Below are 72,089 nucleotides of genomic sequence, written 5' to 3'. Positions count from 1 at the left end.
TTTTCACGATGTCACTCACAACACGACGCGAAAGACGAACTAGGTTACTAGTTTGAGGCAAAGAGGATTGTTTGGGTATGTTGGGGATGTTATCGGATGCAACCCCTGCGCAAACTCTTGTCCATTGGATAAACGAATCACTGAGAGGGATCTCTGATCTCTCTATGCCGCGGAGTAGAGGTTTCAGTAGAAGGTCCTCTTATTGGTGGTGTGAGGAAGTGGAGACCTCTCGCCGGGCAGTAATAAAAGCGCGCCGCGCTCTTTCTCGATCTAGAAATAAAAACACTATTACTGAAATAAATGCAAAATATAGAGCCTACAGGGCCTGTTTACGCGTATACAGAATAAATATTATTAAAGCTAAGAATAAATTATAGAATGAACTACTTAATAATTTGAATGAAGAACCGTGGAGTCTACCGTACAAAATTGTCCTTCATAAACTCAGGCCTGTTTCCCACTCGGTCTGTGAAACGCTTCCTCACCCAGAAGTTATAAATATTGTTGATGCTCTATTTCCCGACGACCGTAACGAACATAATTTTACTGACTTTCACTCTCATTTCGTATGGTACAAAGATCTCTCTGTAAGTGTATCAGAAATACGGAGGGCACTTACAAAATTGCATGGCAATAGAAAACCCCAGGTCCGGATGGGATTATGGGAGGGATCGTTTTGGGAAGCGCGGCGAGCTTTATGGAGATCTGGCGACCATGCTTTAACGCATGTCTTCGCGAAGGTATTTTTCCTATAGTCTGGAAAACGGCTAAATTAGTCCTATTTAAAAAAAAGGAAGGGAACATCTCTGACCCTAGAATTTATAGGCCAATATGCCTTTTGGATGAGGCTTCAAAACTTTTTAAAAGGGTAATCGTTTCTAGACTAAATGACCATCTGGGGCAGTCTGGCTTCCTCTCAAAGAATCAATTCGGTTTTAGAGAGGGTCGGTCGACCCTAGATGCAATTTTGGCACTCAGGCGTATAGTGATTAACGAATGTGAGGAGGGCAAAGTTGTTGTGGCGGTGGCTCTTGATATAAAAAACGCCTTTAATACGTTGTCATGGAGTGTTATCCGTCAGGCCATGATCTCCATGGAGTTCCCGAGTTACCTATGTAGGATCGTTTCTGGGTACCTGTCTGACAGGAGCTTAATTTACGTTGACTCGGAGAGTGCTTTGCGGAGACAAGGGGTGTATTGTGGTGTTCCACAGGGTTCGGCCCTCGGACCGACCCTGTGGAACATTGGATACAACAGTGTGCTTAGTCTCACCCTTCCGGATGGTTGCAGTATACTTGGTTACGCGGATGACACTATTCTGCTTGTCTCCGGGGAGAGCCTGATTGCGGCATCCCATCTTGCGATGAATGCGACCGGAATAGTTGTGAGGGAGATCGAGAGACTTGGTCTCGAGATCTCTCCGCACAAAACGGAAGCAATGGTCTTCCCGGCCACTGCGGCTGAGCGTGTTTCCCATAAGCTAATAATAAAAAACAGAAAGGTTCCTATAGCACAGACTTTGAAATATCTTGGTATTATTTTAGATGGAAGTTGGACATTTACACAGCATTTTGAGAAATTATACTTTAAAGTTGATAAAACCATAGGTTATCTCAGAGGAATCATGCTCAACTGCAAAGGACCTAATGAAAGAAAAAGAAAGCTATATCTTAACGTGGTCCTCTCTATGATTCTGTATGGGGCCCCTGTGTGGTCAGTCTCTTTTGATAGAAATAACAAGACGAAATCATTAATGATGAAGCTTATGAGAAGGATTACCCAGAGGGTCTGTTGCGCATATCGCACGGTTTCCTTTGTCGCGGCGTCAATCATATCAGGAACTCCCCCACTAGAGTACCAAGCGCGTAGATTGGCGGACATGTATTTTCGAACTAAATTTGCTATTGACAATGGACAAGAGATCTCCCCCAGTATCAGGGCAAAATGGCATTCTGAGGCAAAGGAACAGGCCCTGTCGGATTGGAGGGTGGACCTGCTAAAGATGAAAGTCAATCATCCTAGTTACAGGTTGCGTAGTGCAATGACAGATAGATTAGAAGACTGGACAAATAGGAAACATGGCTGGGTTACATACCATATGACCCAAATTTTAACTGGCCACGGATGCTTTAGTGAATTTTTGCATAGAATAAGGAAAGCAGATTCGGAATACTGTTATCATTGTCTTGATGAGATTGACACAGCACAGCACACCCTTCAGTTCTGTAGCTCCTGGGAAGCCGAGAGGAATGACTTAATGAGGGTTATCGGAGATAAACTCGATCTCCCATCTGTCATAGATTCTATACTGGATAGTTTAGACAAGTGGAAAGCCTTCTCTTCCTTTTGTACAAAAGTATTGTCTTGTAAAGAAGCGGCGGAAAGGGAGAGACAGGCGTCGAGTAGAAGACAAAAAAGCTGATCACCTTGATTCCGAGGATTCAGAATAGGATCACTTTCTTTAAATTGTATACGTACTTAGATACAAAATTAGTATTATGGGAAACATTATGTTCCTTTTTACCCTTTGTAAAGGGCAACTCGGGCGTCTGTGCATGCCTACGTGTGCTTTAGGATGCTGGTGTTGCGCTCTTGGTAAAATTAGGTTTATTAAGTAGTATTATTAGTTATACTTTGTTATTATTGTTAATTTTAGTAGTTCCCGTTAGTTTTTGTATAGAACCTCTTATGAGGGTGATCCTAAGAGAGAGACAGAGATATACTCTCGTCAGTAAGCCTGTCTCCCTCTCATGTAGGGGCCTGGTAGGTATGAGGTGAGTTTTTAGCTAGTAGGCGGTCGAGATGCGCTGTTGGGTTCTGACATGGCTGATGGGGTTTTGTTTTCCCTCCCTTCCCTTCCCTTGGACCAAACGCTCTCAGCTGAGTGTAGGCCCTGGCTAGGTTGGGGGATGTCTTCCCCTCCTCTGGCCATGTTCAGATTACTCCCTAGGCAAGTGGTCTCGGGTGAATCCAGCACTACCCTGGACCGGGCCAGGGTGTCTTTTGAAGATTTTCTCATCTCTGGAAAAAAAAAGTGTATGTTATTGAAATGTTGCAAATGAAATGTTTTATATGAAAAGATAATAAGGCAGAAGTTTTCTAGTTACTAGAATGTTACCTAGATATTGTTGAATTGTCATAACTGTAATGTTTCCGTAACGTTGCATGAATGTTTCCTGCATGTTACAAGCAACGTTACAAATGAAACGTTTCATAGGGGATATTGCGGAGGTAGGACATTTCGGGTTACCGAGTAGTTGCAGAAATGTTTCTGCGACTTTATGAGAAACGTTACACTGCCAATATGAGATGTTACAGAAACGTTGTTGTAACACAATTTTGTTTAGTGGGTATATACGACAGTTTTTTTTTATTTAATATATACAACAATTTTTTTGAAAGGTAAAACACTGTTTTGTTTTGATTGTAATAAAATTGACTGGAAATTATAAATATTGTTGGAACTAATTTAGTATACATAGAACAGAAATATTAAACTTTGAGCTATTTAATTTTATTTATTTTAGACAAATCATACACTAAAGTCTCTAAACCAGAGCTCGGCGTTAGTTGCACATTTCGGCTCGATTCTTGAGACGACGCCTCCCGCTCTCCCACTACCGCGCGGCCGCTAACGGCCGAGCTGTCGATAGCTCTGGCTCAGGAGCGTTTTATATTAGAAATAGGCTGGATTGTTTAGGCATCTCAAAAAATCGTAACATTTTCTTCATTACATAAATAATGTTTATTTTTATTAATACATAATATATATATATTTAATTATTAATGAAAATAAACATTATTTAAGTAGCAAAGAAAATATTACTATTTTCTGAGAGGTGCCTCAACAACCCAGCCTATTTCTTATATAAAACGCTCCTGCGCTAGAGCTATCGGCGGCTCGGCCGCCAGCGGCCGCGCGGTAGTGGGAGAGCGGGAGGCGTCGTCTCAAGAATCGAGCCGAAATGTACAACTAACGCCGAGCTCTGCTCTGAACAATTGTCACATAAGGCATAGTGATAATTGGTATGATTGTATAAATTTTAATTTTACCATACATTCTGTCAAAAAAGCACATGATTCGGGACTTTAGTGTATGATTTGTTTAAAATAAATAAAATTAAATATCAAGGTTTAATATTTCTGTTCTACGTATACTACATTAGTTCTAACAATATTTATCATTTCCAGTCAATTTCATTTTGTGTTTTACAAGATTTTTTGTTTAGTTTGTATTTATAATCTTTTTTCTATGGATAAATAAAATTCAATAATATACCTAAAATATGATATGAACATTTTCTTACACTTAATTCTCTGCCCACACTGTGATATGGATAATTTTGTTGTCAACCATAGCGTTAACTACAGAAGGCGACTTATGCTATATTTTTTTAAATATAAAATTGACTGAAAATTATAAATATTGTTGAAACTAATCTAGGATACTCAGAACAGAAATATTAAACTGAGCTATTCAATTTTATTTATTTTAGACAAATCATCCACTAAAGTCTCGAATCATGATTGAATAACCTGCAAAATAAAAAATTTTCAAAGGTGTAGTAGATAGTACTTACTAAGGCATTCACATTTACCAACATATCATTTATTTCATTTAATACGAATTTCTAACAAATTTGATCACTCGCACTACACTGCTCTGGATTAATAAGCAGTCTTGAATGTGCACCAAAGTAACAGAGCAATGTAGTGCGAGTGACCAAATTTGTTAGACCGAATTCACTATTACTACTTTTTTATAACACTTTTTGATCTGAAAGGTTATGTAAAAATGTCAAATCGTAAGCGCGCGCCGCGCGGCTTCTCAACGCCATCAGTGCACCTAACGTCAGAAATCGGAAACTGGACATTTTAGCTGGACATTTTTATCCTATTATATTCAACATTTCGACTTTGGACTATTATAACTTTTTTCTACAGCACCTACAGTAAAAACAAGCATACTTTTCTTATATAATTTGGGTATGCGCTATCAATTGAGCCTATTATCAATTCAATCGGCCCAGCCGTTATTGAGATCCGATAATCTCGGCTCGTCTCAACTCTCGGGCTCGCGTAAAGATACACAGTCGGTCTTGCGCTGCGCGTGAACTTGGCGCGAGACACTACCGTATTTCTTGATATCATAGAAAAAATGTCAACAAAATCGGTATAGAATTGGAGAAGAAAAACTGGAAACGCGCGCGCGCGAGAGAGAATGTGCATATGCATGTGAGTTTCATTTGTTTGGCGCGTGCTCGAATTTGAAAAACAATAAAAAAACAAAGAATAGGGATAGACGAGATGCTGGCGCATTAATCTACAGAAGGAGCGAGCGACTCGTGACTCAATTGTCATTGCAAACAGTGAATAAACAGCGACGAAATACATTTTTAAGAATCAACCTTTTTTCTGTGCCTTTTTTTTCTCAGTACATTCAATAGCATAAATGTATGGTATTATTGTGCAAATTACGTTCTAGTAAATAGTTCCAGAAGTGTTTTAGGTATGTATAATAAATCAGAAAAAATTTAGAACATTTTTTTTAATCTGAAAAAAGTAATTTTTTAAAAGTATTTTTTGTGCGATTATTAGAAACTGATATATATTTATAAATTTATATAGATCTATTTTTTACAAAGTTCAACAATGAGTGACGGAAGAAAACGATTAAACGGTTATCAATTCAGAAAAAATGCTAAAGAAAAAAGGGAGAAAGAAGAAAAAGTATTGAAAAAAACTACTACACTAGAATCATTTTTTTCAAAATCTAACAATACTAGTGTTGCTTGTGCTAGTACAAGAAATGATAATAGTGAAACAGAAGCAGTTGAACGTGATATTATCATAAATCAGTCCACGACTGCAGTTCGCAAGGAAGAAAATGACATAATAATAAAAGACGTAGAAAAAGAGACCAACGATAAACGAGATCGTGAATACATGCAATAAAGACCCGGCTAAATGGATATTAAATGAATCAACTCGCGATTATTTTGCTGTCAACAGATTTATACAAACTAAGATGTTGATTTAAAATTATCGAAACAAGAATATTCTGATCAAGCACGCTATTTTTCATCGAGTTTATTTCAACGTAATTATTAAATGGTGAAAAAAGTTTAAGAACGTGGCTCATATATTCTGAAAGTACAAATCGTGTATTTTATGGGCCATGTCGATTATTAAATATGGATAATTATTTTGCAAAAGAAGGTTTCAATGACTGGAAAAATATGATCAAATCTATAGAATGTCACGAAAATTCCAGTTTTCATAAATCATCTATATTAACTTTAAAAATAAGAGGAAACGAAATAGGACAAGTTGATAAAACGTTGATAAAGCTGAAACCGTGTGAGCTTCGGCGGACGCGGAGTAGCTCGCCGGAATTCAGGTTCGGTCGGTTGGGGGTATGTCAAATAAAAACAAATGCTCGTTTATAATAAAGTAAAAAAACAACGTTTATTAAGTAAGATGTTGAAATGACTTGCTTCAAATGATCTGCTTCAATGCTCGTGTGTACATGCGAAGCGTGTGCGAAGCGAATTCGAAAGAACATATAAGTAGCGTGAGATAAATAGAAAGTATCGGTGCGATCGGTATGATAACAACGGTGAAATAATTATTCAGCAACGGTGAAATAATTCTTTAAAACGGCGTGAAATAATCGTAAAAGTATCGGTGAGATTGGTATAAGCGACGGTGCAATAATTAATAAGCAACAGCGAAATAGTTATTGAAGCGGCGTGAAATAAATACAAAAGCAACGTGAAATAAATCTGGAGTATCGGCAACGGTGAAACAATTATTTAAACGGACGGCGAAATACTTATTAAAGCGGCGTAAAATAAATCTGGAGTATCGGCAACGGTGAAACAATTATTTAAGCAAACGGCGAAATAATTATTTAAAGCAACGGGCAATTGATTATTAAAGTTTGACGTGAGGCATTTTGGTGCGATCAGCAAGAGCGCAAGCGCAGATGATCGTGTTGTAGCGGTTGGTACAACGCAACGCTCGTCGGTGAGTGCGTTCGTGACGGTACCGCGAGTCCGTTCAATTGTAGATCGTGACGGGTCGCTTGACGGCGCGGATTGGTCGACGCAATTTGCCCGCCGGATGGATTCTGCGAATGAATCCCGGTGCGCGGCAACGCGAAATTAGGATCATGACGTCGAGTACGCTCGACGGGAGTACGAGAATGCTCGTACTAGAGGCTTTGAGGCCGAATCTGGTCGGCGGACGTACGAGAACGCTCGTACGAAGACGGATTTAGAGCGGCCATCCGACTAAGTATAAGGGAATGCCCTGTATACGAAGATCGATGCCTGGAGGAGCCGAGTACGCTCGACGGGTATACGAGAACGCTCGTATCGGAGATAGAAACGGTACCGAGGACGCTCGTGTACCTGGAAGAAGGCATAGAAGCCGAGTACGCTCGGCGGACTACGAGAACGCTCGCAGCAGGATTGTTCGCTGTCTAGCAGCGAACGGGATCTGGTGAGAAGACGTACAGCCGGGCCTCTTTTATACCCGGCTGGCAGCCGACTGAACTCAAATCGGCAAGCATCGGCGGTTTCGGCGGCGGGCCCCCCACAAAACGGAATTTCGGAACGGTCGGGTGTGGGGGGTTTTCGGCGATTGACCGCCGTTGTTTTGACAAGAGTTTTATCGGCGCTCGATGCGCCCTTGATGGGCTACGGACGATGGACGGTCCGTAGCCGTAACGATGCAGCTTGCGGGCTGCACCGTTACATCGTTAATGTCCGTGTCCAAATCTTTTGTTAAAAGATTATTCCTTATTCCTTTGAGTAAATGAACATAATCATATATAACTATTTCTTGATTTTGTATTATAAAACTGTTTTCTGAAATGCAAAGTTATTATTTTACAATTAATATTTAGTTACTTAAATCAACAAAATTTGAACTAATTATATGAGAAATTTACTTGTTTGTAAAGCCTTTGTTGTGCGAATTTTATTACTTTCATTTACCAAAAATTTTATTGCAGCGACATTTGAACTACTTTGGTCGCATATTGTAGCGATAGGTATTAACTCAGATGCAATGATTTTCATTAGCCATTCCTTAATACAGCATACTAGCTGAAATGTTTTTGTGTTACTGTTACAGAACCCATATCCTAAGGGTATCTTATTTCCTGATTTTAAACTTCGTAAATAAAAAGTTATAGCATGATCTGCAATTTTTCGGGTTCTTTTCATTCCCCAATCCTCAAATCTAATAATTTTATCCTCTGTTTTATTGTATGACAAAAAAGGTTGCAAAGACATCTCATCCCAGATAAGAGCAACATATTTTTCTCTTTCATCTTTAAAATTTTTAGCTACTTCTTTTAAATATTTTACTATTAATTGTGTGCATCCACTTTTTAAAGGAATATTTGCTAGTTGTGAATATAAAGTTGTCATAGATGGACAAAGAAGATATTTAGATAAGAAATTATAGGACGAACGAGATCTTTTAAATATACCAAGACAAAATAATTTATTTTCTAAAGTATATCGTCGTGCCTATAACATATAATTAGACAAAAAATAAGACATGATACAAAAAATGTATGTCCAATGATCTGTGTTACATTATGCATATATTATAATAAATATTGTTACACTTATCAAAAGTATAAATAAATTGTATAATAAATTTGTAATAATTGATTTTACAATTGTATTATATTTATTACTGGTATATATAACTGTAAAGTCAATTGATTATAATTTTATTTTAAAAAATAATTATATTTGTACTGACAATAAATGTAATAGCATTACCTATGATAAACATGCATTATGTAATATTGTATATAATATCATAATGTGTATATTATTTCCAAAAAAATGAAAAATAAAAAAACAAAAATCTTCTTAAAAAAATATAAGAATTATTCTTAAGTACTTAGGCCAGGTTGCACCAACATTATTTTAAATTTAAGCGAGACTTATATATGTCTCTATCTTTATCTTTTTTTCTAAATAAATAAAGACAAACACATATTTAAGTCTCGCTTAAAATCAAAATAACGTTAGTGCAATCGGGCCTTAAAGATTATATTTAAAGAAAGGAATATTTTCTTTAAATATAGTATTTAAAGATTATATTTAAAGATATATTCCTATTTTTTTAATACAATCCTCAATAAATACCTGGGAAGGAACATTATTATTTCTTAATATCATATTAATAAATCTTTCTCGTACTATCATTGATCTTGTATTTTTATTATTATGTGTCAAAGATATTGTTTTTTCTTTTCCTTTCTGTTTTAAATTTTTCACAAGACGCTGTAAACGTCTTTTATCACGTTTTAATTTGACAATTGTGCTATACAACTTTTTGGCTCTGGGACTAAGATGAGCTTTGCGAGTTATCTTGTAAGTCTGGCCCATTTCTTATTGGATTGGAGTTTGTTATACAATTATCAATTTTTTTTTTTCAATATTGTTAAGCGATATTCTGAAATTCTGATCTTGAATAATATTATCTTGTGTTTGCTGCAATTGACTTTGCTTTTCTATTGTCTCTTGTATATTTATACACTGTTGTGCTTTTTGTTGTGTATTATGTAATTGCTGTTCTTCCACTTGTACTTGTTTTTCAAGCTCTAGGGTTTTATCTGTAAGCATTTCATTACTACTTGTAATGATTGTATAATTTGCTTGTGTAATTTGTTCACTTACACTCATCTCATTGTGTAACTGTTCTACATCGTTTTGTAATATTGATTCTGTCTCTAACAATGTGGGAACTGTTGTAATGTCATTACTGTTTGTAATGATTGTACTTTGCTCATCTACACTTATTTCATTGTGTAACTGTTCTTCTTGTAATATAGATTCTGACTCTAACAGTGTAGGAACTGCTGTATTCTTTAAAAAACAATGAGATGGAGAGCAGCTGTAATCAGTGTTATGGAAATGCTTATAACATACTTTATATTTTTGTAAAGCCTCAATGTTTTTATTTTCCAAATTATGTAATTTTAAACTATTGATCCATTCCAGACATCTGATTCGATTTTTGGGAAATTTGTGTGACGGAACCTTTATTCCAGACTTACAGTCAGGAACGCAACAAACTCTTCCCATTTTTTTTCTTTTTAAAATAGGAAAGAAAAATATTAATGTCTATATGTAGTGTGTATTATGTATGTGTGCATTATATATATATAATAATCTTAGAGAAAACCGTTACCTGGGTGCCGGGTCACTCGGGCATCCAGGGTAATGAATGTGCGGACCAGCTGGCAAAAGCGGGTTCAGATATAACGATGGTAGGATTACCGGGGCCGGCTCTGGGAATCCCCTTTTGTCTAGGAAGGGGGAGGATCAAAGAATGGCTCCGCAGAGAACATCTAAGACACTGGAGAGTGGAATCTGAGTCCAAGTGCAGACAGGATAGAGCTCTGATGGCAGATACTCCTAATAGGGAACTGGCTTGGAGCATAACGGCTCTGAGTAGGAGAGATGCCAGGACAGCGGTACACATACTGACGGGCAGTGATGCGATATTTCCCACAGCGGTCCCGGCTCCGCTGCCTCACACAACCTTACAGAAGCGCTACGTCACGTATCCGTGTGAGCTCGGCCGTTCAACCAATGGAAGAGAGCGAACGTCTCCCTTCCACCAAGCCGACACAACAGACGATAATGCATGCTACTTGCATGTTAAAAGCAAGCGTTTCTGATTCAGAAAAGAAATTCTGAGGCGAGTGGCTGGAATATTAGAGATCACCTGTTCGAGACCTGCTTCGTGCAACTTTTTTTTCTTTTTTCCACATTTGTTTCTAACATAATAAATTATTAGATATTATATTTTTGCCCAAAAAAATAATATTTTCTATTTATTATTAATATTTGCATATATTAAACTAACAATTTTAGAAATAATACAGATCTGCTATTGTTAATAGAAAAATGAAGTTATTTTACAATGTTGCAACAAAGTGCTAATTTAACATATGTGAATATTTTTAATAAAGATAAAATAATTTCTTTTAGCCAAAAACATTATCTAATAATTTACTTAAAATAAATATCGAAAAAGGAAAAAAAGTTACAAAATCACAGTTTTCAAACACGAGATTTTTAATATTCTTGCCATTCGCCTTACTCGTTTAGCCATGCTTGTTATTTTACATTTATCAACATGAAAGATTACACGCCTGCAAAGCTTTTAATTATTTATTTTAAACTACTGCATATTAGCAAGATTACTGCAGTAACTACATATACATGTACTGTGGAGATTAGTGGAGGAACACAGTAGCATATTAAAAATGCAGTCAAATAGATATAGATTGGTAATTTTATTAGTACTATTAATAAGTAGTGGTCTTCCGCACCACCTTTGAGGTTCCACTTATGGCGCGTTCGATTTTTTTTTAAGTGGATTGTCGCCTGGAGCCCTATTGTAGCACTTTTTTTTACACCTGTTATTTACAGGTTAAAATAATTTACAGTAGTTGACACTATATTTTTGTATCTATATACTTACTGTACTTTGTATACTCACTGTACTTGTACTTTTGCGCGTTGCGCGTATATTGGCGAGTTGGGAAAATTACTTACTTTATAATTTTTTATAAATACAAAATATATTTTGTATTTATTATGCCTGCAATGCTATCAAGAGTAATGAGAAATACAAGGTGTCCCATTTTAAACAATCCACTCAAATATCTCAGAAACACCGAGTTAAATAAAAAAATTTTTTAAATAAAAGTTGTAGGATTTGGAGAGGGAAAAAATATAGGGATATTTGTTTGACCTTGGATGGAAGCGCTTCTGAGATTTGAAGGTCATTTTTATTTTTTTAAATGGAACCACTTTAATTTTTTTATATAAATCGATTTCTCATAATATTTGTCGTAAAAAGTTATAAAACTAGGATGACCAAAAATTGAATGGTTTACAAGATATTTTATACTTTAATTTGACATAATTTTACATAAACTATAAAATATCTCGTTAAATATTTATTTTTCAATTATCTTACATCAACATTTTTATGCACAAAATAATGAGAGGAATCAATTGGTGTAAAAAAATACATAGTTGACTTTAAGAAAAAAGTTTATATATTTAAGAAGAAAGTATATTATATCATATCTGCTAAATATAGCTTAAATATAGCTCTGCTAGATTTTTTCTTAAAGACAACTATGTGTTTTTTTTATACCAATTGATTCCTCTCATTATTTTGTGCATAAAAGTGTTGATGTAAGATAATTGAAAAATGAATATTTAACGAGATATTTTATAGTTTATGTAAAATTATGTCAAATTAAAGTATAAAATATCTTGTAAACCATTCAATTTTTGGCCATTCTAGTTTTATAACTTTTTACGACAAATATTATGAGAAATCGATTTATATAAAAAAATTAAAGTGGTTCCATTTAAAAAAATAAAAATGATCTTTAAATCTCAGAAGCGCTTCTATCCAAGGTCAAACAAATATCCCTATATTTTTTCTCTCACCAAATCCTACAACTTTTATTTAAAAAATTTTTTTATTTAACTCGGTGTTTCTGAGATATTTGAGTGGATTGTTTAATTATAAAGTAAGTAATTTTCCCAACTCGCCAATATACGCGCAACGCGCAAAAGTACAAGTACAGTGAGTATACAAAGTACAGTAAGTATATAGATACAAAAATATAGTGTCAACTACTGTAAATTATTTTAACCTGTAAATAATAGGTGTAAAAAAAAGTGCTACAATAGGGCTCCAGGCGACGATCCACTTAAAAAAAAATCGAACGCGCCATAAATGGAACCTCAAAGGTGGTGCGGAAGACCACTACTTATTAATAGTACTAATAAAATTACCAATCTATATCTATTTGACTGCATTTTTAATATGCTACTGTGTTCCTCCACTAATCTCCACAGTACATGTATATGTAGTTACTGCAGTAATCTTGCTAATATGCAGTAGTTTAAAATAAATAATTAAAAGCTTTGCAGGCGTGTAATCTTTCATGTTGATAAATGTAAAATAACAAGCATAGCTAAACGAGTAAGACGAATAGCAAGAATATTAAAAATCTCGTGTTTGAAAACTGTGATTTTGTAATTTTTTTCCTTTTTCAATATTTATTTTAAGTAAATTATTAGATAATGTTTTTGGCTAAAAGAAATTATTTTATCTTTATTAAAAATATTTACATATGTTAAATTAGCACTTTGTTGCAACATTGTAAAATAACTTCATTTTTCTATTAACAATAGCAGATCTGTATTATTTCTAAAATTGTTAGTTTAATATATGCGAATATTAATAATAAATAGAAAATATTATTTTTTTGGGCAAAAATATATTATCTAATAATTTACTATGTTAGAAACAAATGTGGAAAAAAGAAAAAAAAGTTGCACGAAGCAGGTCTCGAACAGGTGATCTCTAATATTCCAACCACTCGCCTCAGAATTTTTTTTCTGAATCAGAAACGCTTGTTTTTAACATGCAAGTAGCATGCATTTATCGTCTGTTGTGTCGGCTCGGTGGAAGGGAGACGTTCGCTCTCTTCCATTGGTTGAACGGCCGAGCTCACACGGATACGTGACGTAGCGCTTCTGTAAGGTTGTGTGAGGCAGCGGAGCCGGGACCGCTGTGGGCAGTGATGCGATATTTCCCATACGTCACGTATCCGTGTGAGCTCGGCCGTTCAACCAATGGAAGAGAGCGAACGTCTCCCTTCCACCGAGCCGACACAACAGACGATGGCTGCGTTCCCATTTCGTCTCACTCAGTGCAGTATCCAGTGGCCGCCATTTTGCTGATACTGTACTGGAGAAGCGTTCCCAAATTGCTGGACTGGCTAGTGGCTAGTGACAGCCTCGCACACGTATTAGCTCATAACCTAAATAAAATTGTTAGTTAATATATAAATAGTGTTAAAGCAATTATTGCTAGTAAAGATTATTATATCGGTAAGTAAATATTTCAATTAGCAATGTATTAATAAGTGTTAGCGTTATTTTTAAATATTATAACAACGATTATACCGATTATTTGTTTGTATAACTTCACATTTAAAAACAATAAATTATTGTATTATAATGTTTATTGTATATAATTATTGTACATAATTTTATTTTTTCAGTACACATTGATTTTTTTTTGTTAAAGTGTTGTGATTATTGCAGGAAATATATTCTATAAAGAACAAAATTAGGAATGGCAGAAAACAAGGATGCACTGATTGCTATCGCAATCCAAATGTTTGATTCGTCTAGTAATGGTTCATCAGACACTGACAGTAATGAAGAATTAATAAACGCAATTCCAATGATTAGAGGTAAAAGGCCTAGAATACAAAATTATATAGAAGTTATTGCTTTGTATGATGATAAAGAATTTAAATCACATTTTCGGTGAGTAATACATAATGTTCTAAAATATTAGTATTTTAAATAAAATTATATACAATTATATCATTACAATTATATATACTAATAACATTTTTACAGTCTACGTAGAAATACCTTCCAATATATTTTAAACTTGATACGACCAGTACTGGAAAAAGTTCCAGACAATCCTGGAAGGGATCCTATATCGGCTTGCAGGCAACTGTATATTGCATTGTGGATGTTAGCTGCTCTCGACTCGTACAGGTATAAACAAAAATAAATGCATGTTATTAGATAATAAATTAAAACTATAATATTGGCTCAAATTATTCAAATAAATTATTAACAACAAGCTACAGAGCCCAAGCTGGATTTTCGTGCTTAATTTATTGATATATTATAACAAATGTTTAGGTCAATCTAGACGTTTCGACCATCTGGTTGTGGTCATCTTCAGTAGTTAGTTATTATAAAATTCGGAACATATTAATATATATATAAACAATCGTTACTTATAAAACTAATTCGGATATTACAATCTTCTTATATTCGTTACATTTAAAAATTGTTTAGAAGGACAACACATCTTGAAAGTCATGCCTCTTCTAATAACACCAATCTTAAGATCATCAGGAAGGAAATCATGTTTTACATTAAACATACACGATGTCCTTTTTAAGACTTGAATTGTGGTTGATTGCAATTATTCTAAAACCAGCATGAACCAATGTCTACTTTTATCTTTATATTACTTGTTATTTATTAAAATTACTAAAAATATTCTTACCTCAATGCATAGCAGTACCGTCATGTTGTGTTTTCGTGTAAACTTTCTTATTTTAAAAAAACTAAGAACCAAAACTAAATTCTGTGTAACGAGTCAGTTTGCTAAAAATGATATTGGAGGTCCGTGTCGTTTGAGTGGACATGGCAAACTAGTTGAATATAATAGAGGATATATTAGAGAACTCGTATGTGAAGGAGATTCGTGGTGGGAGAGTGAGTGATCTTTAAGAATCTTTTTAGAATCGGATCATTGCCTTGCTTCTTTAGATGTTGTTTCTCTTTTTACGAACATTCCTGTTGAAAAGGCAATAGAAAGCATAAAAAACAGATGGGAATGGATTAGAAGGTACAATTCCATACCAATAGAAGAATTTTTAATTGGTATCAATTTAGTTTTAAATTCAACGTATTTTAGTTTTAATAAAGTAATTTACAAGCTAATTTTTGGCACTCCAATGGGTTCTCCTCTCTCTCCAATAATAGCAGAATTTGTGTTACAAGATTTGGAAAATTCAGCAATCGAACGTCTACCTTACAAATTACCGTTTTATTTTAGGTATGTTGACGACATACTATTTACGGCTCCAGAAAATCATTTAGACGAAGTTTTGGAGACATTCAACTTAATGCATAGCAGATTACAATTCACATTGGAAAAGGGAATAAATAATCATATCAATTTCCTAAACGTTAAACTAATATCGGAAAACAATTTTATTAAATTTGATTTGTTCCACAAAAACCTACTTTTTCGGGCAGATATTTAAGTTTTTATTCGCATCATCCCATGGCACACAAAAAAGGTGTTATCATTGGCTTATTTGACAGAGTTGTAAAGTTAACACACCCACAATATTGGCACAAGAACATCGAGGAAATGATTTCCCTACTTTTAATTAACGGCTATCCATTGGAATTAATTTTTAATAGTATTAACGAAAGACTTAAAAAATTTAGCAATAATTGTTGTGTTGTGCCCTTGGTGATAGGGCACGGGTTCGGGATCTGCCAAGGAGTTAGGCCGGGAATCCGGGAATAATCCTTTGACGTTTTTTTTTAATAAAAAACAGTCTTCCACATATTTATTGATCTCTTGATTCATTACAAATTCCCTTACTTCTATGTAATCTAGGTTCCGTCAGGAATCCTTGCCTTAGTGTAGTATCACGGAGCCCCAAGTTACTCTTATTCACTTTTAACGAATTGTTATAATTCGCGTTCTTCTAGATTTGTGGTCCCAACGGACATACGTCCGTTTCTTGTGACTGATAGTTTTAGACCCGCCGTCGTGATCTCGCGACGGCGATTTTATATATGTGAAACTGCACTTGATTGCAGTTTTAACGATCTAACTTGCTGACGAAATTCGATCGTTCGTCAGCATTGTCGCGTAAAAAGTGAATTAGGTTTTAATTTTCGCTGCGCGATTTATCCGGTGTCTCGCATGAGCCGGAAACTGAATATTAGATATCTTAATCTGATATGCAATAGATATTTTCTTATATTTTATTAATATATATATATTTTATTATTAATAATTGGTTGTGTGGTTCTTTGGACCCACAACAGTTGTAATAAAAACAAAAATAGCAATGATAGAACGGGTTATTTTACGATACCATATATAAAAGAAACTTTTGATAAATTCACAAGGAACATGAAAAAATACAATCATCATTTAGCCTTTTCGTGTAACAATAAACTTAATAGGTTTATAAAAACAGGAAAAGACATCATTGAATCCATGAGCCAATGTGATGTAGTATACAAGGTAACGTGTCATGATTGCGAGGCTAGTTACGTGGGACAAACAAAGAGAAAATTGAAAACTAGAATTAAAGAACACAAGTCGGATATAAATAAAAGAACGGGATCCCCTTCTGTCATTTCTTGTCATAGATTAGAAAAAAACCATGAAATGGATTGGGAGAATGTAGAAATATTAGACAAGGAAATGTCTTATAGCAAAAGGCTTATTTCCGAGATGTTGCACATAAAACGGCAAAAAACGAGTCTCAATAAGCAGAACGATACTGAGTTACTGCCAAACTTGTATTTGCCAGTTCTCAATTTGTTTACTGCTTAAAGATCACTCACTCTCCCACCACGAATCTCCTTCACATACGAGTTCTCTAATATATCCTCTATTATATTCAACTAGTTTGCCATGTCCACTCAAACGACACGGACCTCCAATATCATTTTTAGCAAACTGACTCGTTACACAGAATTTAGTTTTGGTTCTTAGTTTTTTTAAAATAAGAAAGTTTACACGAAAACACAACATGACGGTACTGCTATGCATTGAGGTAAGAATATTTTTAGTAATTTTAATAAATAACAAGTAATATAAAGACAAAAGTAGACATTGGTTCATGCTGGTTTTAGAATAATTGCAATCAACCACAATTCAAGTCTTAAAAAGGACATCGTGTATGTTTAATGTAAAACATGATTTCCTTCCTGATGATCTTAAGATTGGTGTTATTAGAAGAGGCATGACTTTCAAGATGTGTTGTCCTTCTAAACAATTTTTAAATGTAACGAATATAAGAAGATTGTAATATCCGAATTAGTTTTATAAGTAACGATTGTTTATTAATATGTTCCGAATTTTATAATAACTAACTACTGAAGATGACCACAACCAGATGGTCGAAACGTCTAGATTGACCTAAACATTTGTTATAATATATCAATAAATTAAGCACGAAAATCCAGCTTGGGCTCTGTAGCTTGTTGTTAATAATTTATTTGCATGTTATTAGATTGAAATATTTCATTCAATTGCTCTAAGATATTTTCAGTAATAAAACATTATGATTACAGATCTGTATGTACAAAGTTTGATGTTGGAAGGGCAACTGCTTGGCGATGCGTTCTAAGAGTAACAAAAGCATTATATAGGTTACGAAATACGTTTATATCTTGGCCTACAAGAGCACAAGCTGAACAGACTTGGACTAAAATGGAACAACGATATGGATTCCCAGGTGTCATCGGCGCAGTTGATGGTACTCTCATTAAAATAAGTGCACCTGCAAGAAATCCAGAAGCATACATATGTAGAAAAAACTACCATGCAATTCAATTACAGGTAAATGTTATTAATGATGTTTGAAAATATGTGGATATACATCCACATATTTTCAAACATCATTATATTATTATATTATTATATGTGGATGTATATCTACATATTTTCTGTGATTGACATATTATTTGTAATTTCTTGTGTATTTTCAGGTTGTATGTGATGCAGATTTAAGGTTTATACATTGTTACGCAGGACAACCAGGCTCAGTCCATGACATGCGGACATTTATGTATTCCGGATTGCAACAAAAATGCAATCCGCAATTCTTCCCTGAAGACAGTCACTTACTCGGTGATGCAGCGTACACAATCCAGCGAAATGTAATGGTTCCTTACAGGGATAACGGTCACTTAACAGAAGCTGAAACTAATTTCAATAAGAAATTATCATCAGCCCGTATGATTGTGGAACGGTCCCTTGGATTGCTGAAAGGACGTTGGCGGTGTTTGTTGGACAAACTTTCAATGACAAGAACGGACTTGATACCACGTAATATCATCGGTTGTTGTGTTTTACACAATCTTTGTTTATTAAAGAACGATGAAATCGATATCCCGATATTGGTAGAAAATCGTTATATGTTACAAGAATTACATCCACTCGATGTGAATGTAAACGATCGGAATGAAGGTATTGTGAAACGTGAGAATCTAACTCGCTTATTAAATTAAATATAAGTTTTGTTGAAAATAAATTAACATTGCATTTGTATTTGTGACCATAATTTGTATTTGCGAACAATTTAAAATGTACATTAAAATTAAGTTCATGTGTATCAAATAAATGTGTAAATAAAAATTATAATTATATTTATATTGAAAATTATAACGAAAACATTGAAAATGAAAATAATTTCTTTTTTTCTCTTTCCTTATTGTTCTGACTTATTATTTATTAATTCGCTGCTTACTAATTTCCTTATTTGACTAATCTATTTTTTTCTACAAACAAAAAGTATGACAACAGTATGACAATTGTGTATACATTTACATAAAACAAATTTGAAATAAAAGAATAAATAAAAAAAACATTGCAAATAACTAAGCGTAAAAAATAGCTACGACTAAAACTCAAAATAATTCGTGTTTGGAAACAAAGTATAAAAATATTAAAAACATAATAAAATTAAAAAAAAAAAAACGGAGCACTCTTTCGTTAACTTGATGACAGTGTAGCCTCGTTTGCACTATGTAGCTGTCTGCCATGGAGATCCCAATAATGCTGTAAATTTACAAAATATTACTTAAAAAGTTATACAAAATGTTTATTCTGTGAAATAAACTAAATAAAATTTTTTTAAACAAATTTACCGCTTCTGCACTATTGCTCATTATTGTTTTATGTCCCGTAGAAATTGGACATATCATCATTCGTCGAGCAACTAAAATGTAAAAATAATAAATCAATTTTCAATTTTTGCAGTACAAAATCACCATAATTTGATCATGGATAGTTAATAATTATTAAATTTACTATTTATTCGACGGATATATCGCACTTACCCTTTTCAAATGATTATTTTTTTTCCATAATATGATCCACCAACTTTTGCAGCAAGCTTAATTTTCTCTTCTGATATTCTTCCGAAGATTTTCTGTATAACCTTTTCTCTTCTAAAATTTCATGCAGAACTTTGGTCCGAGATTTTTTGACTACTTTTTCGTCAGTATCTGCAACAAGAAATAAAATTGAAAAATGTTAATCATAATTTAATGTAAGTTTATTTTTGCAAATAAAATAATTAGTTATATATTAATTTATTTTATAAGTACTCACTTGGCAAAACGTTTTCTCGATTGCCATCTCTCTCGTCACCATTTTCAAAACTACTATCTTGCAGTTCATTACTTGCAACCGCAACAGGATCCACTCATGGTTGTTTTCGAAATATGGCCTCGAGTTCCTGAAAACAATACAATTTATTATTGTAATAATAATTTTTCGACCAAAAACATAATTGATATAATGTTATACTTTACATCAAAATATTTGAATGTCATTAAATCATTCCCAGACTGCTTATTGTGATCGATAATCTTTCTGTATCTCCTTTTTAGGGCATCCATTTTATTTGCACATTTATTTGAGGGAATGTCATAGCCCATTTTTTTCATGTCTTCGGAAACCTGCTTCCACATTTTACGAAGCAACACTTTCCCACTTTTCATTTTTTTTTTGTTGTTCGCGATATGTGCTTATTAAAAGCAGAATTTTTTCATGTGTCCATGTGGCGTCATGAATATCTTCTGATTCTGTAAATATATTTGTTTCATCAATAAATAATGAACTATTTATGCAATATTTATTTAAATTAAATTCGTAAGTGTAAAATTATTACCTGCATTATTCGAGAAATTTTGAGTCTCAGGTTCTTCAACAGTTTCATTAACGCTTTTTTGAATGGGCTCATTCGGTTGTTGATCCCGAATGAGGCCATTCAAAACTGATTGAGCAAAATGTATATCTGTAAATTATTCACAATAAAATATTTATATGGATTTTATATATAATAATCTGTGCAATTTTAAGTCAGTTTAACCTCAAACTATACAGATAAATTTCGAAAAAACGTTACCAATTGCTATCCGCTTTGCATCTTCTGGCGACAGAAACGTCGTATACAATATATTTGTTTCTGCATCTAATAATTGTGTCCGTATTTTCTTTTTTTGCACGTAACATTTCCCGGCCGACGACATTCTGAACGAGGTACGATTGTCACTAGCCAGTCCAGTAATTTGGGAACGCTTCTCCAGTACAGTATCCAGCAAAATGGCGGCCACTGGATACTGCACTGAGTGAGACAAAATGGGAACGCAGCCGATAAATGCATGCTACTTGCATGTTAAAAGCAAGCGTTTCTGATTCAGAAAAGAAATTCTGAGGCGAGTGGCTGGAATATTAGAGATCACCTGTTCGAGACCTGCTTCGTGCAACTTTTTTTTCTTTTTTCCACATTTGTTTCTAACATAGTAAATTATTAGATAATATTTTTTTGCCCAAAAAAATAATATTTTCTATTTATTATTAATATTCGCATATATTAAACTAACAATTTTAGAAATAATACAGATCTGTTATTGTTAATAGAAAAATGAAGTTATTTTACAATGTTGCAACAAAGTGCTAATTTAACATATGCGAATATTTTTAATAAAGATAAAATAATTTTTTTTAGCCAAAAACATTATCTAATAATTTACTTAAAATAAATATCAAAAAAGGAAAAAAAGTTACAAAATCACAGTTTCCAAACACAAGATTTTTAATATTCTTGCCATTCGCCTTACTCGTTTAGCCATGCTTGTTATTTTACATTTATCAACATGAAAGATTACACGCCTGCAAAGCTTTTAATTATTTATTTTAAACTACTGCATATTAGCAAGAGTTACTGCAGTAACTACATATACATGTACTGTGGAGATTAGTGAAGGAACACAGTAGCATATTAAAAATGCAGTCAAATAGTTTTCGCTGCATTGATTGCACATTCTGCATGTGCTGAAATACCAGAATGCGAAGAATTTATAAAAAAGATTTCAAGTTATATTAACAGTAGTCCCAAGCGTTTGGCTATTTATAGAGAATTTAGTGATTGCTTTTTGGAAACAAGTCGCAAAATTTTACGATTGTCCGATACACGGTGGCTTTCTCACTATTCATGTATTGAAAGAATTCTTGAGTCTTGGGATTCTCTCAAGCTTTTTCTTACTGATATGGTGTTGACAGAAAAATCAAAGTCTGCAGAAAATTTAATGTTTATAATGCAACGTCATGATGTAAAAGCATATTTTTTATTTTTAGAACATATTTTAAATACATTTAATTCATTTAATGCATTTTTTCAAGCAGCGGAAACTAGAGTTTATTTATTGCAACCAAAATCAGTAAAATTTCTAACCACAATCTGTGAATACTTTTTGAAACCAGAATTGTTAAAAAATGTATGTAATAATATTCAATTTTCTCAACAAAAGAATCAAAAATCTCTAAATAAAGTAAATTTAGGATTCGAATGTGAGGAATATCTTGATAAATTAATGAAAGGACACACAGACATAGTTGCACATGTTCGAAAGAATTGTTTGCAATTTTGCGTCACTGCTGCAGAAGAAATTAGTAAAAGATTACCAATTAATGACAAATTTTTGTCTAAATTGAAAGTTTTAGAAGCAAACGTAGCTTTATCGGATAGTGACAGAGAAATATCATTCAATGATGTCTCTTTTATCGCTCAAACTTTTGGTGGTTTTGACGAAGATGGTTTAAAGTGTAACGGTGCAGCCCGCAAGCTGCATCGTTACGGCTACGGACCGTCCATCGTCCGTAGCCCACCAAGGGCGCATCGAGCGCCGATAAATTTCTTATCGAAACAACGGCGGTCAACCGCCGAAAATCCCCCACACCCGACCGTTCCGAAATTCCGTTTTGTGGGGGGACTCGCCGCCGAAACCGCCGATGCTTGCCGATTCGAAATCATTCGGCTACCAGCCGGGTATAAAAGAGGCCCGGCTGTACGTCTTAGCACCAGATTCCGTTCGCTGATAGACAGCGAACATCCCTCTACGAGTGTCCTCGTAGTCCAAACCGAGCATACTCGGATTTTATACCTGTTCCAGCACACGAGTATCCTCGTGTACCGCCGAGCGTCCTCGGTATTCTTGACTCCCGCATACGAGTATATTCGTATACCCGCCAAGCGTACTTGGCTCCTCTAGGCCACCGAACTTCGTATTGCGGGCATTTCCGCGTACCTAGCCAGGTCGCCGTTCTAAATTCCGCCTTCATACGAGCGTCCTCGTACTCCCGCCGAGCGTAATCGGCAGCCTAAGTCCTTATATCGCGTTTATTCACCGGGATTTCAAATCCGTAATCCGTCCGGCAAGCAAAACCGCGTCGACCAATCCGCGCCGCCGAATAGTCCGCATCGATCTACGATCGAACAGACTCGGGATACTCTACGAACGCACTCACCGACGAGCGTTGCGTTGTACCAACCGTTGCGACACGATCGCCCGCGCTTGCACTCTCGCCGACCGCACCAGGACGCCTCGCGTCATATTTTATAGTTCCGCATAAATAATTATTTCACCGTTGATCAAATAATTATTTCGCTATTGTCGATACTTCGCATTTATTTTCACGTTGCTTTCGCATTTATTTTACGCCGCCTTAAATAATTATTTCTCACCGACGCTCCAATAATTATTTCACTATCGACGATACTTCGCATTTATCTCCACGCTGCTTTGTATTTATTTCACGCCGCTTTAAAGAATTATTTCTCTGTCACTTATTAATTATTTCACCGTTAATATACCGATCGCGCCGATATTTTTCTATTTTGTATACTCTTTCAAATTCATTTCGCACACGCTTCGCATGTACACACGAGCATTAAAGCAGATCATTCGAAACAAATCATATCAACATCTTGCTTAATAAACGCTGTTTCATTACTTTATTACAAACGAGCATTTATTTATTTCACTGACATACTCCCAATCGACCGAACCTGGATTCCGGCGAGCTACTCCGCGTCCGCCGAAGCTCACACGGTTTCAAAAGAAAGAATGGTATCTTTTATATCATGATTTTACACAAGTAGAAAAAGAAAATCTTTTAAAATTAAATTTTGATGACATGTGGAAAGAAATTTTACAAAGTCAGAACTCTATTAACATTGCAAAATATCCCAATTTAAAATCTTTTTTGAATGCTGTTAGATCACTTCCAAATTCGAATGCTAATTCAGAAAGAGTGTTTTCTGATTTATCAGATATAAAAACAAAAAAACGCAATAAACTTTCGGTTACCAATGTAAATGCTTTTTGTGTTCTAAAATCGGCTTTAAAGTCTAGAAAAGAAACGGTTCTAAACATGGTAATTGATGAAAACCATTTGTCTCTCATGTCGGCAAAGACATTATATGCTAGTAGCCCCATGAAAAAAAAAAGTAATATAACGCTACATGCTGCAGATATTGATGATGTTGCTGGACCGTCAATATTAAAATAACATATAATAATTTTTAAATAAAATAATAAAACATTTTACAAGCATTGCAGGCATAATAAATACAAAATATATTTTGTATTTATTGGAGATTGAAGTCTCGCGCCGTGGCGACTCGGCGCTTTTCGCGGTTACAGCATAACCGAGTTTCTCTCGGGAGAGGGCGCTTGCTCTAGTCTGTCGTCGCGTGTTCCTCGTGCGGACTACCTTCTCATTAGATCGTAGATCTCGTGCAAAAAGGACCAGAGTCTGTCGTGTACCTTTCGCAAATAAACGTGTGTATCTCTGTGAATATCTGATAACCGATTGTCTTATTTCCTTTCCCTGCATAACTCTAACAGGTTATGGGCCCAGAGTTATTTACTCGCGAAGGCAAAATTTTTGAGAGATATCAGATAACGAGAAGAACATAAAGATTCCGATATGGCGTCGCATTACACCGACCGCATGGAACTGCTAACCAAAGACAATTTCGAAACATGGAAGGTGCAGATGGAATCCGTACTCGTAATGCACGACCTGTGGGAATACGTATCCGGTGAGAAGCCCAAGCCGACCGAAGCCGCGAGCGCGCAAGAGGTACGATCGTGGGAGAAGGAGGACCAAAAGGCGAAAGGAAAGATCCTCCTTGCGATCAAATTTGCTGAACTCAAACATGTGACGGAATGCGTCACATCGCAAGACGTCTGGTTGAAGCTGAGGGCGACACATCAGTCGAGCGGACCAGCGCGAAAAGCCACGATGCTAAAGAGGCTCATGAGACACAAGATGGCGGAAGACGAAGACGTGCGCGATTATATCGTAAATTTTTTTCAGACGACTGACAAACTCCGCGAAATGGACGTAAACATTCGACACGATCTACTCGCCCTGATGCTGATGAACAGTCTTCCACAAAGTTTCGAAAACTTCAGGTGTGCAATGGAATCTCGAGACATGTTGCCAGATCTCGAAACTTTGCGTGTAAAAATCATCGAGGAATTCGATGCCAGGTAGGACGGCGCGAGTGACGCTACGCCAAACGCGATGTATGTAAAGAAACATGCCGGAAAACGTCGTGAACCGAATCTCAAAACCGAGTGCAAAGCAAAAGGTGCGTCGAACAGTGTAAATAAAACAAAGCGAGACAGTACGAATGTCAAGTGCTTTCGTTGCGGAAAAATCGGGCATTTCGCGAAAGACTGTAAAACGCAAAAGAAGGACACCGACGACGCAAACTCCGCGGAACACACGAGTCTGTGTACAACATTCGAGGCATTGAGTGCAAATAATTTGAAAGCGGATCTCGGATGGTGCCTAGATAGTGGATGCACCTCGCACATGAGCAACGGAAAAACGGACTTCCACGAGACTCAAGACGCTTTCGAAGGAAACGTTAAGCTAGCTAGCGAAAAGGCATCGGTGCCGATCTATGGTAAGGGTCATGTGAATATTATCGCGAAAGTAGAGGAGCGCACGAAAAAATTCAGAATCGAAAACGTGCTACGCGTACCCGAGCTACGCACTGCTTTGTTATCCGTCGGTAAGATCGCGGACCGCGGCTATCGTATAATGTTCGACAACCTCAAGGCTGACATTATCGACGAGCGAAACCAAGTCGTACTGACCGCGTACCGTAAGAACGGTCTATATTACCTTCAGAGAACGAGAAACGAGTTCATTCCGGAGGCGAATTTCATGAACGATTTGAGCGCGATCGACAACGTCAGAGCGTGGCACCGAAGAATGGGGCATCTCAACATCCGCGATTTGACGAAATGTTATCGAGATAATAGCGTACGCGGGATGAACTTAAAGAGCGTCAACGATGAGTTCGTGTGCGAGACGTGTATTCGCGGAAAAATGACGAAAATTCTGTTTCCTGATAATGAACCGAGAAATACGGAACTTCTCGAGGTCATCCACAGCGATGTATGCGGGCCGATGCGCGTTGAATCCAACGGTAGAGCAAAATATATCGTCACGTTTATTGACGATTATTCGCGCTGGTGCGAAATACGACTTTTGAAGCACAAAAACGAAGTGCTCGCAGCGTTTAAGGACTTTAAAGCGAAGGTCGAAAATTTTCACGGCAAAAGGATTAAGTTCCTACAGAGCGACAACGGTAAGGAGTACTGTAATACTGCTTTCGACGTTTTCCTGCGCGAAAATGGCATTCAGCGTAGGTTGACCGTAACACACACCCCTGAACAGAACGGTGTAGCAGAGAGGAGAAATCGAACTCTTCTCGACATGACAAGATGCCTACTCCTTGACTCAGAGCTTCCAGCCTCTTTTTGGGGAGAGGCGATAAACACGGCCGACTACCTGCGGAATCGGTGTCCAACCAGAAGCCTAGGAAAAGAAACTCCGTTCCAAAAATGGACCGGACAGTCTCCGGATGTCAGTCATCTTCGACCGTTTGGAACCGAGGTCTTTACATTGGATCGAGATCCCACAAGAGGGAAACTGGACTCTCGTTCCCGCAAAGGCATTCTGGTAGGCTATTCGGAGGAGACTAAAGGATACCAAATTTGGTTGCCGAACGAGAGGAAGATCGACATCGCCAGAGACATGAAGTTCATCGAAAGCAAGGTAGACCCACCCCGGATGGAGCCATGCACGAACATTCCGATAGAGTGTAGCGAGACGAACGACGAAAGAGAGAAAGACGAGGTCGTTTTCTCTCCGCCTGACGTCAGCGAAGATGTAGACCGCGATCATCATATCGATCGGGACGAGGAATATCTTAGCTCGAGTCAGGACAACAGTGAGCTCGAAGAAAACGAGGACGCATGCGACAACCAATGTCAACAACGTAGAGGACGAGGCAGACTGAGAATTGTCCGTACTGGTGGACGAGGCAGGCCAAGGAAGGAATACCAAATTGCGGACGAAACGAATTCCGCCACAGAAGAATCTTTCATAGCAAAAATACCACTGGACGAAGCCCTGAGCGGACCGGACTCCAAGGAATGGCTGACAGCGATCGTTAACGAGATGGAGAGTATTCTCAAGAACGACACATGGACCGTGATAGATAGACCTTTGTGCCAGAAGATCATCGGCAGCCGCATCGTCCTGCGTAATAAATACAAACAGGACGGAACTATCGACCGTAGGAAGGCGCGTCTCGTGGCGCGCGGATTCGCTCAAAAGCCGGGGATCGATTTCAAGGAATCATTTGCACCGGTTGCCCGTTCGAGCTCGATCCGAGTTATGCTGGCTTTAGCAGCTGAGTGCGAGATGTCCGTACACCATTTCGATGTGACGACGGCCTTCCTAAATGGCAAACTTGAGGAAAAGGTTTACATGGAAGTCCCCAAATACGCCATCGAAGCACTGCAGCAAATCGCGGGGACTTCATCAACTAACGATGTGGTCAGAAAGAAAGCGACCGATATGCTTGAACAAATTATTCAAGGCGACAAGGTATGTCTGCTCAAGAGGGCGTTGTACGGTCTTCGACCGGCAGGTCGATGCTGGAACGCCCGCATCGATCGCAAACTTCTGAAATTTGGAGCAAGAAAAACCGCAGCTGATTCATGCATATACATAAGGGGCAGCGGAGACAATATTGTGATCATCGCAGTCTACGTTGATGATCTTCTAATTGCATCAAAGAACGAAGGACAAGTCAAGAAGCTCGAAGAACATCTCCGCGACCAATTCGAAATCACCAACCGCGGGCAAGTGAAACATTGTCTCGGGATGGAGTTTTCCATCAAGCCAGGGGAGATATCCATCGTACAGTCAGCATACATCAGGGATATACTCGAGCGTTTCGGCATGTCCGACTGTAAGCTCGTTTCAACCCCAATGGACTCAGGGGCATGTTTGATGACGTGCAACGACGAAGATAATTCAAGCGTCACATCACTCCCCTATCGAGAGCTTGTGGGCGCTCTGATGTACCTGTCGGTTTCCACCCGACCGGACATCTCATTCACAGTAAGCTATCTTAGCCAGTTCTGCCATAATTTTACCAAAAACCACTGGGTAGCGGCAAAGCGCGTGCTTAGATACCTCAAGGGGACGGCGAATCTTGGCCTGGTGTACCGCAAGTCCGGCAGACCCGCCCTCGGCTACGTGGACTCAGATTGGGCCAATTGGACCGTAGGTTTTACTCGGGGTACGCATTCCTGCTCAACGGGTGTCCTGTAACTTGGGAGTCCCGCAAACAGCGCACTGTAGCTCTCTCATCAACCGAAGCCGAGTATATGGCATTGACCGAGGCTGTGAAGGAAGGACTACACCTTAAAAGATTCTTGACGGAGCTCGGTTTCGACAGCCTAGGTCGAATTCAAATTCGGTGCGACAACAACGGAGCTAGGAAGCTGGCCGAGAATCCCGTTTTTCACGGGAGATCCAAACATATCGACGTTCGACATCACTTCGTTAGAGAGGTCCTGAAGAGCGGAGAACTTGAGGTCGAATACACTCCCACCGGCGACATGGCGGCCGACGTACTTACCAAGGGATTGCCCAGGGTCAAACATGGGAGATGTCTACGCACCCTCGGAATGATTACAGAATGAGGCACAACCGACGAGTAATCGCCGAATCGAGGGGGGGGATTGGAGATTGAAGTCTCGCGCCGTGGCGACTCGGCGCTTCTTGCGGTTACAGCATAACCGAGTTTCTCTCGGGAGAGGACGCTTGCTCTAGTCTGTCGTCGCGTGTTCCTCGTGCGGACTACCTTCTCATTAGATCGTAGATCTCGTGCAAAAAGGACCAGAGTCTGTCGTGTACCTTTCGCAAATAAACGTGTGTATCTCTGTGAATATCTGATAACCGATTGTCTCATTTCCTTTCCCTGCATAACTCTAACAGTATTTATAAAAAAATTTAAAGTAAGTAATTTTCCCAACTCGCCAATATACGCGCAACGCGCAAAAGTACAAGTACAGTGAGTATACAAAGTACAGTAAGTATATAGATACAAAAATACAGTGTCAACTACTGTAAATTATTTTAACCTGTAAATGACAGGTGTAAAAAAAAGTGGTACAATAGGGCTCCAGGCGACGATCCACTTAAAAAAAAATCGAACGCGCCATAAATGGAACCTCAAAGGTGGTGCGGAAGACCACTACTTATTAATAGTACTAATAAAATTACCAATCTACATCTATTTGACTGCATTTTTAATATGCTACTGTGTTCCTTCACTAATCTCCACAGTACATGTATATGTAGTTACTGCAGTAACTCTTGCTAATATGCAGTAGTTTAAAATAAATAATTAAAAACTTTGCAGGCGTGTAATCTTTCATGTTGATAAATGTAAAATAACAAGCATGGCTAAGCGAGTAAGGCGAATGGCAAGAATATTAAAAATCTCGTGTTTGAAAACTGTGATTTTGTAACTTTTTTTCCTTTTTTGATATTTATTTTAAGTAAATTATTAGATAATGTTTTTGGCTAAAAAAAATTATTTTATCTTTATTAAAAATATTCGCATATGTTAAATTAGCACTTTGTTGCAACATTGTAAAATAACTTCATTTTTCTATTAACAATAGTAGATCTGTATTATTTCCAAAATTGTTAGTTTAATATATGCGAATATTAATAATAAATAGAAAATATTATTTTTTTGGGCAAAAATATATTATCTAATAATTTACTATGTTAGAAACAAATGTGGAAAAAAAAAAAAAAGTTGCACGAAGCAGGTTTCGAACAGGTGATCTCTAATATTCCAGCCACTCGCCTCAGAATTTCTTTTCTGAATCAGAAACGCTTGCTTTTAACATGCAAGTAGCATGCATTATCGTCTGTTGTGTCGGCTCGGTGGAAGGGAGACGTTCGCTCTCTTCCATTGGTTGAACGGCCGAGCTCACACGGATACGTGACGTAGCGCTTCTGTAAGGTTGTGTGAGGCAGCGGAGCCGGGACCGCTGTGGGAAATATCGCATCACTGCTGACGGGTCATGACACCTTAAACTACCACATGTACAAGCTTGGGCGTAGCGATACATCCAGGTGCAGGGCATGTGGAGACGACGAGGAAACAAGTTTTCATGTACTCAGCGACTGTCCTGCACATGCAGGGTTGAGACACAAGATGCTGGGCTCAGCACTACTTGGGCCCGAGCAGATCAGGAAGCTGCCGGTGAGGGATCTGATTCTCTTTTGGAGAAAAACAGGTCTCTCATGAGTAAGTTTATGAGGGGAGGCACAATGGACAATGTCTGGGTGCCGCGGGCGGTGCTTCGAAAGAGGAACGCCCTCCCGTTATATTATTATTATTATTATTATTATACAGGGTGAGGCAAAAGTATGGAAACCCCCGAATAAGTTTTAAGGAAGGCATTTTACGAAAAAATGTTAAATACAAAAGTTTTAAGAAATTTCTCTGGCTTTTCAATGGTGACCTTGGATTTGACCTTGACCGTGACCTTAAAGGTCATATGAAGGTCAAGTCCATTATTTTAAATAGGAACCCCCATTTTTCATCGTAGATTCAAAAAAAGCGGAAAATTTTACATCGAAATATGACCTTGACCGTGACCTTGAAGGTCATATAAAGGTCAAGTCCATTTTTTTAAATAGGAACCCCCATTTTTCATCGTAGATTCAGAAAGAGCGGAAAATTTTACATCGGAATATGACCTTGACCGTGACCTTGAAGGTCATATAAAGGTCAAGTCCATTTTTTTAAATAGGAACCCCCATTTTTCATCGTAGATTCAGAAAGAGCGGAAAATTTTACATTGGAATATGACCTTGACCATGACCTTGAAGGTCATATCGAAGTCACGGCCATTTTTTCAAAAAACGAGAACGTCTATTTTTATAGTACATTTGGAAAGTTTTAAGATAAATGTCACATTAAGCTCCCCCCCTCCACAAACAAGAGGAAGATATGTTTTCCTATGTATTTTGACATGCTGATTTCAAATCTGGAGCAATTTTTTGGCACTGTTTAGTAGGTTCCGAGAAAAACGTAAAAAATACCAAAAAAATTGTATGTAAGTGAGTTCGTTAACCAGGAATGCCTGTTATCACCGGACACCGCGTGAAGGTGAACTCTTGTCCAGCGTGTGTGCGTGCGTGCGCGCGCGCGCGTGTGTGTGTGTGTGTGTGTGTGTGTGTGTGTGTGTGTGTGTGTGTGTGTGTGTGTGTGAAAATGCGATCGTTTCCGGTTTGAAGCTTTCAAACCCACCACCGTGGCGTGATCGATGCCTTTAAGGACACTCTTAAGGCAAATGTTCAAAGTGTCTTCCATCGACTATTTGGCAGCGCCCTAGTCGAATATAAAAATTCTCAATAGCACTGAACACCATTTCAGGCGGTATTTGTGTGCAAACATCTACGATTCGCTGTCTCAATTCTGCTAAATCACGAGGTTGGGTTATGTAAACTTTACTTTTTATGTAACCCCCAAAAAAAAAGTCAAGTGGAGCCAAGTCAGGGGACCTTGCTGGCCATTCGATTGTTCCTCTCCGACCTATCCACCGATTCGGGAATGTAACATTCAAGTAATCTCTTACAATATTTCGATAATGCGGTGGTGCACCGTCTTGTTGAAACCAAACCTCATTAAAATCATTGCCAGTTATTTCTTGTATAGCTGGAACGATGTCGTTTATGAGCAAATCCAGATATTTTTCTCCATCCAAATTGCCTTGTATGAAAAAAGGCCCAATTATTCGATCTCTAATTAAGCCTGTCCATACATTCAACTTTTGTGGTGTTTGTGTATGAGCTTCAAGTAGCCAATGAGGATTTTCATCGCTCCAATACCTGAAATTATGACGATTAATTTCCCCATTAAGTTGAAATGTGGATTCATCTGTAAAAGCGATAAGGTGCAGAAAATTAGAATCCTGATGAATTCTATCCATCATAATTTCACAAAATTGCACTCGACGGTCAAAATTATCTTCATTTAACTCTTGGTAAAGATGAATTTTGTAAGGATGAAATTTTACGTGTTTTAAATTCCTAAGAACTGAACGTTGGCTCATTCCAAGCTGTCGAGCTCCATTTCTAGTAGATAATCTACGATTTTCAACGAATGATAGGGCTACTTCAAATTGATGTTCTTCGTTTGTTTCGGATTTCGGCCGTCCAGGTTTTGGACGACTTTTATTACTTCCAGTTTCTTTAAATCGCCGAATAGTTTTAGAAACAGTTCTCTTAGAAATACCTGCTTCGCCAACGCGGAACGTCGCATTAAATAAATTCACAACTTTATTGTACGATCTCTGCCTGTCCCCCCAACCTCTCATCATTAAAAGAGAAATTCTTTCTTGCTCTGTTAGAGAAGCCATTTGGAAGTAAACTACCAGAGACAGTAGTAAGGAAACAGAAAATGTCACACTGAAGTGATCTTTTATTAACCCAAAAGGGACCTTACAAAAATTACTGTGTCGTATTCTTTACTAACTATGGTACCCTGACAAGAACTGTTACTCTGCTTTTCGGAGGACTATGCAATTATCGTGAAAATAAATTTTAGAACTTCTTCGCACTTCGCCAATGACCAAAGTACCAATAGATAACCACTTGTCCCAATTCCTAGAAGGCCCCTTGGCATACTAAATTGACATGTAATACAAGGGCCTTCTAGAAATTTTTTTGGTATTTTTTACGTTTTTCTCGGAACCTACTGAACAGTGCCAAAAAATTGCTCCGGATTTGAAATCAGCATGTCAAAATACATAGGAAAACATATCTCCCTCTTGTTTGTGGAGGGGGGGGGAAGAGCTTAACGTGACATTTACCTTAAAATTTTCCAAATGTACGATAAAAATAGACGTTCTCGTTTTTTGAAAAAATGGCCGTGACCTTCATATGACCTTCAAGGTCACGGTCAAGATCATATTCCAATGTAAAATTTTCCGCTCTTTCTGAATCTACGATAAAAAATGGGGATTCCTATTTAAAGAAATGGACTTGACCTTCATATGACCTTCAAGGTCACGGTCAAGGTCAAATCTAAGGTCACCATTGAAAAGCCAGAGAAATTTCCTAAAACTTTTGTATTTAACATTTTTTTGTAAAATGCCTTCCTCAAAACTTATTCGGGGGTTTCCATACTTTTGCCTCACCCTGTATAATAATCTTGTAATTTTTATCATTTTTTTAAATAAAACTTTTAAATAATTAAACAAAGCCAAAAAGCCAATATAAACTATAAATTATAGTTGTGATTAATATTAATTTTGGATTATATGTTTGGATTCTCTCTAGTGATGTAAAAAGGTAAATTCTGAAAATTCTGTAAAATTATATTACTAAATGATATGATATGATAATGATAAAATTACAAGATTATTACGGATTACACATATATTATATATATTGTATTTTTATGTGTTAAATACATACCTGATATATAATACAGCTAATGGTTTTGTTATTGCAAATTGGATCAGTATGCACACCAACACAATATTTAATAATTTCTTTTTTATTTTTATGACAGTGATCAAAATTGACAAAACTGCTGACTGCTGAAACGTGGTAAAAATGCTTAACGCCATATTGAATTTTAGTGTTTTAGTTTGTAATTCTAGAAGGCAAACTATTAGATGGCGCCAGTAACGCTGGTACAAAAATTCATATGGAAGTTTGATACCCCTGGTCCGTATCGATCTATCATCGAACGGACTCGTGACACTCAACGAACGCACCCACCGACAGGCGCTCCGTCGTGCCAACTGTTACGACTTGATCACACGCGCTTGCGCCGATCGTTCCGCCGATCGCACTAAGACGCCTCACGTCAAAACCGATCATACTTCGCCGTTACTTTTATATGCATTTCGCCGTACCTTCATACTTATCTCGCATCGCAATCATACATCGCATTTATACAAATTACACCAAGTACATTTATCGCAATCAGACATCGCATTTATACAAACTACACCAAGTACATTTATTGCAATCATACATCGCATGTACACACAGTCATCAGACTCACTATTTGAATAAAACATTTCTTATTTATTATCACCAATCACGTGCATTCTCTTTTGACGTACCCCCAACCGAATAAACCCGGATTCCGGCGAGCTATACCGCGTCCGAGAAGCTCACACGGTTTCAGATAGAATATTTTATTTTTAATTTATTTTTAATAAAACATTAATATTAATTAGTAATATAGCTAGGAGAGTTCAAACCCATAGGGCAATGAGGGAGGTGCGTGGGAAGAGGGGAAGAGGAGTTATCGGATTACACTTCGTCAGCACTTTTGGAGAGGAGAGGTTATCGGATCACACTGCGTCAACACTTTTGGAGGGAAAGAGGGTATCGGATTACGCTGCGTCAGCACATTTGGAGGGGAAGGGGGTATCGGATTACGCTGCGTCAGCACTTTTGGAAAGGAGGGGGTATCAGATTACAGCACTTTGAGGGGAGGAGGTATCAGATTACAGCACTTTGAGGGGAGGAGGTATCAGATTACAGCACTTTGGAGAGGAGTGGTATCAGGTTACACACGTTTACAGTTGTAAAAGCGCAGCATCAAGACTTTTGCGATGTGGGTATAAAGTTACAAGAGGTAGGAGGGGACCACATATTTTACGGATTACGTCATCACTTTTCTTAGAATCTGCAGGCGCCATTTTGTGCCGTCAGCATTTTAAGCACCATTTTGCGTTGTTACAAGAATGATATCATCACTATTTTTAGCAACAGCCACGTCAGCATTTTTTGACATCATTGTTGCCAGATTTCTTTATATTTAATCAGCACTTTTAATAGCGCCATGTGCAAAAGTCTATAGCAACAGCCACGTCAGTATTTTTTGACACCATTGTTGTCAGATTTCTTTATATTTAATCAGCACTTTTAATAGCACCGTGTGCAAAGTCCATAACAACAGGCAGCCACGTCAGTATTTTGTGCGCCATTGTTGCCAGATTTCAATGTTTTAATCAGCATTGTCAGCATTTTTTAATTAGTGTTGTTTGCAAAAAGCGAGTATAAAAAGCTCGCGAAAAACCTTGGTAATATTCAGTCTCAACACATCGTCAACATCGTGGACCAGTTAATCACCGATCTGTTAGCAGTCTCCAGTAAGTATGATTCAATATATTTTGCGACGTGCTAGCCTCGGAATCACGCCAGATCCGAGGGAGCACGCCCAATGAAAGTCGGTAGCCCGCGGTACTCCACGTTCTTCGGGAGTTAGGTAACTTACGTGGCGTCGGCAGTAAATGCACGACTCGGTAACTTGCGATATCGGCAATAAATGCTCGATTTGGTAACTCGCGATACTCCACGTATGTCGAGAGCAAGGCAACTCGCGCGATATCGGCAGTAACTGCACGATTCGGTAACAGCGGTAACACAGGTAACCCGACGAAATCGGTAATCGGAAATGGGCGCCAGGTGCGTGTAATCGCACCGCGGTAACGGTAACTTAGATAATTCGTGTAATATGTCCGGCCGCTCCTTGCTCAGTATATGGCAGAGGGGCGCAGTTCGTTTATTTTACGATGAGAATCAAACAGTGAGAGGCAAACACAAGGACAACTCAGTAATTAATATGTAACAATCATGTTATATATTTCATAATCAGGTTAACAAGGGTTAAAGGGTATATTTCATAATCAGGTTAACAAGGGTTAAAGATGAGTAAAGATGAGCAATTATAAGTCGGCATTAGCCAATGTGGCGATAGTAACGGAATAAGGCGGTAATCAGGCAATTCACCTGTAAAATTGGTAACGTAAGATAAAAGTCGGTAACAGTACTGAACTTTGAAACGCGATCATGAAAAACGGCAGTTAATCTGACGATATTCAGCAAAACAGATAACACGAATACTGACAACATGACGAGACCGATGAAGGCCAAATAAATACGATATGAACGACGGTAGCCTAACGGCCAGAAGTGCTATGTCGCGGAGTTTCCTCGTTTCTCGCAGAGACGCTAAAGTGGCGGTAACAGCCGTCTCGCGGAGAACGTTTCCGCGCAAAATTCGTCCGCAGACATTAAATCGCGATAATTCTCAATATTGAGGTACCGCAAAAACGGTAGCAAAAGACGGTATCATAAAAACGGTATCAAACAGACAGTATCCAAAAAAAGAGAGGCGGTAACGGAAAGACGGCACGGCAATACGGTACGAGACGGAACGGTAACAGAAACGGTAACGAACGAGAAAGAGACTGTTGGTGTTTAACCTGTGCACGATAGAGAGACCTCGAACGCGATATCTGGAGCCGGCTGGATATGCGGTAACTGAGCGCCCCAAAAATGCGCTCACGGTAAAAAATTTGCGGTTAGTCGTGTGAGAGACACTATACACAGATTTTTAAACTCACGTTACCAGCCATAACCGGACGGAACTCTACGACTATCCGAGAGGCGGTTTACAGTAATCGGCGTCTTCGGCGTTTTCGGCGTCTTCGGCGTTTTCGGCGTCGTCGGAAGCGTTCTGGAACTGGTCCTCACTTGTGCACGACACACCGAACAGTGACTCTTCTCTGATCTGCAAGTTGGTCCTTCGAATCCCGTGTCGCCTTTTCGCGCATCCTGCCAATTTTCCGAAACGGGGGGGCCCCTGAGAACCGCCCACAGTTCATCCAGGGCGCCCCTCCTCCGCTTCCTGTGGCTTCTTCAATTCAGCCGGTTCGCCGGTCGATATCGCGTTGGTAAGCCAATGTTTCCGGAAAGGACTGGTTAGGCTGGCCGGGCCATACTCCGGCCCTTCCGGATGCAGCATCCTCGGAGTCCTCGGCGCCGTCTGCAGGTCCGCCGGGCGAGGTCCGCTGCTGCGTTACTTGGCTGGTTTGCGGCTGAAAGCAATGCGGAGTTAGACTTTGGATGGCGGAGGCGACGGGGTTGTGGTACTTGACCTTTTTTCTGGCGGGGTCACTAGCATGTGACACCCGTTGGTGATCCCCCGGCGTCCGGTCTTCCTAGTGACGCTGCGGTCTTCGCCCGAAGGCACAATGTGCGCAACGCCGCCCGCACGGGGTCTCACCTTACAACTCAAATAACAAATAAAGTACGAAAACGGGACGAAGTACAAAATAATACATGTTAAATGGTGGAGTCTCGCGGGTTGCTCTCTCAACGCGAGGAGCAACTCCAGAACTCTTTGCTCTCTCGGCCGGGCTATCGCCCTTGTGACGGCACTCCACAAGCGTCACGTCACAATTTTTATAATAATGATTTCATATTGTTAGAAACGTTTATAAACGAGTATTTAAATCTAAAAAAAACTATCATAATATATACATCAGGCCTGGCCAACGCGATATAGTCACTCAGAGCCGTAAGGAGAAACGTCCCCCCACTACTCAACACACGCACCTAGAGATGTTATGTGTATGTGCGATGACTACAGTTACTAGCAGTATCTTTTAATAATGCTATTTCTTCGAAATTTATTTTGATTGAGCTAGTAGCAATACGCATTAATTTTCTTAATGATTCATCGTTTAATGAAGATCTTTCTTTACTTTTTATTTGTTTTATTGTTGAAAAGGCACTTTCGCATAAATAGGAAAAACCAAAAATAAAATATAGTTGTAGTCCTAAATCTCGCAATTTCGGATATTTTTCTTCGTCTAACAATTTAAAAAAATCAACTCTTCGTTCTTTTCTATCAATTAAAAATGGATCAACTTGAAGATCACATAATTCTAGCCGGTATTCTACTTTTTAGGCATCAATTGAAATAAGAAGAGGATTATTATAAACGGAAAGTTCAGATTTGAAATAAGTTACATCTTGAAATCTTTTATTAAACTGATTGGATATTTCTTCAATAAATTCAAGAAGGTGAGAAAAACTTTCCTTTGAAAATTTTTCTTTTAATTCCATGCAGCAAGGGAAATGTACTAATTCATGTTTACTAATTTCTATTTTAAATAAATTTAATTTATTTTTGAACTCATTTATAAAATGAATTAAATCTGAAATTGTTTTATCTTTTCCTTGCAATTTTAAATTCAATTCATTTATATGCATGGTTAAATCGGCAAGAAAGGCTATTTCGCTAATCATTTTTGGATTTGATAAGTATTCTTCAAATTCAGTCGTATCAGTTTTAATTTCTACTTGTAAAAATTGAAGTATTTCATTTTTTATTTAAAAAAAGATATGTAAGCATTTACCAGCACTTAACCAACGAACATCACAATGCAGCGGTAAATCATGAAATTCGGCATTAAAATTTCCTTTAAAAATGCTTCAAATTTTCTATGGGTAAGAGATTTATTTCCTCCTCGAATAAAATTTGTAATTTTCGTCATTATATTAAGACCTTTAGAATTTTTAATCATTTTTCCGCATAAAGCTTTTTGATGGATTAAACAATTAACTGTCGGACACATTATTTTATTTTTTCTTAAATGACCCAAAAAACCAGTTTTATTTCCAACCATAACCTTTGCACTATCTGTTGCCGAACTATTTAAACTATTGCCGAACATTTTGAAAAATCTAAAGAAAATTCTTTGATTTTTTCATAAAAAGCATTGAAAATATCAATTTCTTTGGTGGTTTCATGTAAGGAAGCTAAAGATAACAATTCCTCGTTTACCGAAAAGTCGTTTTGCACAATTCTTATAAAAATACATAATTGACTTACATCCCGAATATCAGGCTTTCGTCCAAACATAAGGAATAGTATTTAGCATTACTTATTAAGGTTTTCAGTTTATCAACTAAATATTTATCGATATCAATAACTCTCCTCATTACAGTTTTACGAGATAATGAAACGGTCTGAAAATTTGTTTCTGCTTTTTTATGGCCAAAACATTTTGCCATTTCTATTACACATTTTTTTATTAATTCGCCATTGGTTAATGCCTTTTTATGTTTTGCAATCTCTAGTGATAGGCGATATGAAGCAATGAGACTTGGATTCGGGACATTTTGAGTAGGTTGTGCAATTATTGGTTGTAATAATTTTTCTTTTAACTCTTTTATTAAATTATAGCGATCTTCGGATTGTACATTGGCATAATGTTGTTCATGTTTTGTCACATAATGTCTCCAAATGTTAAATATTCTTCGACTCGATAACTTAAATCCACAAATTAAACACACGAAATCGTTTATAGAAACGAAAAAGTAATCGAATTCCCAATTTTCTTGGGTTTTCGATTTTTCACCCGATCGACGCATTTTAAAAATGCTTCTATATTTAAGAGTTGATTGTAATAATTAACATAATGTAATTAAAATTAATTAATTCAACAACTAAATATAACAATAACAATATAACAATAATAAGAAAACAAGATAATAGCAACAATAAAACTCAATAACGCTTTTGCAGACAATTTCTGAATGATTTTCGTTTTTAAATGAGAGATGTTTTCGGGAGGCAGAGCTCAAAAAATGAAAAAAAATTTTGTACGTGAGCTTTGAACAAAAGATAGCGAACAAACATAAGTGGGGACGGCGAGATAGTGGGGGCCGAGTCCCCTCCAGCAGACTCTGAAGGCCAGGCCTTTGGCCAGGCCTGATATACATCATTACAACCTTATAAATTGTTTTAGATTCACTATGAACAAGCATCAGCCGAAAAGTCTCACCGAGCTTGCACGCAAAGCTATAAACAAAAACATCAAGTCTGTACCGCATCTCAAGGACCTCGTGCTTCCACCGAGGCTCATTCGTGACCTGGAGAAAACTCGCCGGAATCCGGGTTCGTTCGGTTGGGGGTACGTCAAAAGAATTCACGCGATTGGCTGTAATAAATAAGAAATGTGTTTATTGAGATAATGAATTTGATGATTGTGTGTACATGCGATGTATGATTGTGATAAATGTACTCGGTGTACTTTGTATAAATGCGATGTATGATTGCGATGCGAAATGTACTCGGTGTACTTTGTATAAATGCGATGATTGCGGTGTGAAATGTATATAAAAATACGGTGTGTAATTGCGTGGGTGAAATAAAGGCGACGTATGACCTGTACAAGGATTATAATATGTAACGGCGAAGTATGATCGGTTTTGACGTGAAGCGTCTTAGTGCGATCGGCGGAACGATCGGCGCAAGCGCGTATGATCAAGTCGTAACAGTTGGCATGACGGAGCGCCTGTCGGTGGGTGCGTTCGTAGAGGTGACACGAGTCCGTTCGATAATAGATCGATACGGGTCGCTCGGCGGCGCGGATTGGTCGACGCAGTTTTGCCTGCCGGATGGATTCTAATTCGAAAATCCCGGCGAAAAAACGCGATATGTGGATCAGGAGGCCGAGTACGCTCGGCAGGAGTACGAGAACGCTCGTACGAAAGCAAATTTATAACGGCGATCCGGCTAGGTACACGGGAATGCCCGTGCACGAAGATCGGTGTCTGGAGGAGCCGAGTACGCTCGGCGGGAGTACGAGAACGCTCGTACGAAGGCGGATTTAGAACGGCGATCCGACTAGGTACACGGGAATGCCCGTGCACGAAGATCGGAGCCTGGAGGAGCCGAGTACGCTCGGCGGGTATACGAGAACACTCGTACGCTGAGGCCAGAATACCGAGAACGCTCGGCGGTACACGAGAACGCTCGTGTGCTGGAAAAAGGCATAGAAGCCGAGTACGCTCGGCGGACTACGAGAACGTTCGTAGAGGGATGTTCGCTGTCTAGCAGCGAACAGTATCTGGTGGAAAGACGTACAGCCGGGCCTTTTTTATACCCGGCTGGCGGCCGACTGATTTTGGATCGGCAAGCATCGGCGGTTTCGGCGGCGGGCCTCCACTAACGGAATTTCGGAACGGTCGGATGTGGGGGTCCGTTCGGCGCTTGACCGCTGTTGTTTTCGACGAAGTTTATCGGCGCTCGATGCGCCCTTGGTGGGCTACGGACGATGGACGGTCCGTAGCCGTAACGATGCAGCTTGCGGGCTGCACCGTTACACCATCTTTCCTGTATCTCATCTTATTCACTGACCTACTCTACTGCGAGATAAGTGCGTGCATCATATTACACTACATGATAGAAAGAAACGAGCGAATCAGTGACTATCAATCTCTCTTAATCGCGGCGAATAATATAGAGTGAATTATTTAAGTTATGCATTTATTCTAAATACCAATAATATACGTTATGTTTTCTTCTTAATACATATCTAGCCGCGGTAGAATATAAAATCGAAATTATAATAATGAGTTATAATAGTGTGCATGCAAGCGTGCATAATTTTTTTGATCGGCGTATAATATTAAGCATAACACAAGGATAGGCGGAAAAAAAATCACAATACGAATATTTTTAACAAATTTTTATTCAAATTGTTTTTTTAAATCTAAACTAAATATGCAATTTAAGGATGGGAGGTGAAAGGAGAAAAAATCGCAATAATATTTTTAACAAATTTTATTCATATTTTGTATGTGTGTGTTGAAAATATGTAGAATTTCATTATTTAAAATCTACACTGTTGTGCAGAAACCTTCGATTGATTTTTTTTTTCTCACAGAACGGAAAATATTTATTTGATTACCGGTTCTTTTATTAATACGGATTAGGAAGGATGTGATCGGGATAAATTAGACGTTGGTTTTATATATGTGACTTTATTCAAAAGGCTCGGATTAAAGATAAACGCGATTCGCTCTCTACGCACTGCTCTCGAAATAATTGAAGGAGCCCTTGGAGATAGTCTTTCTCCACCGAGCTCTTTGGACAGACTCATTTTCAAAATACGCAGGATCGACGGCAACGGCAGTCGATAGATCATTCGGTTGACGCGTGGCACGCGCGTGCCGAAACGTGATTCGCTAGCGAGGCTCCTCGCGGGCGCTAAGGCTCGAGACAAAGGCGCGTTTTGTCAACTTCTCGCGCTCGGAATCGAAAATACGCGGAATAACAACTCGGCGGTGAAAATATCCGCGACCTTGCTTTATCTTTTTCGCAAGGCTTTTACAATTTTGAACATACCGCCCGCCTCGCATGCGAACGGATGCGAAACATATTTAACCGCTCGACAAGTAAAGCACAAATACAATCGGTATTGATATAGAAATAATAAAGCGAGAGCTAAGCGAGCAAAAGCATCTATACAAAATGAAATCAAAATATCTCTAAATTGTAAAAGCAGGTTACTGAACAATAGAAATATAGGCACTAAACGTGCAAAATATTTGACAAACTCGACTCTTCGAGCGCAAACACGCATTGAAACCCGATCGTCGGGTCGAATAACAATGTCATAAATTGAATATATAAATTTCGACAAATATCTTGAGACAAGATAAACAATATTTTTTTTTTTTTTCTTAATTATCGCACTGAACTGGCAGTCTACACAATAGCGTGATTGGTCGTTTTAATGTTGAACGCGCGGTTCTCACGGTAACTACCCGGACGAGTCCGTCGGATCCGGGATGGATCCGAGTGACTCGCGCGAGTTCCCACTTGCTCGGAGGGAGCAAAGGATTTTTTAACAACGCGAGCTCGCCAACGCAAAAACAAGGCGATTTTTCTGACCACTTATTTCGCTGTTGCAGCGAATGTAAATAGTCGTGCGACCAAGCACGCCAGAGTTGTTCCACCATCGAATGGACTAGCTGCCATCTCGAAAGTCGATTCGTAGCTATCGCGAGTACTGATTCCTCCGGTATCGCAACGATCAGTCGGCCTATTAAAAAATGACCCGGAGTGAGCGCGAACAGATCGCCCGGGTCGTCGCTAAGAGCCGCAATCGGTCGCGAGTTTAGACATGCCTCGATCTGGCATAGGAGCGTAGCGAATTCAGCCTGCGACAGGGTACGCGAACCGGCTATCCGCTTCAGGTGCGATTTGAGGCTTTTCACGCCTGCCTCCCAAAGTCCTCCAAAATGAGGAGCCGCGGACGGGATGAAATGCCATTCAATTTTGTCATTGGCAAGAACGTCGCGTAGAGACGAATCTTTCATGAGTGCTTCGAATGCGCAGTTCAATTCCTTTTCTGCGCCGTGAAAGTTAGTTCCGTTATCGGAGTATAATTTACACGGTAAGCCTCGTCGGCTCGTGAATCGCCGAAAGGCAGCAAGAAATCCAGCACTGGAGCAATCCTCCACTAGCTCCACGTGGATAGCCTTGGTAACTAGACAAACGAATAGGGCCACGTAACTTTTTCGTGTCCTCTGTCCTCTTCCTACAAAAGGCGTAATTAAAAAAGGACCAGCGTAGTCCACGCCCGTATGAGTAAACGGCGACGACGGTTGCACGCGAGGAGAAGGCAAATCCCCCATCAGCTGACTCGATACTTTAGCTGAATATCGTATACACGAGACGCATTGCTTTATATAATTTTTTACTGAATTTCGGCCTCCCAGCAACCAATATCTCTGTCGGAGAGTACGCAACACTAATTGAACTCCACCGTGAAGAGTTTGTTTGTGAGCCTGAGCGATTAAAAGATACGAGACTCGTCCTCGCGGTACTAAAATAGGATGTTGCTCATCGTAAGCGAGAGCAGCATTTTTTAACCGCCCGCCAAGGCGGAGTACCGCATCCTCACCAACGAATGGAGTTAAAGTTCTAAGTGAACTTTTCTTAGAAACTACTGTCTTTCTTCAGTGCTTTGATTTCGGAATCAAAAGCTCTCTTTTGTACATACGACAGCCAGAATAATTCTGCTTTTGTAAGCTCGTCGACACTCAGCGACGATGTTGAGTTGAAATTAACTTTCCTTTTCTTATTAATTAACGCGAGAAATCTGCACACGTAAGCAGTCACTCTTATCAGCTTTGTCCAACTCGAGAATTTATAGAGCAAATCCCACTCGTCTGATCCCTCAATGTGAAGGACAGTGGTTTTTCGTTGCTCGCTAGATATTTTCTGTACTGCATCCATGGAGAGTGGAGCAGTAACGTCATGGATCGGCCAAGACGTTGAAGGCTCTCGAAGCCAGGGTGGCCCGGTCCACCACAGAGGATGTGAGATTAATTCGGACGCTGACAAGCCTCGAGACGCACAATCCGCTGGATTGTCTCTCGACGGCACGTGATACCATCTTGCAGATGGCAAGTTATTTTGTACCTCCGATACCCGGTTGGCCACATACGTGGTCCACTTAGAGGGATGCTGGCGTAGCCATGCCAGCGCAATTGTTGAATCCGTCCAACCATAAATCGGAGTTTTTATCAAATTTAACGAATTAATCGTCCACTTTATTAGGCGACTTAACAGCACGACGGCGTTTAACTCAAGTCGCGGAATGCTCACGGTTTTTACCGGAGCGACCTTTGTTTTGGCAGCGATCAAACTAATTGTAAAATCCGACAACGAATGAAAGACGCGGAGATATACTACCGCGGCATACGCTCGATTTGACGCGTCGGCAAATCCGTGGATTTCAATCACTATCTTATCTGGATTTTGACCTGTCCATCGCGGAATTCTAATTTTCTCTAATTTATTAAAATCCGAGACAAAGTCATGCCACCGTTGTTCTAACTCGTCGGGGATGCGCGTATCCCAATCGCATCGCGAAAGCCACAGCTCTTGCAAAAGAATTTTCGCGATAATTACGACGGGAGCGGCCCAACCGAGCGGGTCGTATAATTTCGCCACGAACGAAAAGATAGTACGTTTCGTGGGAGCAACGGGTTTGATCGAATTGACAATGAGGCGAAAGGAATCCTCGAGAGGAATCCACGAAAGTCCGAGCACTTTAAGAGACTCATCCTGCAATATGAGATGGTCGGTGACTTCCGGTTGATCGTGCGAAAGATCACTGAGAAGCGCACTCGTATTCGATGCCCACTTTCGGAGTTGAAATCCTCCTCTCCTCATTAACTCAATTAATTGAATTCGCGTATCGTTAAGTGAATTCATGTCGTCGGCGCCAAACAAAGTGTCGTCTACATAAATCGATTCGTTCAGAATCGGAACCGCGGCGGGATAGTTGAAACCCTCATCAAGAGCGAGCTGTTTGAGAACGCGCATCGCGAGATACGGAGCCGGAGCAAGACCGTATGTAACGGTTAAAAGTCGAAAGTGTTCGACCGGTGCGTCTTCCGTTGGACGCCAAAGAATTCTCTGAAAATCGACATCTTCAGAATGTACGCGAATTTGGCGGAACATCTTAGCGATGTCCGCCGTATAGACGTGGCGCCATTTACGCCAACGTGAAAGAACAGCAGGAAGGTCCTGCTGTAATTTAGGCCCGATTAACAAGTGGTCATTCAACGTCGTGCTGTTCCGTGTTTTGCACGAGGCGTTGAAAACTACGCGCAACTTCGTAGTACAACTGGTTTCCCGCAGCACCGGATGGTGCGGGATGTAAACCGGCAAAAATTTTGTTTTTTCCGACTCGCTCACTCGAGTCATGTGTCCTAGAGATTCGTACTCTGCGAGAAATTCAGTATATTGAGAGTGAATTTCGGACCGATTACGTAATTTTCCTTCCATGCGGTCATACAAGGAACTCGCGATGGATAACGATTCCCCGATATCTATCGGTGGATCGCGTTTGAACGGTAGTCGAACTACATATCTTCCGTCGGAAGAACGACTATGTGTCTTGACGAAATGCCGTTCACACTTTTCTTCCTCTACCGTGAGAGGAGAATTCGACGAAATTTCCTCGTCTTCCCAAAACCTTTGAAGAAGCGAGTTAATGTCTTCAGCGAGGACGCAATTTAACACGGCTGCTTCCTTAGAAGTTTGTCTGTTTTTTCCCGTAGGGCCGGAAATTACCCATCCGAGAGCGGTTAATTGAGCGGTGGGAGTTCCGAGGGGTCCCTGCCGCAAATCGCGCATCAAAAGCGATCCGTAAACGTCCGCCCCAATCAGCATATGAATTTGATGATTGCTTGACGGATCCGGATCCGCGAGAGAAAGGCCTTGCAAATGCGGCCACGAGTCAACAGGCTGAATTCGCGACGCGGCGTACGACGTGATTCTTTGAAACACGTACGCGGTAATCGGAAACGTGGGATTCGATTTCTTACACGGTCAATCGCAAAGACACTCGTGACTTCGCAGCGCCGGTATATTTCTCACCGAATCCTTTAATTTGCAAATCGGCTCGTTGCCTTCTTTTTCGGATCGTTTGGCACAATGCTTCCGAAATAAAACTAAAATTGGATCCTTGATCCAACAACGCGCGAACTTTAAACGATCTGCCCTCCACAGTGTGCACGTCGACCCACGCGGTCGCGAGAAGAACGGTCGGAGATTCGATGCTCGGCGGTTTTATAGTTTGAACGCTTGCTACAGCAGCATTGTCGGAAGCTGGCAAAGAATCCGTTTTTGAACTCGACGGTACGCTTGTCTTGGTCGACGCCGAATTTTCATTTATGTCTGACGCTTGACCGCTCGCGCAATGCAATAATGTATGATGCGTTCGACGACAGTGGGTGCATCGCTGCTTGTGCGTACATTTCGGCGAAATATGTCCCGGTTTCATGCAATTAAAGCAGACTTTATTTTTACGCGCAATTTCGTTTCGCTGCGCAGCCGACTTTCGGCGAAATTTGTCGCACTTAGTAACAAAGTGATCGCCCGAACAACATATACATTTTACAATAGCAACATTATTAATTGACGACCGCGGCCTGTCGTGTTTTGCATTGGTGCTTTCCTTTGAAATGTCAGCGAAGTCTGATAATCCGCGGATACGTATAGTAAGAAATTCATGAATGTCTTTATAAGACGGAATCGAATCGATGGTGGAACGTCTCAAGTTCCACTCGCTGCGTGTTTTCGCACTAAACTTCTGAGATATTATGTACACTAAGAGATCATCCCAATGATCTACCGGTCTTTGCAAATTATTTAACGCGGCAAGCGATGCAGCCACTGTGTCGCGCAATTTTCTTAGGTCTACTACGCTCTCCTGCTTCATGATAGGCAAATTTATAAACGCATATAAATGAGAATGAATTAAAGTTAATTTATCGTCGTATTCGTCGACTAAAAGTTGCCACGCGGATTCATAATTCGCGTCCGAAATTTTTAAATTATTTATCACTAACGCAGCGTCTCCAATAACACTCGTTTTTAAATAATGAAATTTCTGTGTATTAGTAAGTGCATAGTTATTTGCAACGAGAGACTCGAACGTATTTTTAAAATTTTCCCAATCGGAAAATTTTCCCAAAAATTTCGGCAACGAAATCCGCGGCAACTGAAAATTATTATTACTATCGCGAAAAGAGGAATCAGTACTCCGATCGAGCGGAGGCGGCGTAACAACTGTTAATTTACTTATCGTGTCACTAAGGATGTCGGCCGTCTCGTCGTAAACTTCCTCGGCAAGTAAAAACTCCTCGTCCACGAAGTATGCCACTGTCTTCTTTTCCTCAGGCGTAGTAGATTGCAGCAACTTAATGTGGAGTTCCTTGCAGGATGCCCAGAGCGACGTCAATTCGTCCATTCGACGTTGAGTCCTGGGCAGCGTTACATTGGCCTTCGCCAATTTTTTGAAGTTCACGAGCGCTCGCTTTAGCTGAGCGATCGTGTCTATCTGCACGATTAGCAGATCTTTCACCTCCGACATTGTCACAAAAAAACCACTGTGAATTTCTCAAGAGAACGAAAATTCACAGTACTTGTCGCGAGGGTTTTCTAGGCACGTGTAGCTGTGCCGTCGGAAAGAAGTTCGCGTATCGCTTCTTTTCGAAACGCGAAGAACACTTTATTAACGCACCGAGCGTGTAACTACGCCGCCGGTGGTTTATTCGCGAACGATGTCGTATCGAAACGCGAAAGAATTCTGTCCTTAGAGACCGCACTAAGTATACCGAGGCGCGGGATTACCGAGCCGACGGGAATTTATTCGCGCACGACCGTGTGTCGAAACGCAAGGATATAACATCTCGTTATGGACTGCACAAATTATACCGGACGCGTGAGCGGCGCCGACGGTACGAATTTCGCGAGCGACCTTTTGTCGCAACACGCAAAAAATTGTCTTTTGATATCACAGTGAGCCGGGGAGTTTGAGCAGCTCCGACGGCAACTTGATCGCGGACGTCCTTGTCGACCGCGAAGAGTATTTCGCCGTTAGACTTCACAACACAAGCCGGGACGCGTAATGGCAGCGTCGACGGCAATGAACTCGCGAACGATCTCGTCGTCGACGAGTAATAGTTTTGAGTCACACTGTAGAAGCACTCCGGGGCGCGCGATAGCGGAGCCGACGGCAGCGAATTTGCGGACGACCACTTGTCGACTCGCGAAGAACAGCGTTATTCAAAACTGCACTATTGTTTTTTGTCGCACTGCACTGCAAATGATTGACCGCACTCGCTTATACGACGTGAAATTCACTTTCACGATTCGCGTGTCGATATACTTTTCTCGTACTACGCGAAACGGAGTCTGCCAGATTTTACTTTAGAGCAGCGCTCGGAATTAGTTGCACATTTCGGGCCGATTCCCGAGACGACGCCTCCTGTTCTCCCACTACCGCTCGGCCGCTGGCGGGATGCTAGAAATCGGGTCCGAATTCTTGATCCGAGAAACATATAATCAATAAAATTGCCGGCTTTCCATAAAAACTGCAAGTTGATTGGTTATATGTTTCTCGGACCAAGAACTCGGACCCGATTTTTAGCATCGTGGACTTTGGCCTTTAGGGCCTATCCAGACAAACTTGTATAGTATTAATGATTGGTTCATAAGCAAATGCGTAAGGAAATGGAAAATTAGCGCGAAGCGCTAATGTGTAATGTTGATTAGGGGAACCCCATTTACCTATCTATCTATTATATATTAAATGATCGACATTTTTCGTTCTATTTGGCCGTATGAAGAGCTCTCTCGGTGCTATAATTATCAATATCAATATATTTAGGAACGTACATATTTATCATTTAGCAACATTAAGTAAGTAAAAACATAAATATTTTTAAATATTCTAGTAATTATTGAAATTATTTATATTTATAATTATTTTTCTTATTATTATTTTTCTTACAGAATATCTGAAAATCCTGAAAATCGGGATCCGAGATTCCTTGAAACGGAAGATATTATATTAGAAAATGCTGCGTTAAAAGAAGTGACACAATTGCAACAAGCCATAAAGAAAATATGTAAACTTGTGTAATATGTAATGCTTTACAATAATTCAACAAAGTATAATATGAATTTTGTTTTAGATATTTACTTGAATTAAAAGTGCAGTCATGTAATTCTCATTGGTGCATCGTTAAGAGGATGCTGGACCTTCCTGTTTTACCCATTTTTTTTAAACATAAACTATTTCTTTTTAGCTGTGTATGCAAATACAGTTCGCTCTGGTCGATTTGAAAGGATTTTTCATTCGACGCAGCCAAAAATAAGAATTTTACGAAAAATAGAAGGTAAAACAGATTGTACCTGTTTTACCTTCTATTTTTCGTAAAATTCTTATTTTTGGCTGCGTCGAATGAAAAATCCTTTCAAATCGACCAGAGCGAACTGTATTTGCATATGTACTTTACTTACAGAAAAAGACTTTTCATTCCACACAGCTAAAAAAAAGTAGTTTATGTTTAAAAAAAATGGATAAAACAGGAAGGTCCAGCATCCTCTTAACGAGCTCATGCAAGTTTTAACATTGCTCTTATGGAAACACTGCACGAGTGCAATCCCAATAAAAAACGCCAATATATGAATTAAAATATTTTAACATGCAACGCCACTAGTATCACCGCCACTAGCGCATCTACTGTCAAAAATTCGCTTTAGGCGACATTTCAGATAAACTTCCAGTTTTTATAGAAAGCCGGCAATTTTATTGGTTTCTCGGACCAAAAACTGGGACTGATTTCTAGCATCGTGGACTTTGGTCTTAATAGTAGCCCATCTATGTAGATATGACTCTATCTATGTCTGCCATCTGGCATCGAAGTTTTTTCAGACAGAAGTGACAGAGTGACAGAAGTGCAAGTGTGCAAGGTTATAATTATAAGATAAGCAAGAGGAATATTTTTATACACTTTTAAAATATGTATGTTGTATAAAACAATATTTTAGTGATTATGTTTATGATGTTTACACGGCTTGATTTACGCCAAAATTATAACATCGATGTTATAATTACTGATGTTAGATACCGTGTAAAAACGCTATTTTATCACGGTTACTACATGATGTAATAATTATCCAAAAAATAAGGTTTACGGCATCTAACGTCAGTAGTTGTAATCTCAATACTATAATTTTCAGATCGTGTAAACGTAGAGTAATAGCTTCTGCATATAGCACGCGGTAACGTTTGCCGCGCGGCAAAACGCGACGCGGTAGCCAATCAACTTACAACTTTTCTATAAGAGCAGAAAATTGATTGGGTACCGCGTCGCATCTTGCCGCGCGGCAAGCGTTGTCGCGTACTGTGTGCAGAAGCCATAAACGTAATAAATATTAACATAGTGCGACTACATATCACTTTTTATCATTAATAACGATAGTTTTAAAATTGACCAATCACAGTTATTCCTGAGAAATATGGAATGACTGTGATTGGCCAATCTTAGAATTATGGATATTATTAAATTTGACTAAGGGTTTTAATTACAGAAAAGGATTTTTCATTCCACACAGCCAAAAAATAATAAAGTGCTTTTTCGAGAAATGGGTAAAACAGGAAGGTTCAGCATCCTCTTAAGTCATAAGAAATTGACCAATCACAGTCGATAATTCTTTTATCTTCTATAATTTTTCTGTGAATGGTCAATTTCTTATGACTTAAAGCTTACATCTATTATACCTCTGGGCTAAATGTAGTTTATGTTCCGGTTTTAATTGAATAATGATACATTATTTATAAATTTCTAATTATATCAATTATTACAGTTATTAAAAAGATTTTTTTAAAGATTTGTTGAGAAGAGATTTGTTAAGAAGAGGAAAGTGCCATCATTTACAAAGGTATATTTAAAATTGTAATTAGTTAATATAATAAAATATTTGTTTGAATGTTATTTTATCAATTCTAATTTGTTATTGTATATTGTAAATGTTTATTTTTTTAGTTGGACAAGTGCAAGACAAGAGGGGAAGTTAGGAGGGCCATCATTTACAAAGGTATATTTAAAATTTGTAATTAGTTAATATAATAAAATATTTGTTTGAATATTATTTTATCAATTCTAATTTATTATTGTTATTTTATCAATTCTAATTTATTATTGTATATTGTAAATGTTTATTTTTTAGTTGGACAAGTAAGTGCAAGACAAGAGGGGAAGTTAGGTAAGTATATTTATTATTTTTTATTATAAAGGCTGCTGTGCGCCTATAACGATTGGCTGCTGTGCGCCTATAACGATTGGCTGCTATGCGCCAATATAAGGCTGCTGTGCGCCTATAAAGATTGGCTGCTGTGCGCCAATATAAGGCTGCTGTGCGCCTATAAAGATTGGCTGCAGTGCGCCAATACAAGGCTGCTGTGCGCCTATAAAGATATAATACTATTATAATAATTTATTAATATATATTTATTTAAACAAAAATGTCGGTAAGAATAGAAAGACAGATGATGCTATCATCAAAACAAAAAGATATTATTGTTCAAGGCGACTGGTTAAATGATATGCATATGGATCATTTCAACCAACTTTTAAAAAATTGTTCAGATTATAGACCTGAAGGAACGTGGAAAATACAACTTCCTCAGTATATAGAATCTGTAGCAGAAAATAAGAAACATATACAAATATTATTTAGCTCAAATAATCATTGGGTATGTGCTTATTATGATAGAAAAAATATATTTATCTATGATTCATTTAATATAAAAAAGTTACACAAAGATCATGAACAATTTTTAATACATTTATTTCCATTTTATTCTTTCGATAAGCGACCTATCAAATTTCCTATTGTGCAAAGTCAACCGAATTGTAGCGATTGCGGTGTTTTTGCAATTGCTTTTGCAATTTCGTTGTTATTTAATATTAAACCCGAAAAAGTTAGGTATGATCACAGTTTAATGCGTTCACATTTAATAAAAATTTTTGAATCTAATGTGATTGAGCACTTCCCCCAGGATTTAAATTATGATGTTCCTCAAAAAGTGTTTCCATTAGCAGTTATAAAAAGTAGAGAAGCTGAAGCAACTCGTCTACGTATAATACGTCGGAATAAGAAAAACGAAAATGAATGTAAGAATCAAGGAGTTACTAAGACAAAAATAGAAGAACAGATGACGCTGTCATTAAATCAGAAAGATATTATTGTTCGTGGCGATTGGTTAAACGATACACATATGGATCATTTTAACCAACTTTTAAAAAACTGCTCAGATTATAGACCTGAAGGAACGTGGAAAATACAACTTCCTCAGTATATAGAACCTGTAGCAGAAAATAAGAAACATATACAGATATTATTTAGCTCAAATAATCATTGGGTATGTGGTTATTATGACAAAAAAAATATATTTATCTATGATTCATTTAATATAAAAAAGTTACACAAAGATCATGAACAATTTTTAATACATTTATTTCCATTTTATTCTTTCGATAAACAGCCTGTCAAATTTCCTACTGTGCAAAATCAGCCGAATTGTAACGATTGTGGTGTTTTTGCAATAGCTTTTGCGATTTCATTGTTATTTAATATTAAACCCGAAAAAGTAAGGTATGATCACAATTTAATGCGTTCGCATTTAATAAAAATTTTTGAATCTAATGTCATTGAGCACTTTCCCCAAGATTTAAATTATAATGTTCCTCAAAAAGTGTTTTCATTAGCGCTGATAAAAAGAAGAGAAGCTGAAGCAACTCGTCTACGTGTAATACGTCAAAAAGAGACAGAACAAGAAAAAGCAAATCGATTGCAAAAAAATTGCGAATTTAAAAAAGAATTGCGTAAGAAAAACAAAAATATACATAAGAATGAAGAACAAAGTTTGGAAGAAAATTCCGCTAAAAAGCGGTGTCTACGTAAAAATAATTCGGAAGAATATCGCGCTGAAAGACGACGTCAATATGAAAATGATTTGGAAAATAATCGGGCTAAAAAGAGAAAGCGATATGAAATAGATTCTGTAAGACAACGCGCACAAAAACGCATATGTTATGCTAAAGCCTCGCAAAACGAACAAAGACAAAAAATATTAGAACGTAAACGTCGTAATAACAGACAATATTACAAGAAGAAAAAAGAAGAAAGAAAAAAAGAAAAGAATAAAAGTATTAAATGTTTAAATAAGTTTAATGTTGCAAATAAAATTATTAAAAAATATAAAAATTTTCGGTGTCAGAGTTCTAAAACTTTGAAGCTCCAGAATTCTTTAACAATAATTAAGAAAAATATTGTTGAAAAATTAAATATTAAAGATCAGATCGAAAAACAATTAGAAGCTGATAAAATAATACGTTGGTGTATGCATGTTAGGAACGATTATATTCGCAAGATGTATAGCATGTTAGCTACACTTAAAAAAAAATCAGAAGTCTTCTTGACTCTTGTCGATAAGTGTTGTGGATTTGATGAAAAATTAGGTGCATTATGTGGAATATCTAGACATACAGCTTCATCTGAAAATTATTTTATAGAGTCCACATATCATAATGTAATTTTTGAGGGGTCTTTAATAATGAATATGGAAGGACAAGTTGTAAATGTACTACCTTTGATAACAGCACAAGCAAAAAAATCGTGGACGTGCAGTACTACCTGTAAAACTGACAATCCGGTTTTACTTGAACGGTATCAACAATTTCTTGAAACTGTTAGTACATGTACTGTAAAAAATATACCTACATTGATAGAAACTATTCATACATGTACAGTAAAAACTTCGAATATGAAACTGGGTCATGCACAGAGCTGCTATACTAATTTCACTCTTTGTAAAGCAATGTTTCTACCAATTCTATTGTTATCACCTCATTTTCCGAAAGTGAGAAATATGATGCGTTCTGTTTATCGACTTATAAGTTTTTATAAAAAAATGTTAAGTTTAGATGAAGCATTAAATTGTGCTGATTTGGAAAGGTTAAATAAAATTGTAAGTGCTGCACAAGAAAAGGCAGATATACACAAGCGTCAGCAAGGACTTCCGTTTCCGGTGCGTAGTGAGAAAGATACGTGGTTCGGTAGTGAGAGAAAATTAAGTGAGAAAAGGGTATAGAGATAAGGAGGGAAGGTGAGGGTGGAGGGGGTGTGAGTGGAGGTGCATGTGAAGGGGAGAGAAAGTGGAGAGGCAGGGATAGAAAGAATAAGGGCAAGGAGAGAGGAAGGAAAATAGACAGGTGATATAAGAAGGTGAAAGGCGCGGAACATAGGGAAGGTAGAGAGGTAAGCGAGTGGCTCGAGTAGGTCAGGGAGAAGGTAGGAGATAGATTGGAAAGTGAGAGTGCGGGAGAGTAACTAGGGAGAGGCAGGTAGAGAGAGTGCGCAAGCGTGACAGGGAGAAGATGAGTGTGAGAGGAGCAAGGGGGAAAATAATGATGAGGGATAGGAGTGTGAGTGTAGATGAGATGTGGAAAAGGAGGAGAGAAGAAGGAGGGGAGGGGGAGGAGGAAGTGTTCAGGACATGTAAAAAAACAATGAGGTCGCCGGAGAGAGGGAAAGGAGAAGGGGAGGGGATCGAAAATTTGATAAGAGGATTAATGGAGGAGGTAAAAGAGATGAAAATAAATGGAGAAAGGGCGAACAAAGAGTTGAAGGAAAAAATAACGGAGAAAATAATAGAAGAAGGAAGGAGGCAAGAGCAGGCGTTGAGGAAGGAGGTGGAGGATTTAAAGAGAGAGTTGAGGGAAATGAGGGAGAGGGAGGAAAGTTGGAGGAAGGAAGGAGAGAGGTGGGAAGGACTTAAAAAGGTGGAAGGAAGGGTAGGAAACATGGAAAAGAGATGGGAGGAGAAAGAAGGAGAAAAGAAGAGAAAGGTGGGGGAGGAAGGGAAGGTGGAAAGTAGAGTAAGGGAATTGGAGGGAAAGTTGGAGAGGAGGGAAAGGGAAGAGAGGAAGAAGAATGTAATAGTTAAGGAGTTAAAAGTGGGAGAAGGGGGGAGGAGAGAGGCGGTGGAGAGATTAATGGCGGAGATTGGAGCAAAGGTGGAGATAGAGGAAATGAAGGGGTTAGGAAGGAATATAGAAAGGGGAACGGAGACGCTGTGGGTGAAGTTAAAAAAAGAAGAGCAGAAGAGGGAGGTGATGAGAAGGAAGAGGGAGTTAAGGGGGAGAAAAGAAATAATTAGGGAAGACTTAACATGGAGGGAGAGGAGAATGGAGTGGAAATTGGAAGAAATAGCGAAAGAGGAAAGAAGAAAGGAAAAAAGAGTATGGAGAGTGTACGGGAAGGTAAGAATAGAAGAGGAATGGTGGATATGGGATGAGGAGAATGAAGTATTGAGAAATGGGAAAGGAACGGCGAGGGAGGAGGGAAGGAAAAAAGAGGAGGGGAGAATTGGAGAAGGGAGAGAGTGACAAGAAAGTGGAGGAAGGGAAAGAGAGGGAGGGGAAGGTAGAGAGAAGGAGAGAGAATGGAGGATATTATTTTGGAATGTGGCGGGAATGGGAAACAAGGATAAAGAATTTTGGAATTATCTGAAGAGCTGGGATGTGATGGTATTATCAGAAACGTGGGTGGGGGAAAAGGGATGGGAGAAGATAAAGAGGTGGTTACCGAGAGGACTTATATGGGGGATGCAGGAAGCAAAGAGAGTAAATAAGAAAGGAAGAGCTATGGGGGGAATGATTATGGGGATAAGGAAGGATATATTAGAGAACGGGACGGGAAGTGAGAAAGAGAAAGAGGGGATAATGGTGGGGAATATAAAAATAGGGGAGAAGAGATGGAAGATAATAGGAGTATACGTTAGGAGGGAAGGAATAGATAGGACATTGGAGGAGTTGGAGGGATGGATGGAGAAGGAGGAGGAGGAGGAGGGAATATTGATGGGAGGGGATTTTAATGCGAGAACGGGGAGAGAAGGTGGGGGAATAGAGGGAAGTGTGGAGAGGGGAGAGGAGGATGGATGGAGGATGTCTAGAGATAAGAAGGTGGATAAAGAGGGAAAAAAATTGTTAAGATGTATAAGGGAGAAAGGGTGGGAAATTTTTAATGGAGGGGTAAAGGGGGATGAAGGAGGAGAATATACATTCACGGGAGGGAAGGGAAATACGGTAATTGATTACATATTGGGCAGTAGTAGGACTAAGGAAAGGGTGAGAGAAATGAGAATAGGGAGCAGGGTAGAGTCGGATCATCAGCCGATTGAGATAAAGATAAAAGGGAAGGTAAAGTGGAGAAAGGTAGGCAAAAGAGGGGAGAAGGCATGGAGAGGGAAATGGGATGAGGAAGGGAAAAAGAGATTCAAAGAGAGAATAGCAAATTTGGAGGTAGGAGATGGAGAAATTGAGGAGGTATGGAGAAAAGGAGAGGAGAGGATAAGAGGGGTATTGGGAGAAATGGGGAGGGAAGATAGAAAAAGGGGGAATGAGGAGAGAAAAGGGTGGTGGGATGAAGAATGTAAGGAAGTGAAAAGAGAGTTAAGAAGGGAGATGAGGAGGTGGAGGAGAGAGGGAGGGGAGGGGAAGAGATATAGAGAAAAGAAAAGGGACTACAAAGAATTGTGTGAGGAGAAGAAGAGAGAGGAGAATAAGAGGTGGGAGAGAAGAGCGATGGAGGCAAAAAAAGAGGGGGATGTATGGGAGATAATAAATAGAGAGAGAAAGAGAAGGAAGGGAGTGAATGAGGAGATAGAAATGGAGGAATGGGAAGAATATTTCAAAGATATGTTAGGAGGAGTGGAAAACAGGATGAAAGGAAGAGGTAGGAAGAGGGAAGAAACAGAGGAGGGAGGAGGAGAAGAGTTGAGTAGAGAGGAGGTGAAAAGGGCGATAAGAAATCTGAAGGAGAAAAAGGCAGTAGGAAAAGACGGAATACCAGGAGAGGTATGGAAATATGGAGGTGTGGAGGTTGAGGAGTGGCTATGGGGTGTCTGCAGGAGAATATGGAAAGGGGAAGGATGGCCGGAGGTGTGGAGAGAAGGAGAAGTAATTCCGATAATTAAGAAAGGGGAGGGAGTGAAAGTAGAGGATTATAGGGGAGTAACGTTAATGCCGACAGCATATAAAGTATATATGATGATATTGGCGGAAAGGTTAAAAGAGGAAATGAGAGAAAAGGAAAGTTTATCACCGAATCAAGCGGGTTTTAGGAAGGGAATGGGAACGATAGATAATATATATGTACTGAATTATTTGATAAATAGGCAGCTGGAAAGGAAAGGAGGGAAAATGGTAGCATTGTTTGTGGACTTGAAAGCGGCATTTGATATGGTAGATAGGGAAGTATTGAGAGGAGATATGGAAAAAAGAAGGATTGAAAAGGGGATTATAGAGAGAAGTATGGAAAGTATGGAAGAAACTAAAAGCAGAGTAAGAGTAGGAGAGAGGACAGGAGAATGTTTTTGGACGACGAGAGGGGTGAGGCAGGGGTGCCCGCTAAGTCCCTTGTTATTTAATATATTGATGGCGGATTTAGAGGAGGAGATGAGCAAGGTGAAATGGGGTGGGGTAAAGTTAGGAGATAGTAGGGTATATACAATGTCGTACGCGGACGATATGGTGTTATTGGCGGAGAGTGAAGATGAAATGAGAAGCATGATAGGGAGGTTGGAAAGTTATCTGGATGGAAAAATTTGGTGCTGAACACGGAAAAGACGAAAATCCTAAGGTTTAGGAGGAGGGGAGGGAGGATAGGGAAAAAGGATTGGAGGTGGAAAGGGAAAAAGCTAGGAGAGGTAAAAGAATATAGATACTTGGGATATATGATACAGAGAAATGGGGGGCAGGAAGCGCAAATAAGAGAAAGGGTGAGAAGAGCAGCGGTGGTTATGAGACAGGTGTGGGGAATAGGGAAAAGAAGATTTGGAAGGGACTGGGGAAGAAGGATATGGCTTTTTGATAAGTTAGTGTGGACGGTGATGGGATATGGGGTGGAGATCTGGGGATGGAAGGAGAGAGAGGAAGTGGAGAAAGTAGGGGAAAGATATTTGAGATGGATATTAGGAGTGGAAAGTAGGACGCCGGGGTATATGGTGAGGGAGGAGATGCAAAGGGAGAAATTGAGGGAAAGAGCAGGGATAAGAGCGTGGAGGTATGAAAGAAGATTGAGGGAGGGTAAGGGAGGGGAGTTAGTGAGAAGATGTTGGGAGGAAATAAGGCAGAGAAGTAAGGAAGGAAAAATAGGATCGAATTGGGAGGGGGAAAGAAAGGAATATTTTGAGAAAAAAGGGATAGAAATGAAAGAAGTGGAGAGGAAGAGAGAGATGGGAGAGGAATGGGAGAAGGAGATAGTAGAGGAAGGGAAAAGGAGGGACAGACAGGAAAGATGGGAAAGAATAGGAAAATCAAGGTATAATAAGTGGTATGGAGTGGTGAAAAGGGAGGGGATACCGGGGTATTTAAAAAAAGGGTGGGGAGAAAGTAGGTGGAAGAGAGTGGCGAGGTTTAGATTAGGAAGTGAGGTGAGAGAAGGGAGGTATTGGGAGGAGGAGGAAAAAAGGAGGTGTAGGCTGTGTGAAGGAGAGATAGAATCGTGGGAGCACATTTGGGAGGAATGTAGAGAATGGGAGGAAGGAGGGAAAAGTTGGCAGGAAGTAGTAGAAAGAATACTGGGAGAGGAAGGAGAAGGGGAATGGTGGATGAGAGAGATGGAAAGGGAGAGAGGGAGAGATGGAAGGGAAGGGGGAGGAGAGGAGGAAGGAGAGGAGAAGAGGAGGAGAGAGAGAGGGAGAGAAGGAGAGAGAGAGAGAGAGAGAGAGAGAGAGAGAGGGAGGGAGAGAGAGAGAGGGGGGGAGCGAGGGGAAGGCGGGGAGAGAGTATATAAGGATTTAAAAGATGCAATAGGAAACGGAAGTCCACAAAGCGTGTGTGTGTGTGTACAAGGGGTAGGCACGAGACGCTCGTGAATACCCGTGATATAGATTTAGGGTTAAGGATAGAGTATAAATAGAATAAGTTAGAGTAAGTTAGAGTTAGTTAGAATAAGTTAGAAGTAAGTTGGATGTATATGGAAGAGGAGAAGGAGAAGGAGATTGTAACCCTGAGGGGAACAAATAAATATATCTATCTATCACAAGCGTCAGCAAACCGATACAATTATGAGTGACGACGATATCTTTTCCAAATATGAGAATTCGTTTAAGGCTTTGAAAAAACGTCTAATAGACACACCGCGTTATGCTTGTGTGTCATGCGAAAAGCTTTGTTATAAAAAAAATGTTTCTGAAGTTAGAAAGATTACAAAAAAAATAAATAATCCAGTTTGGAAAGATTTAATGGCACATGTGGAAAAACGACAAATTAATCCGCAATATATATGTCTTTATTGCAAAAAGAAATTTTGTGACAACTTTACGCCTGCGTATTGCATCTTTAATAATCTTTTTACTGATCAAGTGCCTGAAGTAATATCATCTCTTAACGGATTCGAAAAGATTCTTATACAGAGAGCCAAAGCATTTCAAACTGTTGTTAAAATGGGAACTGTTATTAACAAAAAATTACCTGAAAGGCAAATGGTACAAAAAGTTAAAGGTAGAACATTTCATTTACCACTTCCTATGCAAGAGACATTAAACAAATTATGTTCTAATACTGATGCGATAAATATTAATCATGAATTATATATCTTAGTGAGAGGCATTCCCACAAAATCAAAAATTATCTGGGAAGAAATGGTAAATATTAAAAAAGTATTTGACGCATTAATATGGTTAAAAAATAATAATCCTTTCTATTCTGAAATAACATTACCTGATACTCATGAAGATTTATGTTTGGCAAAATTAAATAATAATCTGAAATTTTTTGAAATACAAGAGGACGAAATTGTGCAAGAAGACGAAAATGCTGCGAGAGATATATCGGATGAGGAACATATGTCATTAAGTAATAATTTAGAAACCAAAATACAGGGAACAAAAAATCTTAAAGATGCTGCATTGAATCAACATGAAGCAATGCTAACTCAGGTTACTGATGAAAATGATGGCTATTATGAGCAATATACTATATATCCTTTATATGAAAAAAGAGAAAATAAAAGTGCAACGGCTTTATATCAAATGTTGAAAGTTCAAGATTTACCTTTGGATAATCGTGAGAAATCTTTGGATTTGTTGTGTTTTCCAGATTTATATCCTCTTGGTATTAATGGACAGCACGAAGAAAGGAATGTCAAGCTTCATGATCATGAATTTATTAAATGTCGTTTGATGTCTAAACATCCACAGTTTAGATTAAATCAACAATACCTATTTTTTTTGTTAAACAATGCGAATATGCGTCAATTAAGTCGTGGAATTTTTCATAAAATGCATGTAACTAATCCACAAGACAGTTTTACGATTACGGAATATTTACGCGCAATGGCCAATGGACAGTTAGAATCCGATTTAAGCACTATTTTTGCGACATTAAGGAATACGCAACAATTCTGGACGAAACCGAGAAATCATTTAGATTGTATGACACGACATTACGGACCTGCAACATGTTTTCTAACATTAAGTCCCGCTGAATGGTTATGGGAAGAATTAGGTGAATATATTCGTGAAGTAAATGGATGGTGTGATTCTTCCGTATGTACCAGTGTACTTGTTGCTAGAGATCCTGTATCAACATCGAGATTTCTCGATAGTACGTTTCGTGCGATGCTTGACTTTATTTGTTCCAAAGATCATTCGATCGGAGAAGTTACTCATTATTTTTGGCGACGAGAATATCAAGGTAGAGGCATACAACATTTTCATTTATTAATTTGGATAAAAAATGCTCCGATCCTTGGTGAATCTTCTATGGAAGAAGTTTCCAAATTTATCTTAAAATATATAAGTTGTAAAATGCCAGATGAAAATATTTCACCACTATTGTACAGACGTGTCAATACTCATCAACGACACAAACATAATAATTACTGTCTCCGTTCTAAAAAAGTTGGACGTAAAGTTATTCGGATATGTCGTTTTGGATTTCCTCGTCCTGTTACTGAAACGTTAAATATAAGAGATGTTGCAAGTGCCATAGCAGGTAGAAAGCAATTAAAACATAGAAGTAGGCTTTATGATCTTCCGCGAACTGAGGATGAAAAAAATATAAATGATTATAATCCTGTTCTTCTTACTGCATGGGAAGGAAATATGGATATACAATTTATTGGTGAAAAGTCGACACTGCTCACCTGGTACATTACTAAATATATGAATAAAGCGGGGAAATGTGAGCTGTCTGATGCTATTATTAATACTAAAAATAATACGAATAAATCATTGCCGAGCTATCTTTGGAGTGTTGCCTTGCGATTCACGAGTAATAGAGAATGTGGAGCTCTTGAAGCTGCTGATACATTACTGAGTATTTCTTTATGGGGAACTGATCCAAATACAACTATTAGATGGTTAGATGTTAAACAAATAAGATGTAGAAAATTAAAAACTTGTAAAGAGCTTGAAGCACTGAAGCATATGGATCCTTCTTCGACAGATATATTTTATGAATCTTGGATAGATAATCACTATCCACAGAGACCAAAAGAATTGAAACATATGTCTCTTTATGAGTTTGCAAAATGGTTTGATATCACAAAAACCGAACCACGAAATGAATTGGTTGAATTCTATGAATATAATGATAAGTATCTTAGACGACGACAACGTGGATATCTTATTAATCATTATAGATTTAATCCTAATACACAACCGGAAAAGTATTTCTTTTCATTATTACTTCTGTTTCAACCATGGAGAGAATATGAAGGGCTTAGAAATGGATGTAATACATACGCTGCATCATTTCACACGGTAAAACTACATCTAACGGAAGCATTACAATATCATGAAAAACTAGAAGAATTGCAAAAAGCATTTGACACTGCTAATGAGTTAGTTCAGCAATATTTAGATGAAGTAAAAAAACAACATGAGTCACAGGATGTGATCCTGACAATCCAATAGGTGTTCAAAATATAATAGAAGCCGGTGAAGTGATGCAAGATTTTAAGGATCTCTGTGATAAGAATCAAAAAATCAATGTATTAGAAATGATCGAGAAATTAAATATGGATCAAAAAAGAGTATTCGACAGAGTTATTACCACTGTAGAATCAGATGATTCAAGATTGCGATTATACGTTAGTGGAGAAGGTGGTACTGGAAAAAGTTATTTAATTAAAACTATTAGATGTTGGATAAAAGAAAATCTAAAGAAAGATACTGCTGTAGCAGCACCTACCGGTATAGCAGCGTTTAATATTGATGGTTTGACAATTCATAGATTGCTTCAATTACCTGTTAAACATGGTAGTACTCCTGTATATAGACAATTGTCTGATCATGTGTTGAAACTTTTACGAGAAGAGCTTGGTGATGTTATTCTTTTTATAATTGATGAAGTATCAATGATATCTAATTTGACTCTAATGTACATAAATCTTCGATTGTTTGAAATATTTGGTTCCATTGATTGCCCTGATGGTTGGTTTGGCAAGAAGCATATTCTTCTCTTTGGAGATTTGCTTCAATTACCTCCTGTACATGAAGATTCTGTTTTTGTAGATTTGTCAAAAGAAAAATTTGATAAATATATCGGTTGCCTAGGGAATGTGAATTTGTGGAAAACATTATTTGATTACGATGAATTGAAAATTAATATGCGCCAGCAAGGAGATACGTCTTATCGCGATTTATTGTCAAGAATTCGTATTGGTTTATTCACAAAGTCTGATTGTGAAATGCTAGAAAGTAGAAAAATATCTTTTAAGGGAGATTCCTTCGAGTCTAGATTAAATGAATTATGTGACTTTATTAATAATTTGTCATCAAACACCGTTTGTTTGCTGCCCACTTGTCATATGTGTGATGTTTTAAATTCTGCAATGTTAAGTCGTATTGCTTCCAAAGAAATATTATTAATTGCTGATGATATAATTGATTGTGTTCCATATCTAAAAAATAAAGTATTGAAAGTGTTAGCACATAATGATGATGATAATTCTAAAACAGCTGGGCTTTCAAAACAAATTGTTATAAAAATTGGAGCAAAAGTAATGATAAGGCGTAATATTGATGCTAGTTTGGGTCTTGTAAACGGTACAATTGCTAAAGTCATTTCAGTTGTACAAGATACGTCTACCGGTTGTGTGGAAAAAATCAAGATTCTTTTACTATCAGGTAAAGAATATTCTATTGAGAGAGTAAGTGTTAAGTTTGCGGTAATGGAAAAAGCATATGTTATTAGAAGACAATTTCCATTGTGTTTGAGTTATGGAATTACTGTTCATAAAAGCCAAGGACTGAGTTTGCAGAATGCTATTATGGATATAGGTAATTCTGTATTTAGTCACGGCCAAATTTATGTTGCATTGTCACGATTAACATCTTTAGATGGATTGCATTTAATTAATTTCGACCCTTCATCTATAGCAGCTAGTGAAGAAGCTATTATTGAATATAATCGATTAAAACGAATACATAAACCAGAAACAGAAATAATTTCTGTTTTGAATGAAAAGTATCATAGGATAAAAGATGTTCCGTGGGTACAGCCAAAAGTAATTAGTTCTGTTCAAGAGTCACATAAAATAGTTCGAAAAAATACTGCTCAGATCATGCATGGTTTCCAAAATACAGATGAAGTTTCATGTTATGCAAATGCAGTATTGCAATGTCTATTCAATTTAAATGCTATTAGAAAACAAATATTTGATTATGATAAATCAAATGTCTTAGGTACATTAATGCATCAATATGAAAACAAATTGCCTAATTTAAATACATACGTAATACGGCAATGTTTAGGAGATTTTTTTTCAAAAAGCGTTAAACGGGATGCATGTGAATTTCTTACAGCTCTTTGTACAAAATATGATTATATAAAAAGTTTAATCGAGCATCAAGTCACTTCTGTTAAACGATGCAAAAGTTGTAATAATACAACGACTATTGTTAAAAATAATATCCTTCTTTCAATTCCTGTAAATAAATGGAAGAAAAAAAGTTTAGATCTTAATGAATTATTTAATGCAACGTTTTCTCATTATCAATTACAGAACGAATCATGCAAAAATTGCACAGGAAATGACATATTATGTAAAAGTGAATTTACATTAATCGGAGATATAATGGTCATTCATTTAATATCAGTTCAAGACGGTATACAATCAAAAACAGATAAATTTACTTTGCGTGCTGTCCCAACAACTAAAATAAACATTGTTGGACAATTCTACAAAGTAATGAGTGCTATATTCCATCATGGATCATGTATCGAAAAAGGTCACTACACAAGTATATGTAGAGAAGCAATATCTAACACTTGGATTGAAGCTGACGATGCGCAAATTAGAAATAGACAATGGCCTAGAGGCGCTAAAGATATCTGTATTATTTTCTTACAGAAGATTGATAAGTAATTGTTGATATTTCTTGTTGAATTGAAATTGATGATTAAATTAGAAAAACGCAATGGTCTTAAAACGATATAACTTTTATATAATTTTGTATTTATTTTTATAACATAATCAATCAAAGAGGACCGTCGTATCTTGCATACTGAAAATACGACGAGGGTGGTGGTGGGCTCTTTGCAGCAAAATCTAATTAATATTGTATTAGATAAACTTTTCAAAGAAAGCTGATTATTTTTAAAAAAACAAGTGATATCTAGGAAAAATTACCTTTTTATAAAAAGGTAAAAAAATGGCGCCAAGTACACGTCCTTTTAAAAAAAAACCTGTCCTATATTAAAATAAACTTTTCAAAAAAAGCTGATTATTTAAAAAAAAACAAGTGATATCTAGGAAAAATTACCTTTTTAAAAAAAGGTAAAAAAATGGCGCCAAGTACACGTCCTTTCAAAAAAACCTGTCCTATATTAAAAAACCTATAAAAAAAATGTCGAATATGTTAAAAACCTTTCCAAAAAAATGTCGTATATATTAGTAAAAACCTTTCAAAAAAACTGTCTTATATATTAACCCTTTCAAAAAAACCTATCCTACATTAAAAAAATCTTTCAAAAAAAAGATGTTATAAATATTTAAACTTTTCAAAAAAAGCTAACTACAAATATGAAAAATACAAAATATGAAACTTTTTACAAAAAAATGTGATATCAGAAAATGACGCCAAGTAGGACTAAAGAACTATGGAAAAAGTTGTAAACTATTTTTATAAAGACTCTTGTATATAAAGCTGTCATATATATTAATGTTAAATAACTAAATATTTAATTTACTTCTTTGATTGGAGTGTAGATTTTATCCTAAATAGTTTAAACCAATCGGAGAAGCAGATTTAGTTTTCTGATTAATATTAGATAACTTTTGTTTAGTACGCGTACCAAATATTTAATCTACTTCTTTGATTGGTGTACATTTTACCCTAAACAGTTTAAACCAATCGGAGAAGCAGATTTAGTTCTGGTTAACGTTAGATAGCTTAAACCAATCGGAGAAGCAGATTTAGTTCTGGTTAACATTAAATAGTTTAAATCAATCGGAGATTATAAAAATAAATAAGTTAATACGTAAAAAACAAAAATAAAAATATTAGAAAATAAAAATATTTAATTAAGAAATGAAAAAAATATATTAAAAAAATTAAAATAAAAAGATTTTTTTCAAAATGCAAAAAAAAACTTGGCGCTGCTACATTGAACTAGATTGTTAACTTACATGATGTCAACTTATTATTACATGATGTCAGTACACTGAATTACGTTGCTAACTTACATGATTAACTTATTTGTCAATTACATGTGTCAATTACATGATGTCAATTTATTACATTATTATTCCTTTTTATTCCTTTATAATATTTTGAGGTTGTAGCAGCGCCAAGTTTTTTTTTGCATTTTGAAAAAAATCTTTTTATTTTAATTTTTTTAATATATTTTTTTCATTTCTTAATTAAATATTTTTATTTTCTAATATTTTTATTTTTTTGTTTTTTACGTATTAACTTATTTATTTTTATAATCTCCGATTGATTTAAACTATTTAATGTTAACCAGAACTAAATCTGCTTCTCCGATTGGTTTAAGCTATCTAACGTTAACCAGAACTAAATCTGCTTCTCCGATTGGTTTAAACTGTTTAGGGTAAAATGTACACCAATCAAAGAAGTAGATTAAATATTTGGTACGCGTACTAAACAAAAGTTATCTAATATTAATCAGAAAACTAAATCTGCTTCTCCGATTGGTTTAAACTATTTAGGATAAAATCTACACTCCAATCAAAGAAGTAAATTAAATATTTAGTTATTTAACATTAATATATATGACAGCTTTATATACAAGAGTCTTTATAAAAATAGTTTACAACTTTTTCCATAGTTCTTTAGTTCTACTTGGCGTCATTTTCTGATATCACATTTTTTTGTAAAAAGTTTCATATTTTGTATTTTTCATATTTGTAGTTAGCTTTTTTTGAAAAGTTTAAATATTTATAACATCTTTTTTTTGAAAGATTTTTTTAATGTAGGTTTTATTGACATTACTAAGATAGTGAAAGCTGATTGAAGCATTATCCTTAGAAAAAATAGTTAATCTATATAAATATTTATATAGATTTTCTATTTTCTTGTAGGAGCATTTTGATCTTAGCTTTGTTTCAGGTGTTGCTGTTGTTCGTGTTTTCTAAAAAATAATAATTATTTTTTAAAATGAACAAAAAAGGAAAGCAGTGGTGCGCTGTATTTAAATGTATGAATGTCAATGTGGAAAAACGGCATTTTTTTAGATTTCCAAAGGAATATGACAGGTATTTTTTTATTTATTATTTGTAAAAAATGTATTTTTTTAATCACATATATCTTATAAAAATATTATACATAAAGTTTTAAAAATTGTTTTTACAAGTTTGTCAATTTATATACGTTTCTTTTTATATTAACAAATTATTATTATTATATGTATATTGCAACGTGAACTGGCCTCGGAATCACGCCAGATCCGAGGGAGCACGCCCAATGGAAATCGGTAGCTTGCGGTATCGGCAATAAATGCTCGATTCGGTAACTTACGGTATCGGAAGCAGGTGCTCGATTCGGTAACTCGCGGTACTCCACGCTCGTCGGGAGCAAGGTAACTCGCGAAATCGGCAATAACTGCACGATTCGGTAACTCGCGGTACTCCACGCTCGTCGGGAGCAAGGTAACTCGCGAAATCGGCAATAACTGCACGATTCGGTAACTCGCGGTACTCCACAAAATTCGGGAGCAAGGTAACTCACGCGATATCGGTAACCGGAAATGGGCGCCAGGTGCGAATAATCGCACCGCGGTATCGGTAACTTTAACAGTTCACAAAATTGCTCGGCCGCTCCCCGCTCAGTATATGGCAGAGGGGCGCAGTTCTTTTACTTAACGTTAGATATCTGGAGTGAGAGGCTAACGCAAGGATAACTCAATAATTAACAGTTAACAATGATGTATTTCAGTGATTTAGTTTACAAGGTAAAGATGCTTAAACTATTCGGCCGGAGCCGATACGGCGGAAATAGGTTGATACGATGGTAGGGCCCTTCGCCCTATAAATTCGGTAACGAGAATCGAGTTCGATGCCTACATCAAATCTCGGGAACGTGATTACGATAATTCGCCGCTGATCCGACTATATACAGCCAACGAAGGACTTATATTTTGATCATCCGATACGGCCGGTGAAGGCCAAATAAATAGACTTTAAACGACGGTAGCCTAACGGCCAGAAAGGATATGTCGCGGGTCGGCTATTTTTCGCGGGCTCTCACGCTTCTCGCCGAGACGCTAACTTTGCGGTAACAGCAGTCTCGCGGAGAACGTTCCCGAATCAAAATCCGCCCGCGAACATTCACCCACGGTACGGTGCTAACGCGACCAAAGACGGTAATAATCGGTACTTTCAAAAGAAACGGTAACGGAACGACGGTAGCAATCGGTATCTTCGAAAGAACGGTAACGGTAGAACGGTACGGTAACAAGACGAACGACAAACGAAACGGTAACGAGAAGAGACTGTCGGCACTTAATTCCCGCAAGTCGGAGAGACTTTTTACGCGCTATCCGGAGCCGGCTGAACATGCGGTAATTGAGCGTAATTGAGCGCTCACGGTATCAGAACTATGGTTAATTGTGTGAGAGACACAAAATACAGACATAACTCACGCTACCAGCCATAACCGGACGGAACTCTACGGCTACCCGAGAGGCGGCTTACAACGAGTGGACGTCTTCGGCGTCTTCGGTGTCGTCGGGCTGAGTCCCGGGTGTCGTCCTCACGCACTTGCGGCACACCGAACAGTGGCTCTTCTCGGCTCTGCACGTAGGTCCTCTCCAAGTCCGCGTCGCCTTCCTGCGCATCCTGCCGATTTTCCGAAAAGGGGGGGCCCCTGAGAACCGCCCACAGTTCATCCAGGGCGCCCCCCTCCGCTCTCTGTGGTTTCCTCAAATCTTTCGGCCGTTAGTCGTGTCGATGAGTCGATGTTCCCGGAAGAGACTGGTTAGGCTGGCCGGGCCATACTCCGGTCCTTCCGGGTGCAGCATCTTCGGGGTCCCCGGAGCCGTCTGCAGCCGGGCGAGGTCCGCTGCTGTGTGTTTCTGCGTTTCTTAGACTCTGTGGCTGAAACCAAAGCGGAGTTAGATAGGGCTTGGATGGCGGAGGCGACGGGATCGCGGTACCTGACCTTATGCCGTGGGGTCACTGACGCGTGACACCCGTCGATGATCCCTCGGCGTCCGGTCTTCCTGGCGATGCTGCATCTTCGCCCTGAGGCACAAAACACGCAACGCCGCCCGCACGGGGTCTCGCCTTACAATTTAAAAACGATATTAATGACATAAAACGGGAATGACAATACAAACAACGCGTACAAATTATGGGGTCTCGCGGGTTGCTCTCTCCACGCGAGGAGCAACACCAGGACTCTTTGCTCCCTCGGCCGGGCCATCGCCCTTGTGACGGCGCTCGAAAAGCGTCACGTCACAATATACAGGTGGTTGCAATGGATAAGAGCAGCTAACAGACTGGATTTAGAACAAAAAGGTCTAAGTTATGCGTATAACAATTGTAGACTATGCCACCTACATTTTGAAGAAAAATGGTTTATTAGAAAGACCACAGTTCGTTTACATCCAGATGCTGTACCAACTATATTTTTTGGGTAAGTTTTTGAATTAATTTTTATGTATAACTTTTATTATTTGTTGTTAAAAGTAATTTAGTTTTATAATATATATAGTAATTGATATATTATTAAAATATTAAAGAGTTATAATAATAATTTAATTAATCAAAGACAATATAAAAAAATAAGCTATTTTTTGAATTTCTTATAAAAAATATAAAATTAAAAAATTTTTAATGTATTAATTTTTTTAGGAATACAGAAGCAGAAGCTGCAATACAACCTGCGGTAAAAGAAGAAACACAAATAGAAGAATTGCAAGAAAAAGAAGAAAATGTAGTTGAACAAGAGGAGAGATATCAGTAAATGAAATCTAAATATATTATTAGCTTTTTTTATATAATGATGAAATATTTTATGATATAATAATGATAAAATATTTTATGACATATTATAACACATGAATTGTTTTGTAGAAATACATGTGGAAAAATAGAGCCTATACTAAGAGAAGAGAACCAACAAGAAGAAAATGAAGAAAGGTAACAGTAATATATATGAAATGTGTAATATATATGAAATACTTTTTCGTTATTTCAAATGTGAGAATGGTATCATTAAATTATGTTATATATTTTTCAGTCATGCACAAAATGTTCAATCATCGCCTGATCATATTGATGTAATTGCCGAAATTGAACCGTAAGTTTTTATGTATTATAAGAAATTATTATGTATAATAAATATAAATTTTTTTAAATATAATTACATATAAAATATAAATTTCCTAATGAATAAGTGTTATAAAAATATTTTTATATTTTACTTTATATTTTAATGCTTTTATTTGTAAAATTAATTTTTTTCATAAATTTTGTTTTCTGCTGTTATCTAATTTTGGATGTATTATAGAGTACATCCAGTATGCAGCCAGCAGCAGAAATCTACAGGAAAGGGTAGTCCGCGAAAGAAGAAGTTGCAATCCAAAATCTTTAAATTAAGGAAGCAAAAGAAGAAATTACAACAGACTGTTCGACGGCTGAGAAAACAACTGGAACAGCAGAAAATAAAGACACCGGAAGAAGAAGAAAGCGACATAATCAAGATTCGCAAATTAGGCAATAAGGTATTTAGCGGAAATTTTGAAAAATTATTAACTGCGCAGATCGATGCTCTGACGAAAAATAAACGTGAAAGACGATATGATAACGATTTTAAACAGTTTGCATTATTATTATTCTTTTCTAGCCCGCGTAATTATAAAAATATGGTGAAGGAATTTGCTTTGCCTTCAATTCGCTCGAATGTTATTCCTGGAATTAATGATAAAATTTTTGATGCTCTAACTTTAAAATTAAAATCATCAGCATCATTAGAAAAGCATTGCATATTATGTGTAGATGAAATGAGTTTAAAAGCTCATTTATTTTATAATGTATTGCGTGATGAAATAATAGGTTTTCAAGATACGGGTTATGAAAAATCAAGTAAACTTGCTAAAAGTACATTAGTTATAATGGCACGTAGTATTGCAGGAAATTGGAAGCTTCCTGTTTGCTATTGTTTTGTAGAAACAACATGTCAGAGCACTGTTCTAAAAGATTTAATATTTAATATTATAATAAAATTGCGTGATTGTGGTGCTGTGGTGCATGCATTAGTTACTGATATGGGATCTAATTTTATACAGCTATCTCGAGAATTGGGCATTTCGACACAAAATTCGACCTTCTTAGTAGATAAAGAAGAAGTATTTTATATTTTTGATACTCCTCATTTAATGAAAGCAACGCGTAACAATTTATTGAAATATGATTTTGAATTTAATAATAAAAAAGCTTCATGGTCTCATATTGTTGAATTTTATAACAGAGACAGTAAGCAATGGATGAAAATGGCTCCTAAATTATCTAAATGTCATATTGAGCCAAATAATTTTCAAAGAATGAAGGTGAAATATGCTGTCCAAATATTTAGTAATCGAGTAGCTGCTGGAATGTGCACGCAAATGTCTTGCGGTCTTCTACCAAGCGAAGCAGTTGGCACTATAGATTTAATAGATCATTTTGATAAACTGTTTGATATTTTAAATTCTTCAACTATTAATAGTCCAAAAGAATATGGAAAAGTTTTTACTGGTAGTGAAAAACAAATTAAATTTTTAGAACAAATGTTATTTTTCTTAAAACATATTAAAGTTATTAAAGCCAATGGTTCGCACGTGACAGTAAAATGCTTTAAATCCTGGCAGATTACAATTAGAAGTATAATGCTATTATGGGATAAATTAAAATGTAATGATTTTCCTTTTCTTCAAACACGTAGAATTAATCAAGATTGCTTGGAAAATTTCTTTGGTACTGTAAGGCAACAAGGTGGCAATTGTTTAAATCCAACACCTATACAATTTCAGCGTGCTTTTAAAAAACTTTTCAGTGTTAAATTTTTACAATACTCAGAAGCACAGAATTGCAGTGAAGATAGAGATCAAATGTTAAATGTTATTAGAACACCATATTTAAATAAATGTACAGAAATTATTTCATCTCCACCACTCAAAATTATAGATATTCCAAATCATGATTATTATGCTATGGATCTGTCAGAGGAAAATGCATTTAAATATGTATGCGGATATTTAATTAAAAAATGTACGGAAATTCATTCATGTCAAGCATGTACAACCTATGTAAATGAAAATAAGACTGTATTAGATGATACTACTTTATATTGTTCTTTTAGAGCTTATATAAATGAACAAGACAATGAATTTGGAAATTTGCATGTAGCAAATAATAATTTTTGTTCTTATATACATAAATTGGAAGAAATCTT

The 72,089-nt window shown here is 37.7% G+C and overlaps 5 protein-coding genes and 1 long non-coding RNA gene across 6 annotated transcripts; 4 read left to right on the top strand and 2 right to left on the bottom strand.

Moving 5' to 3' along the window:
* Window positions 1-13,814: 13,814 nt before the first annotated feature.
* Window positions 13,815-19,191, top strand: LOC137001440 (uncharacterized). The gene is made up of 5 exons (XM_067360279.1): window positions 13,815-13,967; window positions 14,184-14,335; window positions 14,508-14,654; window positions 18,006-18,273; window positions 18,423-19,191. The coding sequence occupies exons 3-5, from the start codon at window positions 14,629-14,631 to the stop codon at window positions 18,942-18,944; spliced, it is 816 nt and encodes a 271-aa protein (XP_067216380.1). The 5' UTR covers window positions 13,815-13,967; window positions 14,184-14,335; window positions 14,508-14,628; the 3' UTR covers window positions 18,945-19,191.
* A 12-nt stretch (window positions 19,192-19,203) lies between these two features.
* Window positions 19,204-20,790, bottom strand: LOC137001441 (uncharacterized). The gene is made up of 3 exons (XR_010891452.1): window positions 20,612-20,790; window positions 20,253-20,525; window positions 19,204-20,176 (listed from the first exon to the last, which is right to left on the bottom strand). It is a non-coding gene; the product is annotated as an uncharacterized lncRNA (long non-coding RNA).
* A 15,808-nt stretch (window positions 20,791-36,598) lies between these two features.
* Window positions 36,599-47,696, bottom strand: LOC137001680 (uncharacterized). Its single transcript, XM_067360784.1, has 6 exons — window positions 47,405-47,696; window positions 46,147-46,429; window positions 44,782-46,097; window positions 42,814-43,292; window positions 36,945-37,040; window positions 36,599-36,733 (listed from the first exon to the last, which is right to left on the bottom strand). Exons 1-6 carry the CDS (start codon window positions 47,694-47,696, stop codon window positions 36,599-36,601), a joined length of 2,601 nt encoding a protein of 866 aa, XP_067216885.1.
* Window positions 47,697-49,463: 1,767 nt separating this feature from the next.
* LOC137001679 (uncharacterized) lies at window positions 49,464-53,691 on the top strand. Its single transcript, XM_067360783.1, has 3 exons — window positions 49,464-51,869; window positions 52,512-53,180; window positions 53,638-53,691. Exons 1-3 carry the CDS (start codon window positions 51,639-51,641, stop codon window positions 53,689-53,691), a joined length of 954 nt encoding a protein of 317 aa, XP_067216884.1. The 5' UTR covers window positions 49,464-51,638.
* A 1,059-nt stretch (window positions 53,692-54,750) lies between these two features.
* Window positions 54,751-55,566, top strand: LOC137001678 (golgin subfamily A member 6-like protein 6). Its single transcript, XM_067360782.1, has one exon. It carries the CDS (start codon window positions 54,751-54,753, stop codon window positions 55,564-55,566), a length of 816 nt encoding a protein of 271 aa, XP_067216883.1.
* Window positions 55,567-61,835: 6,269 nt separating this feature from the next.
* Window positions 61,836-65,314, top strand: LOC137001393 (ATP-dependent DNA helicase PIF1-like). Its single transcript, XM_067360141.1, has one exon. The coding sequence runs from the start codon at window positions 62,135-62,137 to the stop codon at window positions 64,556-64,558; it is 2,424 nt and encodes an 807-aa protein (XP_067216242.1). The 5' UTR covers window positions 61,836-62,134; the 3' UTR covers window positions 64,559-65,314.
* Window positions 65,315-72,089: the final 6,775 nt, after the last annotated feature.

This window comes from Linepithema humile, chromosome 8 (genome assembly GCF_040581485.1).
Source record: "Linepithema humile isolate Giens D197 chromosome 8, Lhum_UNIL_v1.0, whole genome shotgun sequence".
In the NCBI taxonomy this organism is placed as follows: Eukaryota; Metazoa; Arthropoda; class Insecta; order Hymenoptera; family Formicidae; genus Linepithema; species Linepithema humile.
The sequence above is the reverse complement of the archived record's forward strand: the minus strand, read 5'-3'. Positions and strand labels throughout refer to the sequence as shown.

Bases quoted from the DNA above. Each gene is read 5' to 3' on its own strand.
- LOC137001440 (XM_067360279.1), top strand. From the start codon at position 14,629: ATGTTAGCTGCTCTCGACTCGTACAG. The intron at 14,655-18,005 runs GTATAAACAAAA...TTATGATTACAG, and splicing joins GCTGCTCTCGACTCGTACAG to ATCTGTATGTACAAAGTTTG. The intron at 18,274-18,422 runs GTAAATGTTATT...GTGTATTTTCAG, and splicing joins ACCATGCAATTCAATTACAG to GTTGTATGTGATGCAGATTT.
- LOC137001680 (XM_067360784.1), bottom strand. From the start codon at position 47,696: ATGTCGGAGGTGAAAGATCTGCTAATCGTGCAGATAGACACGATCGCT. The intron at 46,098-46,146 runs GTAAGAAATCGA...CGTGTTTCAAAG, and splicing joins GTGTCTTTGCGATTGACCGT to AATCACGTCGTACGCCGCGT. The intron at 43,293-44,781 runs GTACTATCTTTT...TCGTTTGTCTAG, and splicing joins ACCCGTTGCTCCCACGAAAC to TTACCAAGGCTATCCACGTG.
- LOC137001679 (XM_067360783.1), top strand. From the start codon at position 51,639: ATGTCGGTAAGAATAGAAAGACAGATGATGCTATCATCAAAACAAAAA. The intron at 51,870-52,511 runs GTATGTGCTTAT...AAACATATACAG, and splicing joins TTAGCTCAAATAATCATTGG to ATATTATTTAGCTCAAATAA. The intron at 53,181-53,637 runs GTAAGACAACGC...ATGAAAAATTAG, and splicing joins AGCGATATGAAATAGATTCT to GTGCATTATGTGGAATATCT.
- LOC137001678 (XM_067360782.1), top strand. From the start codon at position 54,751: ATGGAGGAGGTAAAAGAGATGAAAATAAATGGAGAAAGGGCGAACAAA.
- LOC137001393 (XM_067360141.1), top strand. From the start codon at position 62,135: ATGCAAGATTTTAAGGATCTCTGTGATAAGAATCAAAAAATCAATGTA.